General features: G+C 36.2%; 3 protein-coding genes across 3 annotated transcripts; 1 reads left to right on the top strand and 2 right to left on the bottom strand.

Annotated features, from left to right (window-relative positions):
* Positions 1–16,132: 16,132 nt before the first annotated feature.
* On the bottom strand, positions 16,133–30,499 carry LOC140137965 (zinc finger CCHC domain-containing protein 17-like). Its single transcript, XM_072159784.1, has 7 exons — positions 30,349–30,499; positions 24,928–24,985; positions 23,715–23,815; positions 20,903–20,991; positions 20,393–20,493; positions 18,771–18,904; positions 16,133–17,843 (listed from the first exon to the last, which is right to left on the bottom strand). Exons 1-7 carry the CDS (start codon positions 30,451–30,453, stop codon positions 17,703–17,705), a joined length of 729 nt encoding a protein of 242 aa, XP_072015885.1. The 5' UTR covers positions 30,454–30,499; the 3' UTR covers positions 16,133–17,702.
* Positions 30,375–40,650, top strand: LOC140137966 (uncharacterized). Its single transcript, XM_072159785.1, has 5 exons — positions 30,375–30,631; positions 34,413–34,685; positions 37,248–37,322; positions 37,939–37,980; positions 39,350–40,650. Exons 1-5 carry the CDS (start codon positions 30,503–30,505, stop codon positions 39,524–39,526), a joined length of 696 nt encoding a protein of 231 aa, XP_072015886.1. The 5' UTR covers positions 30,375–30,502; the 3' UTR covers positions 39,527–40,650.
* Positions 40,651–41,167: 517 nt separating this feature from the next.
* On the bottom strand, positions 41,168–53,098 carry LOC140137296 (uncharacterized). The gene is made up of 2 exons (XM_072158939.1): positions 52,933–53,098; positions 41,168–42,405 (listed from the first exon to the last, which is right to left on the bottom strand). The coding sequence occupies exons 1-2, from the start codon at positions 53,096–53,098 to the stop codon at positions 41,168–41,170; spliced, it is 1,404 nt and encodes a 467-aa protein (XP_072015040.1).
* Positions 53,099–72,089: the final 18,991 nt, after the last annotated feature.

The raw sequence follows: 72,089 nt of genomic DNA, 5'->3' as shown, positions 1-72,089 counted from the left end.
ATTGTTAACTCCTTTATGCAAATGATTCAAATGTAATGATCAAATTATTTCTTAGAGACTGTTGTTTGGAGTAAAACATGTATTGGTATCTGTAAAAAAAATTTGAATATTGTTAAAATGAAGGTTTTTCATGACAAGGTGTTCAATACTAAAGCATGTATTGGTATATTTAAAACAATTTTGAATATTGTTAAGGTGGCGCTATTGGCTGAGCCAAAAATTTAGATTTCTTTTGTAATGAGATATGTTGTAGGCCTTGGTCTGCAGATTCCAAAACTGAAAACCAAAATTCAATCGGACATTCGGTTGTGGAGATATTTCATGTCAAAGTGGCTCACAACCAACCACTCTGGCAACAACTTTCTTTTTATTTTTATTGTTTTTTACTAAGTCCAGCTGCCAATATGGTGGTTAATTATGTATGCATAAAAAATAAAAGTAAAGTTTTTTGATAGAAGGAGATAAGTTATCTTGATGAAACTTGGCACATGGGTATTTGGGTACTCATTGAGAGCTTAAAATGCACGGATGCGTTTGGCTAATTTCCACTTGCATAATTAATTAGATGCACTAATTAGAAAAGTTGATAAGAGCCCTAATTAATTATGCAAATTGAAATTAGCCAAACGCATCAGTGCGTTTTAAGCCTTTAATGAGTACTACCCATGTATCAAATCTCATCAACATAGCTTATCCCCTTCTATCCAAAAACTTTACTTTGATATTTTATGCATACATAATTAGCCGCCATGTTGGCAACACCTCTTAGAAAAAAACAATAAGAATAAAAAGAAAGTTGTTGCCAGAGTTGTTGGTCGTGAGCCACTTTGAGAATGTCCGATTGAAATAAAATTTGCAGTTCTGGAATCTGCAGACCAAGGCCTACAACGTTGTGAGAAAACAGAAATTCCAAATAAGATGTTCAATTTATTGTTTTAAATTGCAGTTAAAATGACATAATAGCTTTGCACCATATTGCGCGGATGGGGGGTACTCAAGTATTAAGGTATACTATATGGGGATGTACTGCTCTAATGGGTGGTTTAAATCCCTAAACATGGGTCTCATTTTCAACAAAAACTGTCCCTAAACAAATTGCAAAAAGTGGGCTTATGTTTTAAGAAGAATCCCTGAAAATGGGTTCCTTTTCTGCCAAAATGACCCTTAAAAATAGGTTATGTGGCTCCAGCGGCAGACCTCCATCCAAACCAAATCTGAGTACCCCCTTCCCCGGGATATATTGGCATCTTTAAAAAGATTATTTGAATATTGTTAAAATGGTGTTTAATGACAAGATGTTCAATTGACTGTTTAAATTGCAGTTAAGGGGGTAGTGAACCCCAAACCGAAATTGAGCATGGTTTTTTTTATGCTATCTCAAAATATCAACACTTTTTGGAAAAAATAATATCTGGCTTAAAACAAATTGTCTGAGAAACTCAAAAATGGCATTAACATTTTTGTAGGCCCAGCGGTTCTTGAGATTTTGATCAAGAACCACTGGGTTCAATACCATGTTTGAGTTTCTCAGACAATTTGATTCAAGAAAGTCATTATTTTGTCAAAAAGTGTTTATTTTGAGATAGCGTACAAAACATGCCCAATTTCGGTTTGGGATGCACTGTCCCCTTAACATGACAGTAATAGCTTTGCACCATCATTTCTCAGTCATTAGGCCGTATACATAAGACCTAGCAATTGCTTGATTGGCCTTTTACTAGGCTTTTCTTGAATCTTTATACAAAAACAAGCCATTACTTGCAGGTAAAAGGTCAAGGATTTTAGCCCAAGCAATTGCCAACTTCTTCCTAGTAAATGTTAGATGAATTAGCAATTGCTATTGTTACAATTGGTTAAGCAAAAGGTTATTATGTTTTTGAGCAATGGCTATGGCTAGACCTTTTACTTATCGAGCAATTGCTTAACCTTTTGCTAGTTAGCAATTGCTAGCTTTTATGTATACGGCCTATTGTATGAATTCCTTGATGTTGATTCCCTTGTCGCCTTTATACAGACGGGGTGACCGGTGACGTCAATGCCCGGCGGTGTGCGCACGTATCATGGCAATTTCTATTGTTCTTTGCCCGGCGGTGTTCATGCACATCATGGCTTGTTCAGGGCCTGTGCTTTTGAAACCCCTGAAACATTTCATAATAGAAGCAAAAAGCCATTGAACAGTGCAGTGGTTCATTCAAGCAAATCAAAATACCAGTCCCTCGCCTTTGTTGATAAACATTGATGTCACCCCGTCTATAACTATTCAACTATTGTTCAATTTGATGTATTACATACATGTTGAAATAAATTTCTTTTTAAACACTAAAATTATTTGTGTCAACTTGCCTGCGCTGTGTGATGATTTGTGTACAAAATTCTGTATTTGATGGGCTATATCCATATGGGTTAGAAAAAGGGCCCATTTAGGCCCAAATAGGAACCAACATGGGTCCCTATTGGGTTTTGTAAGGGCTTGGGTTACCAATGAGTTTCCCATATAGGAACCGATACGGCCCCAGGTGGGCCCTATCCTGAACCAACATGGGCCCCGCTTGGGTTTTTGGAGGGCTGGGTTTCCAATGGGTTGCCCAATATGGGACCCAATAAGGCCCCATGCGGGTCCCATTCAAGACCCATGTTGGTATCCCACTTGGGTCCCTTAAAGGGCCCCATGACAAAATTGAATGGGTCCCTCTTGGGCAGCCCGTATTGGGCCCGTTCAGTTGCCCAATAGGGTACAGGCTGGGGCCCAGGTGGGCATGCTATGTGGGTCTGCTCAATGTGTGACGTGTTTACATGCCGGCTGCGGTATCCACTTCGAATAACGTGTTAAAACGTATTCACCCGCCGGCGATATCACAAATGAACACGCTGTAGAAATTTAGAAATAAAGGAGTCTTGATAGCCGATAGGCACCACCAAGCATCACTTATCACTGCATCCGAATTTTGATGATCCCCGTCATCTTTTACGAGCACGATGACCTCATTATATCGCTGCTCATTAAATATTCATGAACCCGACCATTTATGAATGGAATTTCGCTTGTCAAGGAGTGCTATCTCTCGCGATGTGATTGGACTATTTTGAGATTTAGTCTCAGAAAATCATAAATCAACCAATAAAATTGTGCGTTTCATCAGTTGTGTTATAAAAGCTGATGAAAGAAAAAGTTTCATGCGGGTAAACTTCCGTGCATGGAGATGGGAGAGTACTATTAAAAATCAAATTTTTTTCTGTATTTGTAATTTTTTGCAAAACGTTAAAGCGATATATGAACTCTTACATGTCTGGAGTAAACCTACATTGCAATCATGATATCATTTGATGGTAATTTTTGAAGGATTGATGAGATACGAAATAAATGCCTCGGGCTGTAATTGATACAATTAAACTTGACATGTGCTGTCATGTATTGGAAGGGGACATGTCATCATGGTACCATGTGCTGTTGGTTGAGTGCGGGCATGGTGCAGACCAAATGAAGTGACATTTTGAAGCAAACACAGATATGATGGTGCAGTCTGGTGCGGGTGTAGGCATGGTGTATAGGGCCAGTGTTAGCTGGTGTTTGTTGTGGGGCGGGATGGGGCGTGGCGTGGGGAAGAGGGTATGGTATGGGGTGGGATGGTTGCTGTGATGCGGGATTATTTTTGATGTTTTCCCCCTGATAGGCCTACCTGTTTTAGCTGTATGTATTCCCTCTTGAAAAAAAAAGTGTTGAATTTCAAAGTTCAGCCTGTAGGCATATTAAGGCCTGCTACAAACTTCCTGTTTTAAATATTTGTATGATTTTCCCAAATTCCTGTTGCTTAAATTTCCCTGAGCGTTTACCAATCCTCAAATAAATGATGGCAGCACCAAGGCACATCGCCGTTCGCGTTGTTGATGATAACGAAAAGGGGAAAGTGTTACATTCATGGGTTTTCCTCAATGTGAACAACGCATGGTATAAATATAACGACTTATGGAATGACATTGTTAATGGCCCCCATGCAAAACTCATTACACTTAAATGCAAAGGCTTCACACTGAAAGAGGTACTATAGCTTCCTCCACTGTAAACCTAAATCCCACAAATACCGTAACTGGAGACCCCGAAACGGATCTCATAAGAGTGGTGGATGGATTTGGTTATGTCACATTGATCGTTCATCATGGCACATGTGACACATGCTTCCCCCAACAACCAGTGAAAGTAATAAACCTGACTCCTTCGCCGTTCTTATGGGTGCAGCATGTGATGCGGTCGGCAAAGATCTCCCGACATTGTTAAAAGATCCAAAGAACAATTCAGAAAAACTCAAAAATGAAATCATGCATACCTCACAGAGAAGCAGTGTGAGTTTCCGACGAGTGCAGGGAAGAGGGCTGCTGTCTTTCTTAACCGACTGACTGATTTGATATACTATATTGACGGACAGTATGCCAAAATTGAATATTCAGTCCCATTGTCTTCAACCATCCCCCCAGTCTTCAAGGAGCGATTTTCAAAGTTCAATTGTCCTGAAAAGCACAAACACAGGAAGAGAACTTTGTCAAATTTGTCAGAGGATAAGCTGGAAAGATACACGTTGCTTCTCCGAGAATCAATGCAGGGACAAAGATACCTGGAAACAATGCTGTGGGCCGAGTTTAAAGTACAGATTCTGAATCTGATCGAAGTTATAGAGGCTTACTGTGCCACGTTGAGACAGCAAAGAGTGAGAACTAAGTTAGTTGCTTCCACGCCACGGTCGCAGTTGGAATTGAAGACTAATGTTACAGTAGTAAAGCAAAAGAAAGGTCCACTGAGAGTCCACCCCAGCTTGTCTGAACTGGACAAAAAGCTCACAGAGTCTGAAGCCTATGTTCCCATCTCAGTCAGAGAGCACCTGCCTACATGTGACCGCCGAAGAGTTTATGATCTTATAGACATGGTCTGTGAAGAGGGTTTGTCACACAAGTGTGTTCACTACGTGCATCAAATTGGAGGAAATAAGCAGAGTCTCCACTTCATCTGGAAAGTAGATGAAAACAAAACCGAAGGAGAGCTTATAAACTTATGTTCTCAAGTTATACTAAAAGTAGAAAGTGAAGCACCGATATATGAAAGGCGTATTACAAAGAAGCGGTTTTTGCAATGCTTTGGGTTTGTGGCAAGTCCTGTGGCCCTTAGGGCCATATCTAAAGAATTGACAGGTGATAAGTCAGCACCAACAAAACTGCTGGAAAATGAAATAGACAAAAGATTTGCCCATGCAATGTTGTCCGAGGATGCAAGTATCCTAGTTGACCTGCGTAATTTGCCCCCCGAGAAAAAAAAACAAGACACGTTCAAGAAATTTTTTCGCTGAGACAGAAAGGTATCTATCAGAAGAAGTTGAATTTAACCAAAACAGAGCACTGAAAAACCACTGATTTTGCTCATTTCAGTTCTAAATGACCCATAAATTGCTATTTCCTCACATTCCAGACGATTTTCAACCAGAAAGCCAAGAAAGACCCACGATTTTTACCGTTCGCAAGTCCGAAAGACCCACTATACCCAAATTAGGGGAGCATACCCATTAAACATTGCTAAATAAAAATAAAATAGAAGTGATGTGCCCTCCCAATTAAACTGAGGTCTCGTTCTTGGGTCATGGTCTCGGAACTTATAAGTCTCGGTCTCGGAAGGGGTGGTCTTGGTCTAGGAAGTTAAGGTCTCTGTCTCGATCTCGGATGGGAAGGTCTTTGTCTCGGTCTCGGACCTAGAGGTGTTGACTACAACACTGATCCATCATCCATTTAACATGTTTAAAATTACAATATAACACACTGTGTTTGATCCGCATATCTACCATTTTTATGTCAAAAAGCTAGACAGTTAAATGTGGTATTATACATGTATGTGGTACACATATTCGGTATTCCTATTTTAGGAATTATATTGACTGAGTGGAATTTTAATATAAAACCGCATATTTGGCCTTCATGTGCAAGTTTTGCAAAAAGCAAAGATGATAATTATGAGTGCACCAAAATATTGACACACTTTTTTTTCAATCAAGGTACAATAAAAAGCTATCCTTGTCATGTTTCTCTAAAAAGTTCTAATTGATAACAGCAGATTGTGTAACTCTATCACTCTTTAAACATTTGCCTGCATTTTTGATGATTTTGCCTGTCCTTGTCGGTCCTTGTTGTCAAGGACCAAGGACTTTGAGGTCTAAGGCCAAGGCCAAGGCCAAGGACTACACATCCGAGGCCAAGGACTACATGTCCGAGGACCAAGGACTTCAAAACCTGTCCTCGAGGAGTCCTCGAGGCCAAGGACAGTACTCGAGGACTACAACACTGTTGTGTTGATGGATGTGTGCTGCAGACGCTCAAGTTGCAAAATATCACTTAATTGACATTTCAAAGGGCAATTTTTACTTACATCATGCAGTTTATCCGTAAATCAGAAATGTTGAGAACTTTCCTGGGTAAACAATCTTTTTTGTGGCCATGCTCGTAAATGGGCGCTGATCTGGCATCAGATCACGCTTGTGTGCTACCTCGTAGAAAAAATGCATTTTGGTCTATTTAAGGTCCGCTACTACCAAACAAAAAATTTTGTGCTCCATTTTACAGATTTTTCTTTTTAATAACATAAATAAAAGTAAACAAATTCTGTCTAAGGGTGATCTATTTTGATCAAATTGTTGATTTTGCCATTGATGGCTACAGATATTTTTGGAAATGCACCCCTCTTTTAAAACTGCTGTAGCTCAAAAGTGAGGTCCGGCATCCCCCGTTTTCCCCCGATCTACACATAATAATGTAGTTATTAATGGGTCACATTTTGTAATTTTGACGATAGGTTTGTTACGACGGAAAAATATTAAACCAAGTTAGTGACATGACCAACCAGTGTTTCAATAGATAGTAGACATGATTAACTATAGTGATAGACCTATGACAACATAACATGAAATCCCTGGCTGAAATTTGATACACTTTTGATACACCACTTTTGATACGTATGAAAAATGTATGAAATAAAAGGCTTTGAATTGGAACCCTCATTTCATACACTTTTATGTATCAAAACTGTATCAAATTAACATTGCATACACATTTTATACATATCAAAAGTGTATCAAATGCCAAGATAATGTATCAAAAAAGTATCAAATGAAATGTATCCTTTCATTTCATACATATTTGATACATAATTATATCAAAAGTGTATCAAATAAGTAACTGTATCAAATCAGGGTTCCAATTTAAACTGTATCAAATTAGCGTTCAAATTTTTATCCTTTCATTTCATACACATTTCATACATAATTTATATCAAAAGTGTATCGAATATGTTACTGTATCAAATGAGGGTTCCAATTTAAACTGTATCAAATTAGCATTGAAATTTTTATCCTTTCATTTCATACACATTTCATTCATAATTTATATCAAAAGTGTATTGAATATGTTACTGTATCAAATGAGGGTTCCAATTTAAACTGTATCAAATTAGCGTTCAAATTTTTATCCTTTCATTTCATACACATTTCATACATTTATATCAAAAGTGTATCGAATATGTTACTGTATCAAATGAGGGTTCCAATTTAAACTGTATCAAATTTGCGTTCAAATTTTTATCCTTTCATTTCATACATATTTCATACATAATTATATCAAAAGTGTATGAAATATGTAACTGTATCAAATCAGCGTTCCAATTTAAACTATCAAATTAACATTCAAATTTTTATCCTTTCATTTCATACACATTTCATACATAATTTATATCAAAAGTGTATCGAATATGTTACTGTATCAAATGAGGGTTCCAATTTAAACTGTATCAAATTTGCGTTCAAATTTTTATCCTTTCATTTCATACACATTTCATACATCATTTATATCAAAAGTGTATCGAATATGTTACTGTATCAAATGAGGGTTCCAATTTAACCTATCAAATTTTCGTTGAAATTTTTATCCTTTCATTTCATACACATTTCATACATAATTATATCAAAAGTGTATCGAATATGTTACTGTATCAAATGAGGGTTCCAATTTAAACTGTATCAAATTTATGTTCAAATTTTTATCCTTTCATTTCATACACATTTCATACATAATTTATATCAAAAGTGTATCGAATATGTTACTGTATCAAATGAGGGTTCCAATTTAAACTGTATCAAATTTATTCAAATTTTTATCCTTTCATTTCATACACATTTCATACATAATTTATATCAAAAGTGTATCGAATATGTTACTGTATCAAATGAGGGTTCCAATTTAAACTGTATCAAATTTATGTTCAAATTTTTATCCTTTCATTTCATACACATTTCATACATAATTTATATCAAAAGTGTATCGAATATGTTACTGTATCAAATGAGGGTTCCAATTTAAACTGTATCAAATTTGCGTTCAAATTTTTATCCTTTCATTTCATACATATTTCATACATAATTATATCAAAAGTGTATGAAATATGTAACTGTATCAAATCAGCGTTCCAATTTAAACTATCAAATTAACATTCAAATTTGTATCCTTTCATTTCATACACATTTCATACATAATTTATATCAAAAGTGTATCGAATATGTTACTGTATCAAATGAGGGTTCCAATTTAAACTGTATCAAATTTATGTTCAATTTTTATCCTTTCATTTCATACACATTTCATACATAATTTATATCAAAAGTGTATCGAATATGTTACTGTATCAAATGAGGGTTCCATTTAAACTGTATCAAATTTGCGTTCAAATTTTTATCCTTTCATTTCATACATATTTCATACATAATTATATCAAAAGTGTATGAAATATGTAACTGTATCAAATCAGCGTTCCAATTTAAACTGTATCAAATTAGCGTTCAAATTTTATCCTTTCATTTCATACACATTTCATACATAATTATCAAAAGTGTATGAAATATGTAACTGTATCAAATCAGGGTTCCAATTTAAACTGTATCAAATTAGCGTTGAAATTTTTATCCTTTCATTTCATACACATTTCATACATAATTTATATCAAAAGTGTATTGAATATGTTACTGTATCAAATCAGGGTTCCAATTTAAACTGTATCAAATTAGCGTTCAAATTTTTATCCTTTCATTTCATACACATTTCATACATAATTTATATCAAAAGTGTATCGAATATGTTACTGTATCAAGTGAGGGTTCCAATTTAAACTGTATCAAATTAGCGTTGAAATTTTTATCCTTTCATTTCATACACATTTCATACATAATTATATCAAAAGTGTATGAAATATGTAACTATATCAAATCAGCGTTCCAATTTAAACTGTATCAAATTAGCGTTCAAATTTTATCCTTTCATTTCATACACATTTCATACATAATTATATCAAAAGTGTATGAAATATGTAACTGTATCAAATCAGGGTTCCAATTTAAACTGTATCAAATTAGCGTTGAAATTTTTATCCTTTCATTTCATACACATTTCATACATAATTTATATCAGAAGTGTATCGAATATATTACTGTATCAAATCAGCGTTCCAATTTAAACTGTATCAAATTAGCGTTGAAATTTTGATCCTTTCATTTCATACACATTTCATACATAATTATATCAAAAGTGTATCAAATATGTCACTGTATGAAATCAGCGTTCCAATTTAAACTGTATCAAATTAGCATTGAAATTCTTATCCTTTCATTTTATACACATTTTATACATAATTATATCAAAAGTGTATCAAATATGTCACTGTATCAAATCAGCGTTCCAATTCTAATGCTGGCCAGCGGGACCGCCCTATTTTTGATACATGCCATTTGATACACTTTTGATATAGTTTTTGATACACTTTTGATACAGTTTTTATACACTTTTGATAGTTTTTTGATACACTTTTGATAGTTTTTGATACACTTTTGATACAGTTTTTTATACACTTTTGATACAGTTTTGATACACTTTTGATACAGTTTTTTATACACTTTTGATACAGTTTTTCAAATTTCAAAATTGGTCCAATCAAGCTCAAATTCAACAAGAATTATCCTTACATGATCTAAACATATTTGCAAACATTAATGACCCCAAAGTGAAGGGGTCAAAGGTCAAATTTTGAAATTAGTCTAATCAAGCTCAAATTCAGCACTGCCCTCTACTGCTAATGCTGACCTCTAGCACTTTCCCCCATCACGGAGCAGCTCAATGCACTTTCCCCTATCAACGTTCAAAATTACAACGCAATAGGATAAACGTGTGAGAAAGTCTTGCAAAAAAGAAGCAAAACCCAACCAAAATGGAACATCATACATCAGAGGGCCTGCTTGGAATGCAGTGCTTGTCACTGAAGTTGTTACCCTCAATAAAGAGACAAAAAGGCTACCAATAACATCTACTATACAGGCATGTGCTATATTCATGCTTAATACATATACATTGAGGCCCTATATATAATATATAGTAAGCTTACCTTATCAGAACAAAGTCAGATATTTCCTCTTTAATCACAGTCCCTGATTACAACTACATTGTAACCTAATGTGCAGTCTACAAGCATGTTTGTATCTTCATCATGATAAATAAAACACCATAATTTGCTCTAAAATACAGTACATTTCCAAATGCAAATCCTGGTGTTAACTGCATACATGCCACATGGGCAAATTTGAAAATGATGAGTCATTATCTAGACATGTGATCAGTTATTGATACAGTTTTGATACACTACAAAAGGTCAGTTTATGAAAGCCCAATTTGATACACTTTTGATATACCTCTAGCCACCCAAAATAAACTAAGTCCAATTTAATACGCTTTTGATACACTAAAAAACAGGCAAAGTCCAATTTAATACACTTTTGATACACTGTATGCAGCCAGAATTTGACTAAGTCCAATTTGATACACTTTTGATATACCTCTAGACACCAAAAATTAACTAAGTTCAATTTGATACACTTTACATACACTAAAAAACAGGCAAAGTCCAATTTAATACACTTTTGATACACTGTATGCAGCCAGAATTTGACTAAGTCCAATTTGATACACTTTTGATATACATCTAGCACCAAAAAGTTCACTTTGATACACTTTACATACACTAAAAAACTGCAAAGTTCAATTTGATACACTTTTGATACATTTTTGATACAGTTAGGTGGTATTTGATACAGTTTTGATACCTTATATTTTCAGTTGATACATTTTCAATACACCCTTTGTATATCAAAACTGTATTAAATTGCTGTTTGATACAGTTTTAATACACTTTGATACACTTTTGATACACTTCTTGCTGTATAGAATTTCTGCTAGGGATAATTCATCGCAAAGTAACAAGCAATCTGTACCTATTAAATTTAGGTTTCTGGATAATATACTTGCATAAATTTCAAATATCTCCATTTTAAAATCGGCCCATTCTAACTTACCATGCTTTTGAGTAATGATCTGCACCTTCAATGTGGTGTAAATGATACACTAGCTTCCAGAGAAGTATATGGCACTTTCTTGCTCTGATCAACGCACGTGCCCTGTTAATGAGCGCCATGTGATGAATATGTGTTCTTTTCATGAGCGCCGCTGTATGCCGAACCACGCTTTGCCTCTTAATCGGCCAATCAGATTACCAGTCTGTTGTTATGACTGAATCTGCCAATCAGAATCCCACTTCTGTGTTTACAATGTGTAATAGCTCACTATGGGGAAAGAGTACCATTCTTCTCTGGAATCTAGTGTAGTGAAATTCACTTGAGGAAAACATATTTTTGCCTATATCTCGAGGTTATTTTTGCAGACCGACTTTCATCCGATTGGATCAGATCACATAACATTTTCTCTGGAAGTGCAACAAATTCTGCAGCACTTGGTTGACTATTTTAAAGTATACATTTCACACAATACACACAGTATATAATCATTGTTAAAAAATCAAGGAAGCTAAGTTGGAAGCATTGATTTCAAGATACTGCTGGCTGAAACGAGTCTCTTCACTTGTGGCTGTACAATATAAACATTTGTATCAACGGTAAATGGTCCCACCCACAGCAGCTGAAAGGAGTATCCCATCAAGCATTGCAGTATATCTGCATGCCCCATAGCAAATATATACAAAATATCAACAAGAGCCGCTTAGATATTGAGAGCTATGGATAGTTTCACAATACTTTAGGGGCCATATTTTTGCAAACAAAAGTCTAAGCTTCCCTGATTTAAGTGAGTTATTGAAAGTTGAAGTGAGGGATTTTGTGTACATTTTCAATGGCACATTGAGTTCTATTAAGGTACTGCAAAGCATAATGGGATACTCCCTTCAGCTGATGTGGGTCCCACCTGCAATAGCTTCCATGCAGGTGTTGTTATTTGTAGATGTGTACAATATAGAATGCAGAAATTGTCTATAGGGCAGCTATTGCAGATAGGGCCTTCCTGCATTAACTCTTGATATCTAGGACCACAATGACTCACTTTTGATAACATCTTCAGTGATGTGATTGTGTAATTGAACAATGCAGAAGAAGTCCATAGTAACAATGGTCAATCTCCAACTTGATTGCTTGACAAGTCATGGGTCAGTTGCATTTCGTTTCTGAGCTAGCTGAGCCATTTACATAATATTTTTCCCTAGTGCAGTCAGTTAAGGCCAGTGCGCTTTTAATTGGGCATAGCTTGAAATCACACGCTGTAATGTATTTAGCCTCCATACTAATACATAGTGTTGTGCGCCCACAAGTGCAGTTAGCCCTGAGTAATAAAACACTCTGTCAATCACAGCAGACATTGAGTCCACTGAGTATCTTATATGGTGTCTAGAATACGGGATTTTATCGACTCCCACTGAAGATTGAAGAAGATAAAGCACACCAATCAAGAAAAGAATGACTATAGACACTATAGAAGCAAGTTGCAGTGCGTAAGTGGTACTATAAGACTGTAAAGAAGGTGCCAAAAGTTCGCCCGCAGTAGCCAGAAAATTGAGCCTGCCGAATTTGGAAACCATGACATGTACAAGCACAAAAGCTACAACTGTCAACAATACAGCAATTGTGAAGCCATTTACCGAAATTTAAACTGTTAAACTAAACCTATAGACACTAGAAAGTCATGGAGGCAGTAGAAAAACCCCGCATGAACTGGAATGCCTTAGACCAGGTCAAAGAGTGGAAACGTTTTAAGCAACACTGCCAGTTTGTTTTCGATGGTCCCCTCGCTGGCAAAACCGAGAAAGTCAAAGTCAATTACATGATGACATGGATGGGAGACAAAGGTCGTGAAGTATATTCCAGCCTAACTTGGGCACCAGCCGAAGGCGGAAATCCTGCTGAAAACGAAACCTTGCAAGGCGTCCAAAATAAATTTGAAGCGCATGTTGAGCCACAGACAAATAACATTAGAGCTACCGTCAAATTCAACAATAAGAAACAGACGCAAACTGAAAAGTTCGACAATTTCGTCACTGATCTAAAGTTGCTCGTGAGAGATTGCGCTTACGCTGATCCCGATAGAATGGTACGAGACGCAATAGTCCTTAGGTCGCACCACGACAAGGTCAGAGAATACTGCTTGGACAAAGGTGATGAGTTAACACTTTCGACATGGCAATAACAATTGGGCGCAATCATGAGACGTCACAAGAAAGCATGCGAGTTATCAATCACGGAGAAGACGCAAGTGTAAACGCCATTTCAAGAGGACGTAAAGCGCCCAGCGACCAAGTTACCAGAATCGTGATAACCGACCAGCGACAAGCGATCGCCGATCAACGACAAGTAGAAGCGAAACCCAGAAGCCAGAAACCCGGAAGCCAGAAACCGAAATGCAACAAATGCGGCTACAACACACACCGAAAGCATGAATCTTGTCCTGCTAAAGGAAAGCAATGTGACTTTTGTAATAAACCAAATCACTTCGCCTCTAAGAGAAAAAAGAAAAATAAATCAAACATGCATCAAGTAGAAGATGAGCATGAAGATGAGTATGATGATGAAATAGATGAAGAAAATGAGTATGAGGACAATGACCAGTATGATGAAGAAGATGATATGTACTTGCATTCAGTCTATAGAGTTGCAAGTGGAGGTAGTAACACTGCAAGTGATGATGAATGGTACGAAGATATCAATGTCAATGGTGATCCAGTTAATATGCAGCTTGACACTGGAGCCAAAAAGTGCACTATCCCATACAACATCTACCAGACTCTAAACCCAAAGCCAAGTATGAAGAGAACAAATCATAAGCTTGAAGACATGAGCAGCAGTTCTACCATTGCAGTCCTAAAGTCCCAGTTCTGCCAACATGGTATTCCCGAAACGCTACGAACTGACAACGGTCCACAATACTCCTCAGAAGAGTTCAGGCAGTTCTGCAGCAACTATCAGATAATCCATTCAACCTCGTCACCTCATTTTCCACAGTCGAATGGTGAAGCGGAGAGAGCGGTACAAACAGTCAAACGCCTATGGAAAAAGTGCAGAGATAAACAGCTAGCGCTTTTAGATTATCGCACTACTCCGCTGAAGAGCTGTAATCTGTCCCCTGCACAGCTGATGTTTGGTCGTAGGCCCAGAAACAAACTCCCCGCAGCTAGAAGTCTTCTGAAGCCAAAGCTACATGACCAACAAGAAATTAAAAGACACTTCAAGAAAGAAAAAGACAATCAAACCAAGTACTACAATCAGAAAGCTGGAAAAGATCTTCCCGTTCTGAAGCCTGGAGATCCTGTTCGTATGTCGCCTCTGCCAGGAACAAACCAATGGCGTCCAGCCACTATATTTAAGCACCATACGTCACCAAGGTCGTATGTAGTGGAATGCCAAGGTCGCAAGTACCGCAGAAACCGACGCGATCTCAGACTTTCAACACACTTAGCAAATAAAGCCAGTTTTGCTTCCCCACCAGCTTCATTGCCACAGCCATCGGCAGTGAAAGTCCCCAAGAAATCTGCAAGTTCATCTAGTGCAGAGTCAGCAACATCAGAACAACGCCCACCTAGTCAACAGCAGAAACAACAAGCTTCAATGCAACCAGCAACACCAAGACAAAGTCCTGAGAAGAGCGCAAGACAGCAGCCAAGCCCAAAACGTCAACAAGAGAAGAAGTACAGCGTCAAACCTGCAAAGAACTATGAACAGAACAATGGACAATCCAACCCTGCCAAGACCAATGTTTATATCTCTAAAAGTGGTCGTCATGTCAAGCCACCAAAAGTGCTTGATTTGTAAGTGACAAACCTAGCATAGGCAAAAATAGGTTGTTTGTCATTTGGCCACAATGTTTTACAGTTTTCAAAGTTTTGAAACACTTTTGAAAGTTCAGTGTTTGTTGTTTGTTAGAGTTTGTTAGTTTTCAAAGTTTGTGCAAAAAAATCAGTGAATCAAAAATCTTATCAAAAAAAAAAAAAAAAAAAAAAAAATTAACCAACAATGATGAGCAAAAACTATCCAAAGCTTAGAGGATGGAGGAAAATGATTTCCATCTTAAACTTTAGAGTCAAGCATGACTGTACTCTGCTTGCAACTGAATCAATATTGGAAGTTGAAGTCTACCCAATTTCCTATTACATAGCAACATGTTTGAGAAAATAATCGCATGTAACAGCACACCCGGCTGATAATGTGATTGAAATGATTCTGAAAGCGAATTTGAAAATAGCGGTTTGTTTTCAAAATGTGCCAAATTGTTTCTAGTGCCACTTGAAAGTTTCATGTATGGACACTCCAAAAGACTTTGTAGATTTATCATTATCTTTACCAGTTCATATTATTATGGCACTATTACAGCCAGAACTAGTGCGGTTCCGGATATGAATGTCCGAGAGTTCTGAGCAATGTTTCTCGCAGTTAAAAGAAAACATGCAGAAGTCGTTAACAGCAAGGATCAGTTTGTTTGCCATTTTATTAAATTAGGAAAAGCATAATTTGTGCTTGTTCAGTTTAGTTTATCCAAAATGACTCCAGAAGTTCAAGAAATGCCTTGACCTGTTGATGATTAACTTTATGAAGTTTTAGTGACTTTTCACTTATTTGTTGACTGTTACAGTTGAAGTTTAAAAGACATTTGGACAGAGAACAATGACACTTTAAATAAAGCAAAACAGTCATCTCCAAAGAAAGGGAGATGTAATGTATTTAGCCTCCATACTGAATACATAGTGTTGTGCGCCCACAAGTGCAGTTAGCCCTGATTAATAAAACACTCTGTCAATCACAGCAGACATTGAGTCCACTGAGTATCTTATACACGCATTCTTCACTCAAACTACTAGCTATAAGGATACACATGTATGTGTTTAAAGATGCTGAATATAATTTGGTTCACCTCAAGTTTAGTAGTGACGTCAATGCCCTTTCAAGGTTGCACTGCAAGCGTGCTGACAAACCACCCCTGTGCGCGTGCGTGTACACTCAGGGCGTTTAACTTTACGCGTGCGATTCGATACTGCGGCGAGCGAAATACGCACCTACGTCACTACCGAACATGAAATGAACCAAATTATAGATGCATGTATGCAGCACCTGCCAGCCTCAATAGACAACGTGTTGACATCACCGACTGCACTGGAGTAACAATATTATAGATTCCGATATATCGAGGGGTCAGTGACACAAAGAGGTAACTCCATTTTTTTTTCCAAAATGGGATTTTGTTATCAAAATTCTCAGAAAAATTAACATTTTCCAGCAAACATAAAGATGTAACTCCATTAAAAACCCCATTGAAGTCAATGGCCAGTGAACCGTAGAATTAACTCCTTAAGGCCCAAGTGCTTCACTGACACAAACTTGTTTTTCTCAAAATTACCAAAATGGAGTAATATTTTTGTGTCACTGACCCCTCGATATTAACAATGTGAAATGAGCGAGACCAGCTATAAGTACTATGATTCTAGGATTGTATCATACTAACCAGTTGCTTGCAACAACAAAAAACTATACTTTTCGATGTCAACATCCTGGTGCTCTCTCATGCTGGTACAAGTGACAATATTCGCTGTCGTAGTGCACGTTAGTAACCATTGGTTACTGCTCCAAGCCTGGGCTCATACACTTGTTGCGAATTTTGATATGCCATAGGATTTGTGTTGTGATCATTTCGATCAGTGGTTCGTAACAAAGAAAGCGTGATCCAGTTGACCTGGCAACGGTCATATTGTAACATGCACTACGACAGCGAATTGCTGCAAGTTGAACAGAGGTCAACTAATTCCCTATCAGAGACTAGATTGCTGGTACAATAGAGGGCGTCAGCCTTTCGCCATCTTGTGGGTACAAATGATATGTGTGTTCATGCGTCGCGCATGGCGCAACTTGCCATGCAGCTGTTATCGCGCATCAACGCGGTGATTTTGCTGTTCACGCATGGAGATCGAACGACCATCACAGCGTGTACCCACAAGATGGCGGCATATGACGTCACGCTGACGGCCTCTATTTGCACAATCTGTAAATACAAACATTGGATGACCTGCAATTTGATACCTCAATCAATGCCACTTATTATAATATGATACAACCTTCAAAGCTATGTAGCATTCACATAACCAATACTGTATCACCCGCCTACCATCACCTGTCCCGATGATGCTTCTTCTGTTTCTGTCTGTGCTTTCTCTCTGATGAATCATCTCGCTTTTCTTTCCTCCTATGTCTCCTACTCTCATGATCACTAGCATCCGATGATGAATTACTTGCGTGTCTGTGTTTGTGATGTCTTTGTTTTTAAGAATGTTTCTTGCGTGGTGCAGAGTCACTGTCTGATGAACTACTGCTGTCGGAGGATGAGCTACTGTCCGAGTCAGAGGATGATTTCTTGTGTTTGCGTTTCTTTTTGTGTTTTTCTTTGTGGTCTTTCTTCTTTTCCTGAGATAAATGAAATACAAAAACATGCGAGTGGTCAGTACTTTAATACAACAGGTTGCACTAAAGTAGCCTATAGGCCAGTAAAACAATGTCACAACTGCAAATTTATGCAAAGCAACTTCATACTTTATTTCTCTGGAATTTAAAGGGAAGATATACAATAACATTGATACCGAGGGGTCAGTGACAAAGATGTAACTCAATTTTTTGCGAAAATGAGACTTTGATATCAAAATTTTCAGAAATATGAGCACTTTCCAGTGCCTATAGGCCAGTAAAACAATGTCACAACTGCAAATTTATGCAAAGCAACTTCATACTTTATTTCTCTGGAATTTAAAGGGAAGATATACAATAACATTGATACCGAGGGGTCAGTGACAAAGATGTAACTCAATTTTTTGCGAAAATGAGACTTTGATATCAAAATTTTCAGAAATATGAGCACTTTCCAATAAACACATATAGAAGTAACTCCATTTAGCACCGCATTAAAATCCATGGCCAGTGAAACATAAGTCAATGTGGACCATTATCATTTTTCTCAGAATGGCCAAAATTGGAGTTACGTCTTTGTGTCAATGACCCCCAATATTTATTTTAATTTTATTTAATGACATCGTTAACGAGGGTAAACCCAAGCACTGCTTTAACCTGCACCCGTCGCATTTGCACTACTGTGAGAATCAAAAATGGAAACGAGGATATTTTTCCATCATTCCTCACATATTAAAATACAATTTTTGAATAACATATTCCTTCATTTCTAAATAGGGGAGGGAAGTCCAAGTTGGTTGACTGAATGAAGTTGTCATGATGTTGGCATCAGGCTAGCAGATACAACAGAATATGTCCACAGCTTCTCTACACTCCAAAGATTCCATACACATCAGGCACGATTGATATATACTGTGGAAAGAAGTTTACCTTTTTCTTTTTTTTCTTGTGCCTTTCCTTGTGCCTCGTCTCTTCCAGTGGTGCTGGTTCAGGTATGTCCATTTCAGGTAAGATTTCATAGGTTTTACTGCCTGGTGCTTGGAAACAGTTCTGTGACATGTGACCTACAAAACAAAAGGATCAGGTTTCACAAAAAGGTGGAATAATTCTGAATCATTACAGCACATATGATTTGAGCAACAAACAAGGAGATCCTTTCAGTAGGATACTCAGCTGCTGCTTCCTCACAGACAACAGATCATGCTTGAAGATAGAAGCAGGGGACAGACGGCAGAGTGCCCCTAAGAACACTTTTACCAGGCAGGCCACTTACCAGGCAAAAAAGTTGATCAAAAACTACCATGCCCATTTAACACAAAATTCAGTCACTGTGACATTTTGACAGGTATAACAGCGAGCATATATAATAATAATAATAATACTTTATTTTCATATAGCGCATTACATCAAAAAGATCACAAAGCGCTGAACAATATTAAAACACAATATAAAAATACAATATAGACAACATATAAAAAAACGAATGATAATGAAATGATAATCACTAGATAATATATAAAGATGAAAGAAAAATACAACACCAAGATGGGTAATGCAATGAAGGAAGAAAAACGAGCGGAAGAATCATAAACACATTGCATTAACCAACTGGCTAACAGCAAAAAGCAAATGATTTAGGCCCGCCACAAATTCACAAGAACAAAAAAGAATTAAAACTGAGCGGGCGTAAACCAAGAGCACCAAACCAATGTGAATGAATCAAAATATATATAGCTGCAAAAAAGAAACTTAAACTAACACCCAAAAAATTCAGTCTCCACAGAAAAACAGGAAACACAAGAGCAAAGGCCACAAAGTAACTGTGCAAAATGCAAAAGGAAAAGTTTGAAGCAAAATTTACAAAATATATACAGTCAAAAACCGAGATGGGAATTGCAAAGGAAAAGGTGAACGAGCAAGAGAAAAGCAATAAACATCAATGCAATTACCACTGGGCTAACATAATAATAAGCAAATACCATCAGGCTAACATAATAATAAGCACAAGAAAAGCAAAAACTAAATCAGCTAATAATGTAGGCCTACTACAAAAAATTATGTGAGCAAAACCAGAAGAAATTCCGTATTTCGTCAAATAGTCGCCCACCCCCCCTCAAATAAACGCCCCCACCACTTTTTTCAACCAAGATGTTTCAAAAATGCCGATATTTCCATGCTGTCTTGTTACCAAGTTGTCCACATGGTAAGTAAATTGCGTCAATAATTGGCGAAAATCTGGATTGGAAACCCGGAAGTGAACCAGAAGTCAGTGTTTCTAGTTCATAGTTCGTCATTTTAGCGTGAGTTTTAAATTTTCCTAATGATAATTATCGTTCTAAAATTGACCTTGAATAAATGCCCCCCCTTGGGAAAATGTAACGCCCGAAGGCGTTTATTTGACGAAATCTGTAAGTGGGCATACATCAAAAGCAACAAACCATTGAGGAAAATGAAATGTACAAAATGGGCAACATATACACCAGGTATGTTTTTATCTTTGCCTCACTGCCCCCAGCTGTTAAGTAACCCCTGATTCATCAATCACTGCTTACCTTTGGTTCCACATTGTCTGCATACAGTGTTCAGTACAGCACCAAGCTCAATCCTCTGTTGAACATAAACACCACCTTTCTTCTTTCTCATCTCTTCCTGGCTATATAACAAATACAATCAGACAAAATTCATTGCAGATGACTCTCAGCTTACATTACACCTATGTTTTTGTTTCCAATTGTGCATAGTTGGTATGGAGCCTCCAAAAATTTTAAGACAAACCTTTACAGCCGAAACACACACATGCGATTTGCAAACAGGAGACAACTTACAAAGCAGCATAGTGTGTTTTTCTTTGTCCATAAACTGCAGCTATTAAAAAAATAGATCTCCACTCTCAAATTGCAATTATGTAAGTAATGAGAACTTCTTGGTAAGTCAAAGTGTGTATCCTTGATTGATTAATTAGATTATATGAACCACTCACACACAGAAATCCCCATAAACACTCCCACACTCAAAAACACTCAACCCCCCCTCCCCCAACCAAACAGACACAAATATCTTACTTTGAGATGACTAGATTTGGATCCAGATCTCTCCCATCTCCTTGATTCACTACTTTCATTGACAGAGAAATCTTACCATTGTCTTCTTCCTGGAATTCAATGAGTACATGCAGTATAATTACATTTATAGGTTTGAATATAGATGGAGACATGTTGACTATAGTACGTTTAAGGGACGGAGGGACCCTTGGACTATGTTTGCCGGAAGAGAGGTAGAAGGTTAGATTTGAGGTGCATGTGCTTGGTTAGAATGTTAAATGAAAGTTTATACTTGGCCTAACACCTACGGACATGAGCAGACGTGTGACGATGTTAACCTTGTGTGCATGCTTCATACCTAATTTGTTTATTTACACATGCCACACGAGAGGCATATTTGAAAGGCTAGCTTTGGGCGACGTCGCAGTAGATGCTGGTAGATGCAAGTATGAATACAACATCATCCAAGTGTATAATCTCTTATAATCTTTAGGTCCGAGAAGTACTAAAATTTGTTAATGATGTTCTATATGCGTCAGTGGAGAATTATGCTATGCCACCACATCCGCAGTAGGCATATATGGTATAATGTCATTAAACACTCAGACAAGTATTCAGAATCAAAGGTCTTTTGACAGCAACGGTTGAGTACACATTCTCTAAACGCTGGATAAATAGACAGATTTGCACTACAGACCTTTAGTTCAGGCCACGCCAACAGAATATTTTGTTTACTCCCTAACAAGCATTACAAATGCAGGCGTGTATTAAACATGTTTAACACCAATTGGAATAATCACAAAAGTACTAACCAATACTTTGCAAATCACAATATAGTAGGCCTACATTAAATTTAACTTGTTCCCACAAAGTATTCTTCACACAATTGATATATTTCCCATGTCATAATAGTTGATATCGGAGCCTTCACCAACCATCACACAAGTATTTCGTATCTTTAAACATGGCAACAAAAATATCTGTGACATTATTTCCAGCTTGAAAACTATCTTTGAAAAAGAAAAGGTGGAGGGAAATCTTATTTTGTTTTAGACTACATTTTCACTAATACAAGTTATAGGCATATGATGTAAAGGTATTAAAAGAAAAGAAATAGGTATAATATTAATCAGATCAAGAAGAATATCAAAGAAATCATCCTACTCGCACATTACACTTGAGGCAGGCTTGTATTATGATTATAGGCCTACGGTAAAAATACTTAAGATAATATGCTAGTGACGCTAAACAAGAAACTTTTCATGCTTGGCTGATCCTCACTTGATGAAGGTCATATTGATTTATCGTCTACAGAGATACCTCCTCTCCAGGCCAATGGCACGTTCAAATCGATCGGTTGGACGTCCAAAGGTCCCGTAAACGTATTATACTTCATACAACATGCAATGTACAGTGTACATGTATACAAGTTGTAAGCTTTATACACAAAACACATTTGGTGCTCTTTCAGATAATTTGTTAAATCCTGTCACTCTGGTCACATGATATATGATATAACATGACCAGCTCAGCAGGTCGGTTGCCTGATAAAGTCTGGTAGTTCCAGACACAATAGCAAAGTTGCACAAGTAAGTTCCAGCATTTAATCGATTTATTTCAAAAATTTTATTTACAACTACTGGATGACAAAGAACATTCACTCAATAATGTACATAGCACACCACCATGTTGTCCAAGATTCATTCGCTAATAAGCATCCTAAACTGATGAGCATAGGATATGATGACACTTGGATAGTGCAGCTTACATGTTAGAGCATCTCCATCCACACAATCCACAGCTCTGCATTTTATTAAGAATTATAAAAAAGACTTCCAGCACCTATACTGTTTGGTTCAATTTTTGTTACTACATGCAAGAATAGCATCACTTATGAAAAACCATGTGACAGTGCACGCAGGTGCTTCAACCAACTGCATGTATGCCATTCTAATGATTTTATATATACAATGTTATGAATCTTTGCCCATGATACAAACATCAAACAAAGTATATGACTCAAACACTACAGCAACTACCCAAAACATTGTTCCCAAATATGACCTGTTCCCACAGAATATGCGAAAAATTGCCAGTTTGTAATTTTGAGACCTCCTGGTTGCTAAGTTGTTCTTTACTTCATACAGATTTGTACAAGCAACTAGCATGTCTTTGTGAATGGGGCAAACCAGTAGTACCGGTACACATTATGTCCCTAGTGTATGGGGCACAGTGGACATTTATAAAGGACATACTTCTACTGGCTTGTACAGCAGCTCAACTCAGCAGCCAGGAAGTCTTGACACTACCAACTTTACCCTCATTTCATGGAAGCATGTCACTTATAAACTAGAATATTGTGGTTCTCAGCTTACTTTTGACCCCCTTGATGACCTTTGACCTCACAAGACCTTTGACCTCACAACACCTCCACCTAGTTTTCCAAATTTGACCCCAAATGACATTAATCTCAAATGACCTTTGCTTGATTTTGATTATGTCAACTAACTTTAAGCCCAATTCACTGCAATTACAAAATTTGACCTCTTGTGGGTTAACATTGACACTAGATGAACTTTAACCTCAAACATATTTGTTAACCCGATGCTCCTACAAATGTGCCTAGAGATTATCAAAAAGGTTGACATTAACCCTAACATGGCCCATGTTTTTTACTGTTGCTACTGGAAGGGAAAGGAATGAAAAAGGAGAAAAGATGAGCAAAGAAGTCGCTTAGTAGCCCTGGAAATTGAACCATAGAGCCCTTGCCTTTGTCCTTCCAGCTATGCTGGCAGCCGACAAAAAGGTAAAATAGGTTAATTTGTATCCTTACCCCAAGAGAAATGACTTTGCAATAGACTTTATCACCAAGTTCCAAAACTTCAGACACATCCTCCACCCGAGTCATAGAAATCTGGCTTTTGTGAACCAAACCTGCATTTAAAAAAAAAGGTGTGGGGGGGAGTTTAAAATCATTAATGCCAATTATTACATTTAAAAAAATCAATTATGAATAATTAGTTGTTGGCAATAAATGGTAATGTTTCAGATTTAAGCTACATCTTACATAACTTTGATGCAGTATGGTCTCCTGAGCATTTAAGACACCATTTTTTGCAAGGCAATACAATTGGTCAGAAATGAGTTGCAGCCAAAACACTGATTTTGGATGGAGGAAAATTCTAATCATGTTGAATATTTGTAAAACATTTTATTACATTCCTTTTGCATGTATTCATCAACACCACCACATTTGAAAGTGTGGAAAATATAGCTATATCAGATTCAACCCATCGTGGGACATTTTTTCAACAAAACCAGGCTGCTGGTCAATCATCTACCAGTCATGCATAGTGGGTACATGTACATGTATGCATGATCGCCCGGTAGCCTGAATTTGTTTGAAAAATGTCCCACGATGGGTTCAATCCACAGCAGCTAATACATGTAGGTGTATCCCATCATGCTCTGCAGTACCATATTAAAATTGTTTGTGCCATAGAAAGTGTACACAAAATCCCTCACTTCAACTTTCAATTACTCACTTACATGTATATCAGGGGAGCTTAGACTTTTGTTTTAAAAAATATGATCTCTAAAGTATTGTGAAACTATCCATAGCTCTCAATATCTAAGCGGCTCTTGTTTATATTTTGTATACATTTGCTATGGAGCTAGCAGATAGACTGCAATGCATGATGGGATACTCCCTTTAGCTGCTGTGGGTTGAATCTACTATAGCTGCAGTTTGATACCCCTCTTGTGAATTTTAATAATTGAATGAAAATTGATTCAAAATTTGAAACATTTTTTATTCTTCAGATACAAATTTTCCACTGAATCAATTTAACTATTGTAAATGACCAGCAAATTAATGTTAAAACGGCGATGTGACAACTCAAATAATGACTCAAAAACTCAAATAATAATAACAATAATAAAAAAAATACAAAATTCTCTGATTTGTGCACTTAAAATAAAAAAAGTGCTAGTACTGATCAATATTAATCTAAACTACCAAGTTCTACACAATGGATGATGCTTACCATTCTTACGGCATCCTGGTATCTTAATGAAAGCCCCATATGCCTGTATAGATACTACCTAGAACATAAATAATACAGACTGAATATTAATGCTCATGAAGTTATGCTCATTGGCAATATTTCAGTCATTTGTTGCCAATGTATGCTAATGGTACTATATTGTATTCAAAGGAACGCTCCGGTAATCACAACATCATGCCTTGTGTTGGAAAAACAATTATCAATCACAATCACATGGTTTTATTTAAAACAAACTCATTGACAATAAAAATGAATCGAGTCGTCTCTCAACACACAATATTCAAAATGTGGCAATGACATCATGGTTAGGCTAAAAAAGTTTGTCTCAAAGCTCACCAGTGGTTTGAAAACAAATGCGAAATGCGATTTTTTTTTCTTTTTCGATTTTCGTTGAATTTTTCCGGAAAAAAAAACTAAAATGTTTTTTATCTGCATCACAATAGAGTTGACATGACCAAGACCGCTAGAATGATTGGTTTGTTTTGTTTGTTTTATTTCTTCTTTTGCCTGGTTACTCATTCAGTGGATGATTCAGTGGATGTTTTAAGGTATCCTCTGTTCTTCCATGAGGCCTTTTCTGCAAAAAGCGATGGAATATAAATAAATTCGGCTTCAGAGCCATGCAGCCCACCTGTGATTACTGAACAGTATCTGACATAACTATGTGAAATTTGTAATTCTCAACAGCAGGATAAAATGAATCTGTCAATATTTTGCAAGTTATTCTGAAGGAATGTAAATGTAAATGTTTTATTTTGTTAGTCTAAACTTAAAAGCTCAAAAAGTTTTGACCACTCCCAAAAGAGTACAACTTATTAAGTTCCTTGTTCCTACAATGTAATTGTACCATTTCCATGTCTAGTCAATCTAGAGAAAGATGGAGGAACTTCAACACCAGCCTCAACAACTTTTATAAATCTGATGAGCTTGCTATCCTCAACAAGCTGATTCTATGAAAGACCTGAAGCTGACTGATAAGATGGGGAATTACACCACCACTTGCTAAATCATTCGCTCGCTTTCTGGGTAGAATTCGAGGAAAGGTGTGAAAATCAAAGAGGGATGGAATGAATTTTAGCTCACTCCTCAAGGGCATCTCCTGCAATCACAACAATATGCCTTATGATTTAAAAAAAAATTAATTATCAAGCACAAATCACATGGTTTTATTTGAAACAAACTCATATTGACCATAAACAAATTAATAGTCGTCTCTCATTCAACAAGCGATATTCAAAATTCCTGGGCGCCAAAATTGTCCAGTGCAATGATGTCCCAGTATTACAATGAAGGCTGGCAACAATTGAGCACAATTAAGTAACCATAACGTAATTGTAGACAATTTTGACGCAAGAATTTTGAATATCGCGTGTTGAGAGCCGGATGTTTTTATTGATTTTTATGGTCAATTTCATGAGTTTGTTTTTTAATAAAACCATGTGAATCATGCTTGATACCCGGGGGGGGGCACTTCAATTTGAAATGGATATAGGTGTAGGGCTGGCGCTTTCGTACTAAGGGGCATTCGGTGAGAGCAACATGTAAAAAATATGGGGTCATTGGGTGAGAGCATGATTTTTGGCATTCGGTGAGAGCAAAATGTAAAAATATGGGGTCATTGGGTGAGAACATGGCCTTTTTTTAAATGGAATCTTTGGGTGAGAACCAAAACAGCGCCTCAAAAACCTCGAAAATCGAATTTCTAGTTCTAAATGGCTTCAAATTTCTTTATTTTTTCAAAATAAGTAACAAAATCAGTGATAAATGAAAGTTGCTGTTCAAATTGAACTTGTAAGGGTCTTTGGGTGACAGATCAAATGGAAAAATAGGGGGTCTTGGGCGACAGAGCGCGCGAAGCATGTGTTCGTAAAAAAATATGGGGTCTTTGGGTGACAGCGATGCTGAAAAAGGGGTCTTAACAGCCCTACATACGCGTCACCTCCAAAGTTGGAGTGCCCCCCCGGGCTTGATACTCATTTTTCTACGGCATAAAGTCAGGGCTGTCAACTCTCACGCATTGGCCGTGAGTCTCACGCATGGGTCACTTTCTCACGGTCTCAAGCCAAGGTAGTATAATTGTCTCACGCCTAGGTAGTAAATCTCACGCAAAAAGATGAAAAATGAGTAAAATCTCACACATAGTCATGAATAATTTCTCTAGCGCCGTGGCTCAAATCATTATGGGTCAAAATGAACATTGGAGTCGGCAAATCCCGGTACGCCTCAGTCTCACGCCAAGCAATTCCAAAAAGTTGACAGCCCTGATAAAGTTGAGATTGCCGAAGACACCCTTTAACAACGACAGCAGCACAGCAGCTTCAGAGCTTCCTGCACCAGCTGTTTATGATCTTAAACACTGAGCCCCCAACTTGTGAAGAAGTAGAACTTTGTATATTAAATTGCTGAAGCACTTCATGTAGGAGGCGATAGCATGATTGATATGATTCTCAAATTCTGTATCATGGAAGCATTCTCAACACCAACACTGCACCGCCACGTCAATGGGTCACAAATATCATTCCTCTCAAAGTACACCCATCGATTCATGTACCAAAGAAAGGCGACCTGTCTCTCATGATCGAGTCATGACAATCGACAAACTTAACTACCATGGTATTTTGCTTAATTAACACTGCAAAAGAGTAAACCAATTATAAACAGGTCCATTGGAAAGATGCGGCCACTTTTCAGCCTAAAAAAAAGTAAAAACAAAAAAAATAAACAAATTGAAATTGACACAAAAAAATTTTATGTCGAAGTTTTGCAGTTTAAAAATAATAGTTAAATATAACTTGTAAACCATTAAAATTGTATTCATTTTCAAAAGTGCTTGGGCTTTACCCCCTTAAACCCCATGAGAGCCCTTGCCCCATCAAACCCTGCTGTAGGCTGGGGTTTCACCCTACAGACCCCACACGGCTGCACCACTTTAAAATTAAAATTTGTTTCAAAGGGCGGTTGCAGTGCTGTGCGGTGCAAAAGCTGATTGAGCAGCCAATGGCTCCTAACTTTATAAATTTAGGCGCCCAAATTTTGCTCCCAAGTAAAAAAACTGAGGCGTCAACGCACCTTATTCCAACTTTTCTCGAAGTCATTCTGCCACAATGTTTATATCTACGTTCAATCTTAACAGTACGACAGCAACTTTGTGACCTCTTTTGTTCGACAGAAAAAATTTATACTGGGTTGGTGAACACGGGTTACGTAACACAATGTTGAAATTTTAGCTCCAGAAATGGAAGACACGGGTCGTATATTGCTCCATTCATGTACCCTGACCACAGATAAGACATCAAACATTTGTGTAAAGCAACAAATAACGTGTAAAAGTTGAATTAAATGGAAAAAAAGAAGCTTGAACATGTCCAAAGTAGCTCAGAAAATGAGAAAAATTGCATGTCACGAACACAAAAATGTTCATATCATCAAGCAAGAAAAAGCGTCGGAATCAAAAATGGGTGTCATGTTATAGAATAACTTAAGTTAGCTTGTCTGCAGGGTTCGGTTTTTGCCGGCAAAAACAGGTTTTTGCCGACAAAGTGGCAATAACTGGCAAAAACCTGTTTTTGCCAGTTTTTGCCTGGTTTAAACCGGCAAAAATGGCAAAAACTTATATAGTCGCTCAAATGTTAACAAGTACACAGAAAGCTCATAAACCGTAAACATACAACTTTTAATGAATCATTCAACATATTTTTTGTCTCATCAAGTCCTTAAAATGAAAAACTTTTGAATTTAATATAAATGCCAGATTTCAGTTAAATGCACTAAGTGAGCAATGAAAATGCATGCCTTTAATTTCTTAATATGTTATTTTTAATTACAAAATCTGGCCTTGTTACACTCGGACAATAATTTTTTAATTTAATAATTCATTTTGAGATCAAAAATCTGAACTTTAAATCACTTTTTAGTTTTTGCCATTTTTGCGGCAAAACTGGCAAAACTGTTTTTTAGCCAAGCGGTTAAAACCGTGGTTAAAACCGCGGTTTTTTCCACCTGCGGCAAAAACCTGCGAACCCTGCTTGCCTGAAAATTTCGTGAATTTTGGTTGGGGTATATTCTAAGGCTGGCATTTTCGGGGGAAGCGGGTACCGCCGAGATTACATTACCGGGTAGGAAATACCCTCCCGGTACCGAAATTATAAAAAAAAAAAATTGAATTTGAATGCATTTTGAAATCATTAAATTAAAGTATGACATGAATACAAAGTATCGATTTTCATATTAAAAATACAAAATATCTTGAAATTTGTTTTTTTTAAATTTTTTTTTTAGGTCAACCATGAATGATCCTGGCATTTAGGTCTAGGTCCAGGGACACTACATGTACAAAACCGAAAAAATAAAAACTTAAAAAAAAACAAAACATTTTTTTTTTTTTGCAATTTGGTACCGGTTACCCGCCCGAAAAATCTGGCGGGTACCGGTACAAAATTACCGAAAATGCCAGGCCTAGTATATTCTTAGTCGTATATTGAACATGTTGAAATGTTTATCTTTGTGTGTGACTACTGTCACGCCATATATTGTACGGCCGATGTTTTTCCTGCAAAGAAACTTGGTTGGTTATTTAACTTGAAAATAATACTCCCAACGTTCAAACAATTTTAAAAGTCAGCATAAAGGTTTGTGTTACGATTTGGACGGTGTTAATTCATTCCAGAAATAGAAGACACGAGTGAGCCACTGAGTGGGAATAACATTGCTATTATTGTCACCGAATTAATCATATCTCTGGTATGGCTTAGTGGTAAATACATGTATTTGGAAGTTCGATCTTGGTTCGAACCCCAAAAGCACCTCTCTTTGATTTTTGATTTGATTTGAACTCATATTTTTAAATCCTAGTTTTCATATTTTTATTATTTAGCCATAATATACGATTTCGGGCAAATTTGAAGTTTTGTTATTCGAAAAATTATAACAATATTTATAATATTAGTAAATACCTGTCAGGAACGTTTTCACGTTACATTTGAAGCAGAAGTAGAAATGGAAACCTGGGATAGAAACACCCATTGTTTACTATAACAAGTATAACTTTCATCATTGAGGTAGCACATGTAGTGTTTACCATGATAAACATAACATAATGCAAAATGAAAACTGACATGTTGATCTCATCTGGGATTATGAAAAACACAACTCATTATGGCATGTATGGGGCGGCACACAACTCATATTGCGTCCAAACTCACAAACAAACATCTATTTAAAACTTTTGCACAACATGACTACAAAAATTTTAGAATTTTAGAACTCCTGAAATCAAAACTCAGTAACTTCATTTCTGCATTTCCTGGAATTTCTGTTGTTTCTGTCGTTTCTGTCATTTCTGCTTTCTGTCTTTTACACCTGCCGGTCATGGCAGAAGTTTAGCTTTAAATTTAAGCTTACCTCTCCTCGAAATATATTATGAATTTCAGGCAATTGTTCAGCTTGTTCTTGACGTGGGCGCTTTCTTTCTCTATAATCATCTCTTTCATAATCTCTTTTTGACATTTTGTTGAAGATTTGGATTAAAAAACGCGACAAACAAACAATATTTAACATGAGTGTTTTGCTGTTTTGTCAACAAAATAGCGCCATCAAGTTGATTAATTGCCTACGAGCTGTCAATAATCGGCTTGGAATTTTGCAAAGTAAACATCAGAACAACGCCTTGAAAGAAACAAGATCGGTGAGTATTCTGTTAGCTTTTCATGCATTGTGGAATGAAAATCAAAATCTGATGACTGACGTGGACAGTGACAACGCTGATGTTTAATAATATAGGCTGTCATTGTGTGCACTGCCAGTACATGTGCGTGTTATGTTGTTAATGATGTGTTACAAATGGTTAGTAGGGGGATAAGCTTACCAAATATATCATCACATGATTATAAAATAGACAGTCATCCCGGGACAGTCATACTCTTGGTATGAGAACACATTTACTAGTCAGCCAAAATGGCCTAAACCGGCAATACAAATTTAAAAGAACTGCTAGCTCAAAGAAACCTACATAAATATGTTGTCTATACTTTGACCCAAATATATGATTTTTTTTTGGTGATGAGACACTCGCACATGGAATTTTAGGGGCTGCTATCGTTATGAGACTAAGATCTAGAAACACCCAGAAATGCTGTTTTGGGGAATTTTGCTGGCGGAATCTTTTTGATGAAAGTCAATCTTTAACAAGATGTAACTTTGCTACAGAAAGTGCTATGACAAAAAGGTTTTCAGTTTTGGCTTTCTTTACTCAAGGGCTTTAATTTGATATATAATGATGCAGTTTGATTTAGGGATTCAATCATGTTTCACCGTTGTTCATCACCGATTAACAACGATGCATCCGCGTTGTCTGAGTGGTTTCCTTCGAAGTTAACCACGCAGAGGCACCGGACAGCGACGAAATAAGCTAAAGATGTCTAATTGGGTCCAATTTACATGATTCTTTCATTCGGAATGTCCATTTGTCATTGCCACTCAACCTTACAAGAGGATCTCGGTATTTATCTGTTGATATCGGCAATAAAACTAAAGAATAAAGGCTAACTCCAGCGTGACAGACGGGACAGTTAGATAGACGTTTTTTTTTCAAATGCCTTAACAAAAAAATCTACAAGACATATCCCAAACTGTTATACTCCAAGTCAAAGAGAACATGTCATAATTTAATTTAAAACACACAAGATAAAACCAAGTGATTCAATAGCTGTATGGTTGCAAATTGAAATACAGCGTGACAGACGGACGGAAAAAACATCAATTTTTTAGAAAAAGTACATTCTTGCAAAACTCTATCTGTTCTCAAGTGAGATTTATTAAAAAATGCTGTCAAAATTAAACATTGGTACATAAACTCTCAGTAAACATCATACTCAAAAAATACAAAGCTGAGATTTTTATACCTGGGCTTGCCGAAGTTGTGACAGACAGGACGTGACAGACGGGACCATTTTTGAACATTTTTTACAGTGTTCTTTAGAGCAATGGCGAGTTGCTCAAATATACTTTGTAGGATTTATTTTCACACAGAAATTACAAACAACATCTAATCATGATAAAATATTACCTTAAACATCATTTGAGGCCTCTCATGCGAGGGGAGTCAACTTCAAACATCCAGTAGGCCTACCCATAAAAATGATCAAATTTTAGAGTTTACAAAGGTTTGACTGCCAGATGGAATTTTAATTGTCAAAATGAACATTAAATCATTTTTTATTGGCCAAAATTTAGTGCAGAATATGAATCTGAAGTAAAAAACTAAAAATTTCTGACATGAAAATTTCCCCCCATTTGATTGTACATGGCAAGAATGCTAAAATGTGACAGACGGACACATTTTGAGATGGAATATCTTCAATGAGGCCTACTTGATAGGAGATAGGAATTAAGTTTTGAACAAAAAATATATTAAAATATAGAAAATAAACAACTGTTTGATGTTTTTCTGTGACAGACGGGACATTTCAATACCCATATTTGAAGGCCGTAGTTTACATTTATGATGGGTTTAAATTTTGTTCTGGAATTGCAGTAAAGATATCAAAGCTGACATTAAACCACTAATAAATATATTTTGTGCATGTACACTAGGATCAGCAATACTCATAAGATCAGCAATCTCCTGCAAAATTAGGGCTACACAAACCTGTTCCAATTCCCCAAACTTCAAATTGTCATAAAAATGTATAAAATTATGCGAGGCAAAAAACAAGAGTGGTTTCTGAAAGCTTTGTTAGTCTACTTGACAGGAAACAATAACTTGGAAGCATTGAATGAACTTTTAAAATTCATGCAAATGTACCATTTCTGTGGAGTTAGCCTAAAGCGGTATAATATTTAGCTGCTACCACTAACATAAGAGAGTTCAGGCCTCAATGCACCATGGACCTGAACGTCACTATTAATATTGTATATTATTATTAAGACTATTATTTATAATTCTTTTATAATTGTAAATATTTGTACTTGCAACTGTAAGTTTAAGATTACAACTTCAATTGTAAATGTTTGTAATTTGTAACTTCAATATTAACTATACCAGTTTACCAGTTTGTTTGGTGAATGTTAATAAAATATTGATTGATTGTTTACGCATACGTTCCAGGCATAACAAATTTTACGCGCTCATGCGTAACACGTACGCGTAACCTTGCGTTCGCGTACACGCTACTGGACTGTGGATTCATCACAGATTAACAACGATTGTCTCCCTGTACAAAGTATAGGAAGAGTTGTTGAAGGCAAATTTGAATTCACCTGGCATACCTACATATTATCATGACTATGAATATAGGCAAAATATCTCATTCTCGATCATGAGACCAAACTTGTGTAAAGATATCTCCGTCAAGCACACTACAGATTGAGAATTGACCAATCATGTTCACGGTAGGCGAATACTGTCGTCATTAGGGGCTGTGCAATAATTATGAGCCCAGGGGTTAAAATTGCGCCGCCTGGTCTATGAATTCATGGATACGCGCCTGATAATAATAATAATAATTTTGATAATATTAATGTTGACAGGCAATGATTGTAATGTGCATTTTACTATTTAAGTAACATCTCTTTGGAATTGTATCACAAAGGTGACCTCGTTTTTGCAAAAGCGATGGAGATCAAATGATACCGGTAGCTCAAAATGCTCAAAATTTCAGCTTTATTCTCAGTCAACAGTCAACCTATTTTAAAGAAAAGTAAATTTCCCAATTGTTCAGAATATATTAATGCCCAGTATGCCATGTAGCAAGCATGAACACATACGATAAACAATCATGCTGATTGATCAACAGTAGGACACAACAATTCCTGCAGAGGAATGTATATGTACTTGGTCATTGAGTTTGTATGATAGGCAGAGACTTTGTCTCAATGTGCTGAACTGACAAATTAACATGAGTTAAAGACCCTTCAGTGATCCCAGCATAAGTGTAAAAAAATAAAATTGCTTATAAATTGCTTAAAAGTGAAGGACAAGTCATTCAAATTGTCATTTGGTATTTTTGAAATGAAGCTAAATGACAAATTTGGTAAAAAACAAAGAAAACAGTGCTCAGTACTGAGGAAGTTAAAGCCCTATTCAAATGTACATGTAGCTAATTTAGATACTGTCAGTATCTAAATTACATATTTGTGTAAAATGTCTTATTTTGTCTTTTTAAAAGACACAGCTTTCAGCTGAACCACTCACATGCTATGTTAGCACACCTATGACAATGACAAAGGTATCAAATTCTGAATTATGATGATTTTTACGATCGTCCGGATGAGCAAATCACTGAATGGGCTTTTAAGAGAAGAATGTTTTAAAGCTTTCAGTCGACCAATTTTGCAAAATCTGTGAATGTGCTAGCTTTCAGTCTCCTGAGACAAACATTTGTGGGGGCATATAGGGCATGTGCTAAAATATTACCAGCTAAATATATATACAATCATAGATCTGACACCCTTCAATTTCTTTACAGATAATCCGAATCAGCCTTGAGGTATCAGCGTACATTATGAGTTACCCACCTCCAGGTGATCCAAGTCATCCACCTCCAGGAGGGGGTTATCCTCCCCCACCTAACCCAGTATACCCACCAGGAGCATACCCAGGGGGAGCACCGCCACCACCAGCAGGATATGGACAACCACAAGGATACCCATATCCAGGGGCACCATCACCCCAGGGATACCCAGGTGCCCAGCAACCACCACCTGCAGGGTATCCTGGTGCTCCACAACCTTACCCAGGGGTAAGTGCACATTCTTGATGAACTAATTACATGCAGGGACATGTTGAGACTGTCACCATATACATGATCTCGAGTTGATGTTGACTTTCCTGTTGCTTGTTGAGTGATGAGGCGATTCTTTCATTTTTCTTTTTTTTTTTAACATTAATTTTTTAACACATATATCAGGCTTCTTAATGGCAGCATTTGCAGTAACCAACAAAGAACAAGAAAAAAAAAACCCGATAGGTCAATATACTGCAGCTTATTTGCAGGCTGTATTTTTTTACACTATAGACTATCGAAAGTAGAAAAAAAGAATCAAATGTACAAAGTTTTCAACTTAAACTTAATTTACCTACTGCAAAGTAGGTAAATGACATTTCTATCTATCTATCTATCTATGTCCCATAGCTAGGAGGCCATTGGGGCGACGTAGTGATGGCTTTAGAGATGCATAATTTCCAAAGTTCTCTGTCCTCAGCTGATCGTATTAGCTGGTCAAAGTTCAGTCCAGTCCAGTCTTTGATGTTATCAATCCACGATTCCACATCTTCTTTGGTCTTCCTCTCTTCCTTACCCCATCTATACCTCCATGCAGAATGGTGTTTGCTAGACTGTTCTTCCATCTGATCACATGGCCAAACCACTGGAGTTGTCTTCTTTTCACAATGGAGATCAGGTGTTCATGCTCTCCGATGAAACTTTCCATCGTTGCCCTTACTTGTTTGTTGGTAGTATATGCGTAGAGTAGTGGACCTGGAGGAGCCTTCTCATGCAATTCATCTCAAATGCGTTAATCCTCTTTTCCATCTCGGCATTAAGCGTCCAGGTTTCACACCCATACAGGAAGACGGAAATTACCAATGCTCTCAGGAGGCTCATTCTTGCTGCCATTGAGATGTTCTTGTCTCTCCAAATGGGTTTCAAATTGGCTAGTGATGATGTCGCTACAGCAATTCTGATTTTGATTTCTTGCACTGATTTGGCATCATCTGTGATGGTTGCACCGAAGTATTTGAATTGTGTAACTGTTTCAAGTTCTTCCCCTCCAACATGAACTTCTACTATTTCATCAGACCCCATCTTCAAGACCTTGCTCTTTGCAGCGCTGATTTTCATGCCAAGTCGCCTTGCACTGTCATCTAGCCTTCTTGTGAGATCACTTAGTTCTTCAGGTTGTCCTGCCAAGAGGTCGATATCATCAGCGAATTGCAAGTTGGTAACCCTTCACCCTCTGATGCTGACTGTTCCCTCGAATCCATCAAGAGCTTCCATCATGATATACTCAAGGAAAATGTTAAAGATGGTTGGTGACAGTAGACAACCTTACACAGCATGACATTTATACATGTACACAGCATAAAAAGTTGACACATGCAATGGTAAACTCGCAATTTAAACTTTCATTGGCCTTACATCTTTCCAAGTTTGTTGCTGTTGGTGTTGTTTATTTTGTCAGGTTTAAACATAGCATCATAGCACTAGGCCATAATTATGTTATATCAATCCCATTTTCTAGGACAATGAAAATAGCCAAATTGTGCCAACATGTAACTGCAGCCAAAATGTTCAAATTAGGCAAATATTTTGGGGAAAATTGTAAAAGCTTCGGCAACTTGCATTAAATTCAACTTTTGGTATAGCAATGGGTCCAAATTTCTTAGAAAATTGGTATATGGTCATTGGTCCTGTGTCACCTGGGGTACCTTTGTGTTACATAGTAAAAAAATGAAATGTTTCAAACATTTTACCTACACATCTCATTTGAAGTGGTTCATCCTCCTGAGCATTTTGACACCGTTTTTATGGAAATCGGTTAAAAAATGAGAGAGTGCTGGCAAAAACAATCACAAAGTAGGTGGGATTTAACCCCACTTGTTTTTTCTACATTAAAAATCATTTTGAGCAAGTATTAGTCTTTTAAATGACCTTCTGTATTTATTTACTTGGTATAGATGTCTGGGAGTTCATTTGGACATTTTTTTACTAAATTCAAATTTTTAAAGGGGGTTTTAGATCAAATTTACGATACGAATCCCTCCTCCTAATCCTCCTCCTCCTAATTCTCAACCACCCTTGGCACATTTCATGCCAAATGTCAAAAGAAAATAATTAAAAATTATTTTAAAACAGGTTAAAAACATGAGTAATATATAATAAATTAGCCTCAATTTAAGACCTAATTGAATCTTCTAAGTGAAGGAATACTCAAGAGACAGTGTTTTGAAATCAAAGCTGCACATCAAAATGTAACAAAAAACACCTTTTTGGGTACCCCAGTATATGACACAGGATCACATGGATGGGTGCAATTTCAAATTCTCAGCAGCATAACCCTACACCCCTTACCCCAGGTTTCAAACCGGGGCATAGAAAAAATGACACAAATACTGGTTCATTTTTGTAAGGGTTATGTTATGTATGAGGGATGCTCTTTTGGTCTACAAGAATATAATTCCATATCACAGCAAAATATACGAGTCTACTTCTGCAACCCTCCTGGTGCAAATCTTCCAATCTTGACTAATTCAATTGTTATTTTAATATTTGCTTATCTTGCTATTGTTTTTTGTATTTCAGGCAGCCCCTCCTTATGGAGCGCCACCTCCTGTAGGTGTGACAAGCGGCTATCCTGGTCAACCTGGGGCACCACATGTAAGTATTATATATGCCATTCATTTGCATGATTAGGGCAGGCCTAGAAATCTGTGACAGTGTGCACTGATCTATTTGGATTCTCGCTTGAGAATTTGCAAGAATCTTTGCACTTGCACAAGTTTAGGATTTCTGTGGTTTACATATCTATCCCCAAAATAAGGATTTCTGTGGTTTACATATCTACCCCTAAAATATATAATACTTGCAATCAGTCACCAAATCATATCTTTTATCACACACGTGACTGGCCATTGATGATTTTAATTAAATTAGACTGTTTTTAGGGTTCAGTTGCTTCAAAATGAAGTGTATATGTGATAGTAGTCAAACTGGGAGTCAACGCTGTGCTTCACAACACAACACATCTTTATTTCTGTAAACTGTTGATGTTTACGCATATCTGCATGGCTATTAGCCCTGTTCATGTTTTATGAAAATGTTCATGCAAGTGGATTTGTTGATTTATGTCTAATTACTAGGTCTGCATGATTAACACAAATCATTACATTTTTATTGATATTTCTTTTCCTATGCTGCTGATTTGTTTAGTAGTAATCTGCAAACCATCACTATCCAGTCCATGCATATCACCAATGTCTTATTTTGTTTTCAGTATGCTCCCCCATGTGGTGTGGCAGTTGATGTTCATCATAAGGTAATTCACTTTTCATACATTCATTTCACATTTAGTCATAATACATGTTGGCAGCTAGTGGTGTAGTCATGATATTTCAGATTTGTAGGCATTTTTTGACCGTTTTTGTCAAATCTTGCCAAGTTTAAGTTGTCTTTCCTCCCCTAAAAAATCCTGATTATGCGACTGCATCTAGAACACATTTCTTGCAGAGTCTTGAGTACTGACTGCAAAGATTTACATATCTATTCCTTGATATCAAGAACAAGTTTATCATTATCATTGATTAACTGCTTGTTTTTGTTCCAGTCTGCAATTAGAAATGCATGCTTACAACTCTGGATAAAAGGTGCAACACTGGGGAAAAATTCTACATCATATTTTCAAATTGAAAAGTGATTGAAGTACGTAAAATTAAGCTAGGTCATTTTTATTTTATTATGCTGGTGCATGTCCTGAGAAGTAGGGGCTCAGCGGTACAGGCTCTGACTCAAAGATTGGAAGGTTGCGGGTAATTCAAACCTGAGCGGTTCCATCATGTTGTACACTTAAACAAGGCCGTTAACCTCTTGTCTCTAGATCTCTCAACCCAAGTGTATGTGAATGGGTACCAGCAACATATAGTGCTGGGTAGGTAAAACAGACTCATTGTGAATGGGGATTGGCAAACCTCCCACAACAAGTTACATATGGGGTCTGGGAAAATGCAAAGGAAACTGAGATGGGCACATTTGCCTGTGATCATTGCTCCAACACAACATTTACTTTTACCTCACATCCTGCTAGCTGTTCTGATCATGTTTTCTCATCTAGATGTGCATTATGAGTCAAGTCCATTTTGTGTGACTGTTTTTAATGCCTTAGATAGATATGATGTACACAATGTTCTTGTGACAATGTTCTTGTAGTGCGAGTTTGTCACTATCTGGCGAGAGTTGCAAAACTTGAATCGAGCATAACTAGTGCTGGTTATAACTGCTATGGCTTATGTAATATCAAAATAGCCACGCGCCAATTGGTGCATGGGTTGAGCCATGTTGCCCAAGGGGATGCAGGGCGTATTCACGCACACACGCCCACCTGTTAATTACTAATCAAAACTGACTTTGACTTGTCCATAGGAGTATATTCTACATGACCCTGATGGGAATACTAGCTGTCAGAATAGCTGTTAATTTCAAAGTGTGAAGAAGTGGCCACCTTATGATGATAGTACCTTTGCCAACCAGGGCTAGTTGACTGAAATTGTGAATTGGATAATCAAAATGGAAGGATGGTCATTTCACCTGCATATATACAAACTGGCAAACTGTAATACAAAAACGGAATTGTTTTGTTCGAGTGGAAGTTATTGCTTACCTTTTGTTTATGAACCCTCTCCATTATACAGAAACACAAGAAAGTAAAGAAGATGAAGAAGATGAAGAAGAAGAAACACAAAGGATCATCTAGCTCGTCAAGTTCAAGTTCTTCCAGTTCGAGCAGCAGCAGTTCCAGCAGCGATTCTGATGAGGGATACAAGGTCAAGAAACACAAACATAAGAAAAAGAAGAAGGATAAATGGTAATCTTATCATGAGAGTGAAAATGAGCTAGTCCATTTGAAATCTTGATATAATACAACTCTTCCACAGAGGGTGTATGTTTTTAACATGAAATTAGCTAGGGTTAATTACTTTGAAATCCATACTCCCCCTGTATATGACTTTACTTTGATCTTTCACAACTGGATTGAATATTTCAAATGGAAGTTACCCGATTATCTATTCTATTTGAAAACCATACTCCCTCTGTGGAAGACTAAAGCTAAATCTTCCACAGGGGAGTGAGGATTTCAAATGACAGCTAAGTTATGTTTGGTTTAAAGATGTACACAAAGCATATTTATCTGCAAAATATTTTGCATGTCTGCTACACAAATAGACCTTTTCAAACCACAAATTTTCCAAAGACAGTTGTTTATATGATGACCATGCATATTAGGTGCAGCACTTACGCTAGTTGCACTTTGAATCATGTGTGTCACTGGCAAGCGCATGTGAATTTATGCAAGCATAAAGATGCTCACGTACACACTTGGTCATGTGCACGGTTCTCCGAAGGTTTCAGATGTTGATTTGAAAAGGTATATTAGTATAAATAATTTTGTTAGTAAAAGTAGGGCTTCAATGGTTAATAGTAGCACATGCATGCTTGATCAAAAAATTCTACATGCATGCTTGTTCAAATAATACCACAATGTGATTTTAAGGTGTGTGAAACAAATCGCTGTACGTGTCTGTAAATTTATATCATAAAGAATCAGAAGTTAAAGGACTGTGTTCATAGATCATACTGCTTCATAATTGTGTGAGACTGAAAAGCTAAGTTTTCAGTTTGCTTAATGATTTCACTGTCTTGTTAAAAATTGCAATTGCTCATTACATTTTAGGCAAGCAAAAATATTCAATCTAATCTGAGAAATTAAGGAAATTGAAAAATATCTCCAATTGCTTTGGAATAATTTTTACTTCCACACACAGCAGTGTAATTTGCATGTGTTCATACATTTCAGCTTGTTGAAAGTGTCATTTTGGTATGCTTTTATGCATGGCATTGATTTGCAGTTGCAAAAATCAAAATGCTTCATTTGTTTCATTAAAAGGATTTTATTTTATATATCATCAGTATTTTGCTAAAGTAAACAAAGTACAAATAATAAATGAAGAATTGAACTTTTGTTCACAACACATAAAGTTGCTCACCTGAAATTTTCGGTTGTTATTACTACAACCTTCTTCAGCAGAATGATCCAGTTCGTTGATCGATTTGACGACTCTTGACTTGTGACGCCAGAACTGGATCGTAGACTCTGCTAAGTTGTAGCGCCCCCTTATTCAGAGAGGGTTGGTTGGCCCGGATGTGGATGGCCTCTTTGACTCCTCTTTCGAAGTACCGAGGTTCTCTGTCGAGGATCTGCACCTGGGGACTCTATGTGTATATGCTGAGATACCTCGGACGAGGTGGAGCTAGGCCGCCTGTGCTCAAGGAACCGTGTTTTTAGAGACCTGCCAGTCTCTCCTATGTATGATTCCGAGCAGGGACCCCGGTGGTCTGACCCTGGCAAGGAATCAGATATACGGGACCCGTGGACGCCCTTTTTGTCCGTTTTGTCCTTAGGGCGCAACTAACAGTTGACGCAGTGTGCGCTGCTGGCTTAAAACACACTCTTATGCCATATGAGCTGTAATGCGTTTTAAGGCATCGGAGATGCCTTTGACATAAGGAATAACGACTTGTCCTTTGTTGGTGTTCGTACTGTCCTTCGGCGGTTTACTAGTGTCCTTTGGTTTGTTTAGCCTGTCAAATGCCCACTTGGGGTACCCACATTTAGAGAGGGCTTCAGTGATATGCAACTTCTCTTCGTCACAATCTACCGGGTCTGAAATAACTGTCTCAGCGCGATGAAAAAGCGTATGTATCACTCCCAGCTTGTGTTGTAAAGGGTGATTCGAGGAAAAGTTCAGATACTGGTCTGTATGTGTGGGTTTGCGATAAATCTTGATGTTGAGTGAGCCGTCCGGTTTTATGACTGTTAGAGTGTCCAAGAAGGCCAGAGTCCTGTTATCTTCACCCTCTGTGGTGAATTTGATATCCGGATCGAGCGAATTTAAGTGATCAGTGAATTCCTGGGCGTAGCGTTTCTTTAATTTGGTGTGGGTGTCATCAACATATCTGAACCACCACAATGGAGGATGAGGAGCAGTAGAGATGGCTAATTGTTCCAAATGTTCCAAATACAGATTGCAGACAATTGGACTGACTGGGCTCCCCATTGCCGCTCCGTGTATTTGTAAATAAAACACTCCATTGTAAACAAAATATGTGCAACGTAAACAAACTTCAAGAAGTTTTACCACTTGGCCCGCTGACAGCTTTGTTCTTTCATCTAGCGTAGTATCACTGATCAAGTCATCACGAATTATATCGAGGGCTTTCTCTATAGGCACTGAAGTGAACAGAGCAGTGACGCCATAGGATCTGAGTTCTTCGTCGTCCTCTACCCTTTCGTTCTTTATGCGCTCGGAAAAATCTTGCGAGTTGGCAATATGATGGGTAGTGTTGCCAACCAATGGTGAAAGAATATCAGCGATAAATTTGGCACTGCTGTAGGTAATTGAGCCAACGCTACTAACTATAGGCCTTAGAGGTATGTCCTTTTTGTGCACTTTTGGCAAGCCATAGAATTTCGGTGGTGATTCTGTAGTAGGATAAAGCTTCCTATATTCATCGCGATTTATCGCACCTTCATTTTCCAATTCTTGTAACACAGACACAAGTTGTTTCTTATATTTGGTAGTAGGGTCTTTAGTGCCAAGATTTGTGTAAGTAGTTGTATCACCAAGAAGTTGTTCACACTTTTGTTGGTACTCTGCGCTACAACTTAGCAAGAGTCTACGATCCAGTTCTGACGTCACAAGTCAAGAGTCGTCAAATCGATCAACGAACTGGATCATTCTGCTGAAGAAGGTTGTAGTAATAACAACCGAAAATTTCAGGTGAGCAACTTTATGTGTTGTGAACAAAAGTTCAATTCTTCATTTATTTAATTACCAACACAGATGAACTTTCATGATAAAGTACAAATAAGATAATAGCACTGATTTCATCATCGATTTATTTATTGGTAGAAAGTTGAAGATGGGAAGTGTTGTGAAGCAACAGAAAGAAACCTTTGTTGTTGCTGTTTCTGTCTATACATGCTGTATCAAAATGACAGGTACCCACTAGTTTCCAGTGATCATTTTAGCAGTCGACAAGATTGCCACATCAAAATTCGAAACGACATCCACCTAAATTTGTGGATTAATGTTATAAAAAGTAAAAGGCATGTTCTTCAATAAAACCACTAAAATTGATGGGAGACTCAAGACTAATGTTGCTTATATTGATTTTTTTTTAAACAAACAAATTTGAGCACTCATTTTGGGCAATATCTTATCACCCACCCAAAGTGGGTACTCAAATTCTTTTGTTTCTTAATGTTTACAGCAACTGATATTTTGTCTATAACTCGGTAACCAGAAGTTCAATTTTCAGGGGGTTTGTACCAAGACTCATTTTTTTGTGATTATGTCACAGTACCATTTATTTTGATGCGGTCTGTATTGGAATGTTATGCATGATATTACTAATGATTGCAGCAGGCTGTCTCTGCAAAATAACCATAAAGTCTGACATGTAGTATAGTACTAGTAACTGGCAGAGATAAACACAGAATTTTGCATCTCATATCACCTGTTACTCAAAGTTGAAGCATAATATGATTAGCCGTTTTGTTGATTGACATCAGACACAAGTTCACAGAACATTCCAAGTTTATCTATGCTGGCGACTATATATAGTACATTAACTGGATTTGTCACTTGAAAATATTGGATTCAAAATAGATTGCTTTCAAACATGGGTATACAGTAACTATAAGATAAGTGGTATGTAGCACACATTGTCAAAACAAAATGGAATGAAACTTTTTTTAATGATTGAAGCAATATATTGAACAAAATATGTGCCTTTGAGTATTGTGTACATACTAAAACAGATAGATCTGAAAGACTCATGGCTGGATGGAGAGGCCAAACTACAAATTTGATGTTGAAGTGCAATGTCAAAATCAATCATTGCCAGGTTAATTGGTTCATGCTAGCTCTTTTCGGAACCACAATCAAAATGATCACAACACAACGTCAATAGGTTGCTAACAGGTGTACAAACCCAGTGTTAAACAGGGAACAATTGCTTCCATGATATATTTTAGATTGCTTCTTAATCTTTTAGTGTGGTGTTAAATTTGCACATCTTTTGCAACAGTACTAAATAATAAATTTTGTGTATTGTATAATACACTAGGTGATGTCTGTAAATGCATACTAGGCTTACTGACTTGGTACGAGATCTAAAGGTAGTTAGTGCCTTGATCTTTGTAACTATGTCTCTAAACAAGTTTCTGTTAGATAAAAGAGATGAAAGGCAGACGCCTGCCACAAAAACTATATTACTGATACAGGCGGCTGTGTGAGCAGGTAATATTATAAGACCAACCTATTGCAACGTTTTGTGGAGGGTGTTTGCCAGGAGGGTGAAAGTGCATAGGAACAATGCCGGAAACTACGTCACGCTATTGTTCGACCTAGGATACATTATTCGCCATTTTGTAAATATTAACGCATGATCGTTGCTTTGAAATTTCCACCGGATAGTCTGTGGATAGCGTAAGAGCATGCTTTGACCATGCGCAAAAAATAATATCATGAAGATGTTTAAGATTGATTCATAGATGTTTAAAAAAATTACCGTCATATTGCATAGATTCACCAAAGAATGGTTTGTTAAGTACTATACTTATATTTAGTAATTGAAAATCGGGAGAATTTTAAGAAATCAATGTTTTTACCTGTCGGTATTACAACTCGTGAAACACATTAGTGATGTGCCTGGGTGACCTAAATCTACTAACCTTTAAAGTTTCCTCTATGAACTCTAACCCTCCTGCAATATGGCGCCTATTGTCTAGACCTAGGTTACATCTTCCGGTTTGGTTATGTAACCTAGGATACTTATCCCTTCGTCTATTATTCCTGTGTTTGCTTTGTGTCTCTTGTCAAAAAAAAAACTTGTTTAGAGGCATATACATTGTACATGCTTTTGGATGGAATTATACGGTTTATACATGTAGCAGTTCCAATAATTGAAACTCCCGGCTCCAGATGCTTGAAGTTTGGATTTCTTAAACGTACAGTACATCCCTATGTACCGCTGCAAGACTTCAGGTCCATAGATGTCATTATGTTTATGATAAAGACTGAAGTCTTGCTGGCAGGACTAGGTGCTGTGTATGTGTTTGTGTTTAATGTGCATTCACATGCACACTTAGCCGTCGGTACAAAGAAATTGTTGCTCCAAAAATGACTGCAAATTACTCATTTGTAATCATTTTCATCAAAAAATATGATATCATAACACAGGTGAGCAATGAATATATGGAGAGGTCAAACAGGTTGTTAATTCTTGTCAATATTAATATTTTGCGACATTTATAATGAAACAATTAACAATGAAGACACCCTATGGCCCCTGCTACAACTCGAATGAGAACAAGTAGCCCTAATATCCAGGCCCATATAAATTACCAGCAGTTCTTTATTCTTAAAAGTATGGCTAGCCTTCACTGCCAAAATACACTTTTAAAACTATAGATAGCCAATGCTATCAAAATCTTATTATTAACAATACATGAACAATTTGGTAAATTCCAATCTGCTGTGACAGTGGAATAGCCCATTTTACACTTGGATCATGTCCACAAGTTAAAAAATATATAAACATGATAGCATCAGTGATCATGATTTTGTTGGAATGTTGTATATTGGAAAACAAAGCAACCATTCATACTTTATGCAAATTCAACAATTATGCCTCACAATTGGTTGTTAGGCTTTGGTTTACATTAATGTGATGCACCCATGGGGACGATTTGCTGTATGTCTATTTGCACATCTAAGAAACTGTAGGATTTTTACTATTTGGTATAGTCAATATTTTGGGTGTATAAACCTTTGAACTTTAGGGTCCCTTTTATGCAACCTTCCATGTTTAGAATGAAGTCCATTTTTCCTAGATGGTAAAATGTACTGTTATATGTCAATTTGCTGCAACATAATATGCAAGTTTAGTTGTGATTTTGAGATGTTTGGAAGGGCATGAGTAGAATTCTGTATAGGAGTGACCCTACCCCTGGGTGATGTGTTGATCAATCAAGTAAGACAGCTCAAATCACCTGTACATCATTTTCATTTATTGATTTAGTATGTAATCATATAACTAATAAAGTTGAGTGTCCTCCCCTCAAATTTGATACCTGAAGTTTACTATTTTTCACCTTGTTGAGGCAGTGACATGAGTGCGCATATCATTGGGCACAGCTTTAACTTGTAAAAGTTCCCTCAAAGCACTGGTGTGTACACACACATGATTAAAGATGCCTAGCCCTAGTAATAGATCCATGCGGGTGGAAAAAAGCTGTTTCAATGTGTTAAAACACACTGACTTGCCAAGATGAAAATTAGTATAGAAAATTGAAATGTCACCTACCCCTATTGTACCCAGGTTGTGGCTGTTACTTTTTAATAGTTTTGTGAATCTATTGTATAGAAACAGGTAAACAAATGAGTGGTCTGTTATAATACATTAGATGAGATTTTATATAATATGAATTAAGATAAATATTTATAATATATAAACGCATCCCAAAAAGAAAGTATCCAGTTTGATTTTGGTCCATAAGTCAAAGATGGGGTCTTAAATCAAGACCTACCAAAAGTATGTTACCGATAAATTTATTCCGCACATTTTGATACCTCATTTGTCTAAATCGATGCAGAATTGATGACACAATGATCTTTTTAATGCAATCGCCTCAATTTTAAAAGTGGCAGTAAATTTCTATTGATTTGGTCCTGCTACTCAACATGCTCAATATGGGCAGCGATAGATCAAGGCCAGGGCGCATCAGACATCTCGCTAAAAGCATGCGCCGCAGATGTCTGTTTGGCAGTCATTGATGCAACAGGAGGACATACCAGATATTGACTGTGAAGAGTAAAACATTGAGGAAGGAGTAGAAGAAGAGCATCTGTATTGAATAAAACACATGAAGTCACTGTCATTGTGTACCTTTATGAAGAAGCAGGAAAACCACATCAATAGGGATTACTGCAACTTTTAAAATTGAGGTGATTGCATTTAAAAGGTCATTGTGTCATCAATTCTGCATTGATTTGGACAAATGAGGTATCAAACTGTGCGGAATAAATTCATCTGTACCATACTTTTGGTAGGTCTTGATTTAAGACCCCATCTTTGATTTATGGACCAAAATCAAACTGGATACTTTCTTTTTGGGATGCGTTTACAATACATGTATACATTTTATGGGGCAATTAAAGAATAGACAAAAAGAGTTTATCTCATTAGACCTTGTGCGTAGCTTTTAAAATTTCCAATCATGTTTCTTTTTTGAAGATTTGGCATTTTTGTTTGTTTATTTGTTTTGCTTTTTCCTGTGGCCCAAAAACGCAATAAAAAAGAAATTGGTGCATTTTGCATGCCCTTTTTATACTTAAAAAGCACAAAGCTAATGCATACCACAATCTGAGATGAACTCTGATGTTTTTTAGCCTGAAGCAGATATATAAAATATAATATTTTAAAATATACTATTAGTATTATTTCTAGAAAAATATACTTAATGATCATATTCATGAAGGACACATCACTTTTAAGTGCCTGTAATTCCATTAAATTTAGGGGTTCCTGCCAATGGAAGTTGCAAAATTCTTGTTCTGACATATAGGCTATGTATTTTCTAAATGCATTTATTTAAGTTAAAATCACTTGTATATCACTGACATATACACATTTGGTGTTAACAACTTAACATCATCTGTGATTCCAGAGGACTTTTTAAAAACATTTCTGGTGTTATTTGTGTGCTGTCAAATAGAACACTTCTGTGGTACTCCAGTAACATCTTATTACTTTTAAAAGCCAATGTCAGGAAATTTGAACTTCAATTTGATTTTCCTGATTTCAGATGTTCTCAATTTCATAAAACTAGGGGCAGTCAGATTTCTATGGGAGGCACTTATTCAGGTAGGATTGAGCACAATAATTTAAAGGTCCATTCAGTGATTTGCTCATCCGGAAGATCCTAAAATTGTTAAAATTCAGATTTTGGCACTATAGCGTCATAGATGTATTAACGTAGCCTACTAGTGGTTAAGCTGAATGCTGTGTATTAGAGACAAAATAAGACATTTTTACATGAATCTGCAATTTCTGTACTTAAGTAGAGAAATTAGATACCATGCATATATTGACTTCAACATTGTTAACACTGCTGTTTTCCTTGTTATTTACAAAATGTTTCATATCAAAAATACCTAATGACACTTTTGATGACTTATCCTTCACTTTTAGGCAAATTATACACAATTTCAATTTTTTTTACTTTTCTGCTGGGATCACTGAATGGGCCTTTAATAGGTCAAGTTCTAGTACATGTATATTGATAAATCATGTATCAATTGATAGCCAAAGATATCTAAAGAGTACTACTTGCGAAATTTAAGTACATATATTTTTCACATGTAAGAAAGACAACAGAAAAACAGCAATATTAAAAGGAAGATCAACATTTTTGTAAAACATTTGACACTGAGTTCTGGGAAGGAATTACTTTGTACTTGCAGGGGGATAGCTAAACAGCAATAGTTGTATAAAAGATTGTTGAAAATGTGATGAAAATAATGTAAAAATACAATGGTGATGTATTAGCATAACTTTTTTTAATTCCTGGAGCCAGATTTATCAATTCATCCCCAGTTGTATACTAAGGTATATCTTAAACAGGCTGTATCAACCTCCCTGGAATGAGTGGCTATTTAACCATTGCGTATAATGATGATGCTGTGCCTGCGGCCATCATGTGGGGTGAGGTTGGCTATACCCTGGCAACACTAGTCATGGTGGTGGATTCTTTTAAATCAGTGTAAAAAATATCTGTGACTCATGTTTTTTGAAAATTTATCATTTTTTGACCTAAAAGTGTGAATATTTTCCCTCTTCCAAAGTCAACAATTATTGTGTGTTACCTCCTTTTCCTGGTGTCACCATTGGTAAACATTTACAAAAAATATGGCAATAAAGTCATTGGGGGAAAGTGTGATTTGGCAGTACCATATCTCTGTATGTGCCTTTTTTATTTTGGCATTTGTATCAATTGGTGATAATATGTTTCTATGTTATGATGTCATTATGTAAAAAGTTTTTATTAAAATGTTTAATATATATATGAATATGTCACAAATGTCACTAAAATTTGGAATATGGAATAAATTAATGATATGATAATATAAGAAACAAATCCTGAAACTGTTGTGATTTACCTTTGTCCAGACCCTGCCTTATATCACAAAGCATGTTTATAGTCATATAGTATAACTGTATTTTTGAGCATATCATTTATGACAGTTCCTATATACGAGGGGCAGTCAGTATGTTTTAAGAGTTGACTCATGACGTCATCTGTGGATTGTTTTCATGGCATTTCCCAATGATTACATAAACACTGTACCTTTGTCTTTCAAACAACACATGTAAAAATTATATCATACACATGATTACGTAACAGCATTAGCATCAAATCAATAGTCTAGGGACACTGCCAAATCATGCAAAAAGGCGGGCCTTTTAAATTACAGAAAAAACACATGTTTACAATGTCCGAGAACAGCAAAAGTACAAGGTGCATATGGCTAGTTTTGGGTAGGAATAAACACTAGGTCCTCAGTTTGCATTTGGTAAAATATGAGACTTGCCATTAAACTTTGATAGAAATAGGACGTCTGGAAACTTCAACAACTTTAGGGCTTGAATGTAAGCGAAATTATTCTGCAAAAATGGCGAATATGAAAAAGCAGTTAATTACAAATTACATCAATTATCTCCAAAATGAAACAGACTAAATTATAATGACTGGTCACGTGTGAGAGCTGGTACTCAGTGCCATGATAACTGGTGCAAATCAAACAACAATCTGCGCATGCGTAGGTGGGATGACCGATACAACATGGTGGAAATGCACGAAAATTGTGAAATTCCATGTAAATAGGGCCTAAAATATTACAAAATGCTATGAAAATTGTAATTTAAATATTCATATGAAATTTTATGGATGATCTCAACCTGAAATGAACAGAAAAGTTCTAAAAATAAATTTCTCATTCAAACGATGGCCTCTCTCTTTGTACCACTACTTTTTGTATAAATGTAACAATGGTAGAATAACAGTTATATTTTAATCACGGATTCAAATATTTTCTAAGGAGACTCCCGCTTAAATGTTTGGAGATTAGTCAACAGAACTGGCAAAAAAAAATTAGATTTCCACGCTTGCTATTTTTGGCAATATCAAGGTTTTTAAAGAAAGAAAAGCCTTGTTTTTGTCAAAAATAAGACATATTTGACCACGCATTTTAAATAAACTAAAACATTTACAGCCCAACAAACATGGTGTAATGAACTGGTAGTTTGTGTTCTATTACTGTTCCAAAAGGCAGCATTCTCCATTCTATAATTCCCGAGAAAATATAGAAAATACACAACAATACCTCATTTCAGCCTCTTATTTCCCTTAACAAAAACGACTCAATTTCACCAGGTGACTCTAGACCATTGATTTTATGCTAATGCTGTTACGTAATCATATGTGTGATGTAATTTTTACATGTGTTGTTTGAAAGACAAAGGTACAGTGTTTATGTAATCATTGAGAAATGCCATGAAAACGATCCACAAATGACGTCACGAGTCAACTCTTAAAACATACTGACTGCCCCTCGTATACTGCAACAAGTGTTGTTTATAATGAATCAAATTTACCACACCTAAAATATTGAATGACATTACAAAGATGCGTACAGATTACCCCTAAATACTTGGACGCTCACCTCTGCAGAAATTGCCAGCCCTTATACAGCAGAATGGTAGAATGCAGATCCGCCATATAACGCTTTTTCAATGGGAAATGAACTTTGCTGCTTGGATGATGTCACGATGAGGTTAGCATTTATTCCGTATTGAAAAGCGTGTTCCGACGGTCGGATCTGCACTCGATCGGCCTCACAGTATAGTGTGGACTATTCTTTTTTTTTTTCAAGCTGGTCCATTTTAATGTAGACTATGCCATAGTCGAATTTTATTAAAAATATGTTATTATTAGTCATGATGAACCCATTGTTGAACTCAAAATTATACTGATGTTTATTAAAATTAAAGTATTCAATAGTAAAATGGTCATAAAGAGTTAAAAATATCAGACGATTAGTGACAATAAAAGTAATTGAATGCAACATTATCTTGCATAATTATAACGGCTCATTTTAATACTGAACAATTCTGATTTTGGAATCTATGATAGCGAACCCCGAAATTTCGACTATGAACTTTGAATTGTAAGCAGAACTTTACCCCCTGGACTTTGCTCTCTAAAAACACACTGTCAAGCATACTTGTTTATCAGTCCATTAACCACAAGCACGCTTAGATGTTTGATGAGAGATTAACTTTCAGCGTCAACACAAAAGCGCCCGCAAATACCACAGACAGTTGTTTACGGTGTAGTTAATGGTAATGGCCCGGGCCCAGACGATATAAAACATATCGAGGTATGGGCGACCAATCGCAAGGCAGATCCATTTAAAGATGCATTACATCATCGCCAATTTTAGTTAGGCCAGAAATTGGCCTAACTCTCCATAGAGTCCCGTGTTAAAAATCTTAACCGCAAGGCAATGTCAGTAGTCCACTTGGGAAGCTAACAAACAGAGGGAGTAGGGTGACTGATCAGATGTGAAAATCTATCAATTGTGCACACATTAATTAAATCAGAGTTTTAAGCTTAAATACAATATCCAGAGTATGCACAATGGGCAAGTGGACTACGGGGTAGTGTAATTTTAATGAAGCGTCTTGTTTAGCATGTTTAGTAGGTCCATTTTCATATTGATAAGTATATACAGGCATCAGCTCTTTTATATTAAATAGGATATACCATTAAGCCAAAATCTCATCAATTTTCATGAACACAATCTCAACAATTTTGTAAAATGTTAATGTTACATTGGTCCACATTTTTGTGACACTTCAGCTTGACTCACAAATCAACAAGTAACACCATGGATTGATTGATGTTGAAGTCATGGGCCTGCAGCTAGGGTAGCGTATTGGTGGGCCCGCACCGCAGGAATATTCATGGGTTTCTGTCCCAAGGATCCATTTTATTTCAAACAGTTTACACTGTTTATAGCACATTTTTGTCTAAAATCTAAAAAAGGGACTTGGAGGGACACTTATAATGGAAGTAGTATGTACATGTATAAGCTTCCAACCTTAAACCAACGGGCCTCTGATGACAACTCCCTGGCCTTGGTGACCATGATACCATGCATGCAAAACATGGGTGACTTCATTGGTGCAACTTTATTAGTTGTTTGCACAATTTGGGTCTTAAGGTGAAATGTTTAAATGTTTTTAAATAGCAGGGCGAAAATGCTGGACTTTTTTAAACTCACAAGTTTTAAACCCAAAGTATTGGGTGAGTCAATTAAAGTTGTTATCTTAAGAACCAATTGTTAAAACCATGACCTATCCTCTCTGAGCTGTACGATAGCGGTTGTTAAATATTTTGCAGAGGGAAGGGGTATCAGGACCTGCATGTTTTTGCATGGTTTGAACTCTAGTCACTAGGTACTTAATGTCATATCAAGAGGGCTTTGATTAAGAGCTATTCCGTATGTCTTCTTTCCCTGATATGATATAAGAGATTTTACTTCTTCTTTTACAACTACTGTGTACAATTAATTATGTGTTGTTTTCTTATGAATAATGAATCCTCTTCATGTTTTTGTTGTTTATTATGTCAATGCAACTATTGGGTTGATCTGTGTCTGTCATTTCCCAGCACTTTTGCTGCCTGTGCTTATTGCCTTGTGCATTCTCTTTCTACTGGACACAGATCATCTCCATGTTTTTTAATGATGTGTGATTTGATTGTATGAACAGTAGTTGATTAAGAGCAGGGGGCTGGTGTACCAGAGATGTAAGTTTTCGGGAAATCTCCTGGGTTTGTTTTGGCTTGGTTCTTTCTCGGGCATTTTCATGCTTTTCACAGGAGGTTTTTTCGTGGCTTATACCTTTGTAGTGTCTTCCCCCCCCCCCACCAGTCCCAAGTACATGTACTGGGAATAAAAAAAAAAATCCAAAAAAAAAAAAGAAAAAAAAAGAGATATTCCATATGTGACATGATCTGATCCAAATACAGACCACTGTTGCCAATAATTAAATTAAAGCAATAATGTGTAGAATAGATTCCTACCGGTATTTAAATGTTTGGGGATAAATGCCTGTTCTTCCCCAAGTTCCATTGTGAACTGACTCCCATCGAAAGATGCTGGTGCAAATCCAAGCAGTACACAAGGGCTCACTGTAATTATTCTATCACAGGACTTCATGAATCCTGCTCTAGTCACTGTTGTTAGCATGTGGGTATAATCAGTTTCCCAGTCTGTAACACATACTACAAATTACTAGGCAACTGCAATTTAAAAAGTGATTTAAAAAAAAAAAAATCTTCCATGCCTCTACTGCAGTATCTATAAATATGAGAAACATATGATTTTTTTTCCAAAGCCAATATTTATTTACACAAGTCTGCAAAATGAGCATGTATCAGGCAGGCACATCACCATGTATGCAAACTCTTACAATATTTGCTATAAGAACAAATAACATTTCTATTAGAAGAACAAATAACATGTTACTGTTGATATTAGATCATGAACATAATAGAAGACTAAACATTAGCGGCCATGTATGGATCAGGACTGGTCTTTAATAATAGTTATGTTCACATAAGCACATTATCTTAAGAATTAACCAACATTGGTATGAAGTTTTGGTATGACCTCCCCCAACCCCAACTATCAATTTCTTGTGTGAACTGTGGAATGTCTATTTATTGAAATGTTATAAATATTTATATTGGTTCTTTCTTTGCATGTTCTTCTCCTCTTTCTTTTTTCTTTTATTTGTTAAGTTTGTGTACTTGTATGTTGTAACTTAGGGTAGTGTAAGGGGTGCTCGCTTCAGGCCTTTGGGCCTTTTGAGCATCTCCTCATTCAAATTTTTGTGTCTTTTATATATATTTTGTATGTTGATTTGAATGAAATAAAATGATGATGTATGTATGTATGTTAAAAAGTTACCTTTCCAGAGTCTGAGTTGATCAGTGATGTAGCTTCCAATACCATTTCATCATCTTCATTCAGTTGCTATTGTTATGATCATGATGGTTATTACATTGGGCCGATTTAGGGGAAACCGGGACAAAGTGAACCACAGGGCAAAACGAAACACCCATTACTTTATGTATATACTGCCCTCAATCTCTAAGCTCATTTAGAACATGGCATAGATCCAGCATTTTTTGTGATAGGGGACATTCAAGTGAGTCAGATATGTGTGCTTTTTACAGAAAATGTCTGTTTTTCAAATGTTTAAACTGATAACATATAGATAAATCACCTGGTGAAGCACTGTGCTTTTCCTGAACTTTGATAGCTATAATAATGACAGATGGGTTTAAGCCTACTCCCCATTCCAGAAAAATACAGAACTAATTTTTTTGAATAAAAAAAAAATTCTGTTTTGCCACATGAAACATAGCTAAATCCTAGTCCTTAAGTTAGTCCTAACTAGCGTTTAAGTCAAATTTTAATATACGGTAGAGGAAAAGTCGACCAGGGCAAAGTGGACAATAGTTTTAAGTGGATGGGGCAAAGTGGAATGCCTGAAACAGAACCTACTCAGAACTATGCTATACAAAATGTATCTGGCCATAGTATACCGATGTACCAGGAGGGGGAAGTGGTGTTGACAATGAAGCTCGAAGACACACCTAAAGGGGATGCATTTCTGTAATGCCCTCTCCACATTTCACTTTCCCCTGGTCCAAAAACCCGGGGGCAAAGTGGAATGATGGTGAAAGTTTTGCTTTGCCTTGCTTTGTAATACTGTTTGTGCTGGGCAAATATTTGGTGCACTTTGCCCCAGTCTCCCATACACCACATTTATCATCTTGTCAGTTTGGTTAGGTGATTAAAAATAGTATTATTTTTAATCGCACATAATATAGGTGCAAAGATATTGGGTAAACAAGAGCTTATATAGGCCTAAAAAATGTTTGATTACGTAACCCGACCGATCCTAAAAGTAGGCCCAGCCCGACTAAAAAAAAATTTAATTAAATTAAAAAAAATAAAAAGTTCCAAGGCCTTTATCAATAGCAATGTACAGCTTTAAAAGTGACGTATGTGGTCATGGTGTCGCAAAGTGGTCACATTTAAAAAATAATACTTTTCATTTTAATCACCTAAATGAATTGCTTGTATCATGCACATCCAGAACTTTCATGATTTCCAAGTTGATCATTTCTCATGTCTTCGACTCCTGTGGAGATCAAATTGACCATTGATGCTTGTAGTAGGTTTTATGTTTTTTAATCTGTTGAATACTTTGGTTTGTAACATAATATGAGCAAACAAGAGGGAACTAAAATTGATTAACGCTTTTCGCACTTCGGGACACTTTTTACTTTTTGGAACAGAATGTGTTTTGGGATCATCTTAGGGATTATCTCAGTTTTCAATTCAATTCAATTCCATTTTATTAAAAATAACATTGTGGCCAACCAGCCAAATTGCTATCTTTTTTTACAATATTAAAATTGTAAAACATCAATTTGGTCTTGTCCTCACTCTGATTTATGCCCATGATCTTTAGGAGAATAGGGGTTCAAACTATATATACCTGGAATACCTGGAATTGCCTCTTTAGGTAAAAATCAACACCCCACAAAAGCAACATAATTAGTGAAACTTTCCCTATTTTGACATTAAGGTAGAAACATCGGCTACGGTGTCATGCACAGATTTGGTTTAAAATGATACAGGATGTGTAGTTGGGTGAGAAAAACTTGCCTGCCAAGTTTTAATTTTTGCCAACAAAGCGTTTTTGAGTTATGCCATTTTTTATCATTAGAAAACCCCATTGACTTTGTACATAAAGTGGGTTTGACACTAAGCCTCGTTCACTAAAATTGGTAAAAGTTTGAAAATGGATACTATGTTTAAATATTATTTTTTCTCCTTTCTATCCCATTTATAGAACTGCTTTTTGGATCTTTTTATTACAAAAATGTTACCAAATAATATTAGTGACTTTTTTCCAATATATTGGTCAGTAATATAGGGGATATTTGAAGGTAATGTTAGTACTTGCTCAAATTTTCTTGATTGGATCTAGAAACACTGAATGACCCAATTTCATAATTATTGTCTGAGCTAACCATAGGGCCAATTTTAACAAACAAGGTGTCATATGAAAGGTTATTAAATTTAGAAACTTTTCTCGCCAGCTTTTTTTAATAAAGTGTTTCTATTTTAAGTTATGGGTGTTTCTAGATTTCCCTAATTTAAAAATGGAAAAAATGATTTTTCTCAAAAAATAAACACTTAATCCAAAAAATCTGGCGAGAGAATTTAGATATTAGGCTTATTAACCACCACACAAACTATGGAAACCATATCACATTCCCTCTAGGCTAGCAATAATTATTAGTAGAAAAAATTAGGGAATTTTCAAAAAATAAAGAAAAACATAAGAATTGTTTAAATTTTCATGAAACATTAAAAATCAGTAGAGTAAAGACTTATCTTCAATTGGTTATATATTTGAAATGGATACATAATTCTGATTTGAAATAGTGGCTATTTTCCTGCATGGGCCTATTATCCGATGCTCCTACCTTAAGTTGGGATGATTTTCAACAGATTTTGCTTAAAACATTTTGTCTTCATGGGAGTACTACTAACAGGTAGATGCCCACTATTACTATGCAAATGTTTACCCCCAACACCCATATGTACAAAAATATCAGCAAGTGACAGGAAAATTGCCATACTGTGTCAAATCTCATCTGAAGTTGAGAGTAATGCCACATCGATTTCACAGCGGCAGTGCGTTGACTTGGTTGCGTCGCCAGCATACAGACAAATTGCCTTGGCCATGTGTATACACACCACAGAATTAGGTTAGCATGTGATTCAAATTGGCCACTGCAAAATCCAACATGCCATTACTCTCAACTTGAGACGAGACGAGACACACTAAAGGGATCAAAATGCAAGTAACACAGCAAATGTATGCAATATCATGTTCCAGTTGTGGCTTAAAGGGGCATTTTATGACCCATAGCCTCATCCCCACTTCTCTTGTGTTTTTGCATTTCTCTTGTGTTTTTTGCATTTGCATTTTTGCATAATAGGCTCGCCCGTGTTTTGCTCTCTGCAAACATTAGAACTTCAGTAGACAATATGATGAGGGACATGGACTGGGTTAAACTTAGCTGTCTAGATGGGAGCATCAATTACTTATTTTAACTTTTAAATGTCTCACACAAATTGCTTCTGATTATATCTTTCTTCTCATTTTACTTTCACTCATTCTACACATTGCAAATGTACAAGGGGTCAGTCTCAAAACAGTTCGGTTGTTCCAATATGGAAAACCTCTTCTGGAAAGAAAACTTTCCTTTACAGATCTACATGTTGCTTGGAACAAGCTTCCTCCCAATTTTCGTATCAATTTTAATTCAATGAGTTCGGGGGAATTCAAAAATGCAATTGGTCTGTAAGTTTTGTATAATAATTTGAGCTCAACATTGCTGCATTTTGTTTTGTATCATGTTGGGTTCTTTCATTTTGTATAATATATATTTCTTATTTTGTTATTATCATGTTCATGTATTATTAGGGATGCCCACTCTCAATACAGTTTCCACTAGAACGATTTTTCATTTTCTTTTCCCGTGCACTCACACACGTATTGTCTATGGAGAAACTTATCGATACAAGCAATCCCAGGCCTGTTAAATGGCGCATACATACTTGTTTTGATCCAAATGTAGGCCTATATCAGGGTGTTTCAAGAAATTCCTGATTCCACCAGAAAACATTAACCAAACTTTTTCCTGTTTGGTCAGTAAATAGAGAGGACCTTCCTGCATGAAGAGATCAACTTTTTTAATGAAAAATTTAATGAGATGAGAACTACAACAGGTTGAAGTGACACCATTCCGTGCATCAGGTGTTCAAACGCAATTATCTCCGAATTTGGAGTGAATCAGACAAGCAAACTTTAATACATACTCATAAAATTTAACTATTTATGAAGACAAAATGTGTAGGATGTTAAGAAATTTAAGAATGTTGCAGCCTACCGCGGCCCATCTCAAATCATGCACTTCCCCGTGCACTTCTCACTACCATGTCCATTTCATAGGGAGTATAAAAACCGGGGACCATCATGGCTTCCATGCACACACAGTGTATTGCTCAATGTAGTAAAGATAACCTTTGAGTTGGAGCAAATTTCTCAAAATTGGTAGTGATTAATGTTACCAAACTTATGCCATGATGAAATATAATAATTTTTGAAGATAAAATGTGCTGACCTTAAAAGATTGAACAATGTTTAAGACTACCGCTTTTCATTTGAAATAATGCACTTATTGTTCATCTCCTCTATGGAGATATTTTCCATGGCGGCCATCTATGATCATGCTTGAGGTTTCACCAAACAAACCATGGGTTTTGAGGTCTTATATTTTTTGTTGTATGTCAACAAAATCGATTAAATTTTCAGGATGATCTTATTTTCCTGTTGTTATAAGCAAATATAATGTTCCAGATAAGATAGTTAATAAATACATTAAGAAAAAGTACCTTAAAGTTGCACTTTCTGTTAGTATTCCTTTTGGACTTTAACTTTTAACATGTTCTAGCAGCCCTATATAAAACCGTGACACTCGAAAGGCCATATCTCTGGAATGAAACGTCCGATTAAGATTATTTAAACGCCAAAATGTTTCTTTCATCAATTCCCATCCAATAAGTTAGGTCTGAATCAATTTAAAAGTACTTCAATTTTTAGTGGACATGCCTAGTATTATGTTTATATATAATTTTAATCAGGTCTTCCAGGGAGACCAGTACATTTGTATTGATGGAATTTCCTGAATAAATAACGAATAAATAAAATAATCTTGTTCAGATTTCTATACTCCCAGAAAGCCTCTAGCTATATAATGTCTGTGTGCATTTCTTGCAAATTCATTCGTTTGGCAAAAATATCGTCAAATTCATATTTATGTTCTGTTTTAACAGCGCGAACAAAACAAATAAAAAACAAAACAAAATGAAAGCACAGTGTTCTCATGGAACAATGGAATATACCTAATCACGCATAACATGCAAATGCAAAAACTTAAATTTTGGGAATAACGTTTTTCCACAGATATCTACTCAAACATGAAGAGGATGCTAGAATCACAAAATACTCCCTTTTAGTTATGTCATTAGAAAGCACCTTGTAAACTAGTTCTACAATTTGATGATAGGGCATTCTAGCAAATTCTGATATTTTTATTGCTTTACAAATCACAAGATCACCTTGAGATTTCTTAGATCTTAAGATAGAAAAGTTGTGTGCACATGACTTGGAAGTTACATGACATAACATCTCAACAGCAAGCAACCAATGTTAGTAAACTATGATTGATTGCTGTACTAAACAGGTTTCTTATAATTAAAATATATTGATACATCATTTTGAGTGTTGTTGTATGTTTTATGAATAGATTTTACTGTATGAACATGTGTACTACATGTGTGTACACATGCATTGCACCGGGGCATTTGTATTTGTAAAACGTGGACATTTTCCTGTTCCCATAACCAATAAACTGAGGACAAATGAGTGAATGTTCTCAGTCATCCAGTAGTTTCAAACAAGAGTTTGTGAAATTAAATCTAATACTGGAACTTACTTTTTGCAACTATTGCGACGTTGTGTCTGGAACCACCAGACTTCATCAGGCAACTGGCCCGTTGGACTGGTCACGTGATAGACAGCTAGGTATCGACCCGATGGCCCGGTCCCATGCATGAGATAAGTTGGGAACACATTGAGCAACCATCACTGAACAAGAAAGGGGGACTCCGCTTCAACTTATCTCATGCACGGGTCAGTTGCCTGATGAAGTCTGGTGGTTCCAGACGCAACGTGGCAATAGTTGCAAAAAGTAAGTTCCAGTATTAGATTTAATTCCAAAACTCAATAAACTGAGGACACACCTGCAAATGGGGATATATCCTGTTTTCTTACTATGCTGACAGGGATATACAACCTCCCAAGCGGTTGCTAAAAGCATTTATAATAGTTAAAAGGGCATTTCGTGATCCACAACATTTTCCCTACTTTTCTTTTTTAAAAAGTTAAGATTTTTATACCACTGGAAACCTCTGGCTATATAATGTTTATGTACAAAAAACATTCCTTGCAGATTAATTTGTTTAGCAAAAATATCATGAAATTTGAATATGTTCTGGTACACCAGAACAAAATTACAACACACTGTCTATGGAGCAGTGTAATATACACATAATCATAACTCACAAATGCAAATTCAGAATTAACTGAAATTTTGGGAATAAGCTTTTTTCATACATTATGCTTTAACATGTTTAAGGGGCAATTAAAAAAAAATAGCATTACACGCTTGAAGGTTCTCCTAATCTGTCGCCTTCCCATCATTCAATGTTACTTATGCTTTCAATACATGTACATTATACAACATTGCTCATGGGAAATGGGGGGGGGGGGTTCCATTGATGGATGAAACATTATTCTGACAACAATATTTAGTGATTGCAGAATTGAAAGCTTTATGTATCAGTAACTACACAATACTGTACAAAGTCAAAAACATGACAAAATACATATATTCAATTGCTATACACAGCAAAGGGTGAAATACTTTATTACCAGTAAGCTGCAGAACTGGCTACTGCAACGATTCATGTACCGGTGCATTTACACAATATCAATAATAATATATCACACATGTAATAATAATTATAATGCCCATACCAGCTGTGTCTGCTGAGTGTTTACATATCTATGTACTATTCCATACCTTTATTTGAAGGGTCTCTTTAATAATTGGCTTTATTGGAGCTATGCATTAATTATCTGCTAAGGGTGGTTAGTTATTTTAAATTGACATGCCAAAAATTGCTTATAATTGCTCCCACCTTTACTGTGTAAAAAAATCCATGCCAGTCTTCGAATATTTTCATATCACTTTTCTATGCCATTTTTGCATGTCATGTTGAAACGTGCTCACAACACAACATTGTATGCAAACAAATGCTGCACCCAAACACACTCTTTCAGTCTGTCAAAAGACTTTGCCTGCTTTACCTGGTACCTCCCAAGATGGTACATAATTAGTGCACAGCCCTTCCATATTTTAAGTTAAAGTTGGCATGTTGCTTCTTTCAGTATGTTTAGCCTACTCAACCAGATCCAGATCTACAGTTTTGTTTGGTACAAAAACGCCCTATCTGCAATGGCTGCCAGTGTGTACAATAAAGAATGGAAACAATGTCAAACGACAGTTCTTTCAGATAGGGCCTTCTTGCACTAAGCCTCGATAGAGTAAATATTTGATGTGAATCAAAGTAATGATCAAAGAGCTTTATACACACAAATAGAACAAATTGCTATATTTTATGTTAGTTTTTAATACTGGCAACATCGATACCAAAATATTCTCATTGTCAGCTATTGTGCCACCCTACACACACTTTCAGGCGTAGCTGGGATGTGTTGGCTTTAAATTTGTTAACTGCAAATACATAGAGTGCTACAACAGATTTACATGTCTGTAGGTTTTATGACATATCACCCCTTAGGCAGGTGCTACACCTTGAGGTGACATAGACCCTGTCCACTGTAGAAATTTTCTTGCTTCAACAAAGATGCGTACACATTATGCTGAACAACGACGCATGCGATAGAGACTAAGCTGTGACACATGAACTCTGATCTAGTCCAGCGAATGTCACTTGTCACATGGTCACTTTCCTTCATCATGTTCATTGAACAAAGCCAGCATAAACATTACAAAAATAGCTTCGTCAAACGAAGTATTCCTTCGTCGAAATAACCTTTCTAGCTTCGTTGAACAAAGCAATTTTAATCTTGGTCGAAGGAAGACCCCTGCGTACACATTAGGAAAATTGCTTTTTAATCTTCGCTTGAACTTTGTCGACGGAAGAAAATTCCACAGTTAGTACAGGGTCCTAGCTAAAGAGAATACTGTCAAACACTTTTGTGTTCATTTGATAGCAGCAGTAAGACAAGTATAACTTTTCAAGCAATATTGTTTTAGTGCTACACATATTCAATGGTATGTATTAATAATAATAACGCGCTATTATTTTACGTTTTAACATGTGCTAACTATGGATAGAGGAGTGATCAATATATTCTTATGGAAAAGGGTTTATGCATAGAGTTGTATTAATTGTAATACATAATAATAAAAGTTTCTTTAAATTTCTATGTTTGTGAGATATATATAAGCACAAATGAAATACACGCAATATGTTCTGGTAATAATGTAGGTAGTGAAATCCTTACTTGATACACAGTCATCTACCAGTTCCACTTGAGTGAGAGGGGTGTTAAGGAATCAACACACACAATGTCTGTGGGGGTGAAACCTAACATTCTCCCTCTCAGTCAAATGGAACTGGTGGGTGAAATAAAAAGATAATTAGAATCAAGTGAAAACCTGGGGGAGGGACTCAAAGTTTGGTTTGGGTTAGGGATGTGCCACTAAGAATTATAAAGTGGCCCCATCCATATTCCAATAAGTTTGGACCCATCACTATACCAAAAGTCAAAATTTTCAGCCAAATTTAATGCAAATTGCCAAGGTTTTTAATTACAACTTTTCCTAAAATGTTTGGCAAATATCTAAAATTTTGATTCAAAAGTGAAAAAATACCCTTGCGTATGTACTAAAATTGGCTGAAAACCTATGTTTGCCCGACGTCCTTGTATGGTCATTTATATTGAGTACCCCCTACCACCCTCCTCCCAAGTATAAAAAGATTCAAAATGATGTACATTGAACACACTATAAGGAGAGCGGTTTAACAATGTGGTACACAGCTAACAAAATGTACTATTTTAAACTTCTTATTTCATCACTCGGCCCTTTAAGTAATTACACCTCTAATCTTTATATATTTCCAAAAACAAATTAGTACTCCCAGTCTATTTTTTAGGGGGGGAAGGGCAATAATAAATAAATAGCAAAAATAATTTGTATACAGTCTGGAAACTAGAATTAATAATTATACCTTAAATTTATCTACATAATAGCTGCAGAGATACTCTCAGCTTTCTTAAGCTGTATAAGCAGGGATATACATAGTTTTCCCATACCATACCTTAATGCAGGAGATGTTTATTTTCCCATGACTTGATATGTTTTTCAATGGGTAAAAAGGCTTTATTCTTTCATAACCTCCAAAAGTGAATTTTTTTGGGGACCTTAAAGTAGGGAATTATCAAGTTTTCATACTCCTGATAATAGGTAGAGATTCAATCTATTATACATTTGTAGCAGTAAAAGTGTACTCTATTATACATACAGCAACAATAATTTCATAAAATTTCTTTTTTTTTAAATGATCCAGGGGTAGAGATGGGTAGTGACACTTTTCAGGCATCTTTGGCAGTTCAGAAACTTTATTTACTAAATCAATCCCATTACCATTTACTCAATTTTGGGTCAATTTCAGCTATTTTGGGGTCATATAACATTAAGTTACTCAATGATGCCATTGTCATCAGCTCAATTTGTTATATCAGGGCATATGCCAAGAAGTCAAGGAAAGCAACAACAATTGCAATCCAGTTTTACCTGTAAATTAACTAGCAAATTAGTATTAGTATTACATTTGGAAGTGTTGGCGTGAAGGTTAGCATTAAAGTGAGCAATTCGAAATTTCAAGGTCTAATAAAGATTTGCATTAAAAAATTTAGAAATGTTGCTTTTTTGAAAATTTGGCTTATCTTCACAGAAAAGAAACGTAGAGCAGCTGGCTCTTCATAGAAAGGTATTTATGTGAGACCACACTAGATGTAGCTTCCGTGAACTTGTCTGAATTTGTAACATTCAAGCCATCACTACCTTCCCATTTGAAGGGCAGCAAAATATAAAGTAGTGGCACTTCTGTATTGGGGTGGGGTATTTTCCCCTAACTTGGGCTTCATTTTCCCCTGGTTTACCCTACCCCATCAGAACAAAAATATCACTAAAATCCCACTATTTGGGGCAAAATAATTCACAATTTTTTGCACATTTTCTGATATTCCCCTCCCATCACTGTAAATAGATGAAGGAATTGGGGGGGGGGAGCTTGTATTCAGAGGTGGATATCATGCATGAACTTTCAAAACAGAACCTAAACAATACTGAACATTTTCATCAGGATTGTTGTTGAAACATGATTGAAGAATTTCCTACTTCTAATCCAATAAAGTAGTCCTATGTGGACATTTCAAAGTTTAGCAGACTCCTTTCTCAACACTATTGTTCTCAACAAAAACTTCCGTTTGCTGCAGATGATACTGGTTGCTCAGCAACACGGTGCCAGTTTGTTTTTCAAGAAGATCATCAAATGCCTTCCATACCCTACACAAGTATATAGTTTGGCCATGTTTACTACCCTAAAACAGCAGAAATCTGTCATTCTTTTGCAATTGTTATGTTTAATGGTCATGGTCCTTTTAAACAAGCCATTTTTTAACATTTTTGACACCCTAAATTATGAACTTGTTGATGTTTCATGTTCGAGATCCTGTCAAACATACCGGTACCCTTTTTCAGATTTATGACCTTTTGCCACCCTAAACGATGTATGTGCATATATCGCTTGCTAGTGAAAAAGTGATTTTTGCACTGCACTGTGAGCATGATATCCACCTCAAAATACAAGTGCCCACCATTCTATAGGCAAAATAACTAATTCTCAATCATGAGAGGATACACCTTCTGCGTCAGTGCCCTTTACAGTGTAGAATAATGTGATTGTGTGACCTACAAGACCGAACTTTGACCCTGCCTAGCAACTTCCGCGTAATTGGTCAATTCTCAAAAGCTGTGTTTATACGCCGTAAGCGCCGGTCTTTGTTTAGTATGCTGGACGCAAATACCTGTATGTTCTCAAGTTGGCTCTCATGATCGAGAATGACATATTTTGCCTATACACTATGTAGTGTGCAAGTCTCTGTAATACCCATAATAATTCAACATACAACGGAACTTACACAACTACAGAAAAGAAACACCATCATGGTATGTACGTATATTTATATCACAAAAATAATCATTTTTTAGATACACACACAGACGTGAACCACGGGATGAACCCTTAATCAGTTACATTCAGCCAATCAAACATAAAAATCAAAACCAAAAAACATAGTATTTATTACAATAAAAATGTTTGTCAAATGCAGAAAATTTAACCATACATACATACTGTACAAATAGCAAATTATTTTCATATCAACATACATGGTATATTTAGTAGCGGGTGAGCAGGCAGTGATTGATAGCATTGCAACCATTTTTCTTTCACACATTTCCCTTTTCAAGAAAATATGATCATCAATTCATTATTATTATTTAACCATTCAGTGGGCATGAATTTCACTTTTTACAAATTGTATAAATTAGCACAATTTTGAATTTTTTTGTGATTTGTGTTTGATGGCCCATGATCTCTAATTTCTGGAATATGTCTATTGATTAGCATTTGTATGTGGTCCTTTATAGTATACTCTACCTACACGCACCCATTTATTATTTTCATATAAGGCATGCTCAATTGCTCATTGCTGTACCTTTGTAAAACATGACATCTGCTGGAAGTTGCTGGGATTGACAGTTCTTTAACAGTCAAGGATAATAAATGGTTGAAGAATACAAGAATAAAGTTTAAAATGTGGGGATTTGACACAGCAGAGAAAAGTAACATTTTATATGAAGGACGTTGAAAAAATAGGAACCTTTCTTGATATTCATCTGTCAATCATTCATCATGTCCACTTAATGATAGGGGAGATTGGGGTTAGTTGAAACATTTTTCACAAAATCGTCTTTTTAACGCAAACCGATTACTTTAAGAAACACTAACCATATCAGTATAAACATATACATACATGCTACAAATACAACCTTAAACTTTATTGGACCTGCTTATGATTATTCATATAATCCAATTTGAAAATTTGAAAAAAGTGTTTCAACTAACCCCACCCCTGGGGTAAGTTGAAACATAGGGTGAATTAGTTGAAACATGGCTTGTAAAAATGTCAAAATAATTATTATTGTGTTGTTAGGGTTATACTTCCCTTGAAGGCACCCTTTAACATACAATAAGTGTGAAAAAATGAATAAATAAATATGTGGGAGTTCGGGTCAATACTTTGGACACAAGGTGACGAGTGTCACCATGGACCAAAATATGGGAAGCCTAAAATATTATAAAATGTACTTTCTGTGTGCACTTTTTGCTTGTATTATTGCTTTTTAACCATATTAAGGCAATATTGAAGAAATGGTAAACATGTTACAAATTTTTAAAAAGTCAAATTTTTAACCATATTTTTCTATGCGATTTTTATGTTTCAACTAACCCCACCTCAAAAGTTTCAACTAACCCCGATGCCTATTTTTACATTTCAAAGTTCATTACACAAAATAAGAAATACAATAAAACTTTTATTTAACATTATTCTGGGACTTACTACTAGTGCTTATGATACTCAAAAATAATCCCTGAATCTTCAAACAACATGGAGATAACGCATCTTTTCTGAGGGGTATAAAAATAAGTAAGTCAAAAAACAGATATTCCTTTCCCAAGCCAACACTGATGGGGCATCAGTGCTGTTGCTAATTTGGTGGATGACCCTTACTAATACCTATTACTAGGTGCCAGTATTTTACCAAATTAATTTTTTGTGTCAGAAAAAAATACAATGTTTCAACTTACCCCGCGTTCCAACTAACCCCAATCTCCCCTACATCTATTATGATCCTTGCACAATATGAGAAACATCAGTGCTTTGCAGTTGTATTACATTCAGCATATTAATACGGTGGCATGTAACAGTTTTTGTTACATTATATACTCTTTATAGTAAGGCCCCTAAAAAGGTTGCATTGCCCTTAAACTTCCCAAGTCAAGTCAGTGTCGGTCGTTCAGTTTACCTTTTCTGTTCTTTCATTTCTTTTTTTAATATTTTGCCACTTAAAAACTACCATGTAATTGTTAAACAATATTTATTTCAAAATGTATGGTTTGTCAGCCTGTTTTTTTTCTTTCATCACAGTTGTGTGGTACGAATTACAAAGTTTGTACCGGGTACCAAATATACATGTTGAGGGTTGAGAACCAGAAAGCCAAACTCACAATAACCTGCTCTCACAAAATGACCATATTAAAAGTTGACAAAATAACTTTCTGAGATATTCCAGATTATTTATGTGTACCCTTTAATAAAATCATACCAAACATGTTAGGATGGCTACTTTAGGCACCGGAGTTTCGCGCGATTTAAAACGGCAAAATGCGCTGGCCACTTTTTCAAAATGCGCGAAAATGCGCCAAAAAATAGGTCAAAATGCGCTAAAATGCGTGATCCCATGTTATCAATGCAAAACACGAGAAAAACATCGGTAAAACCATGGCCTGTCAATCAATTACGAACGACTTCCGGTTCATTTCCAGTTTCTGGAAAAAATAAAAAATAAAGATGGCGACCATCACAAATCGTCGATCGAAATGTCGAAAGCAAGGGCAAATTTCCCCACATTATGCTTGGTTTAATGATCGTTATTTGTATTTTGATGTACATAAGTGAAGTTAGAACCAATATTGCGTGAATTTTCTTGTAAATGCTGCCGATTTGGTGCATAAAATCGTAAGTTTTAACTTTAAGCTTATCGATGGGTCAAAATCGTGAACATTCTCGATGGAACCCAAAATGCGCTTTGGACACCCAAATGCGCGAAAATGTGCGCTTTTGCGCAAACCGCGCAAAACTCCGGTGCCTAGGCTACTTGCTTTGGTCTTCAAAAATAAATATTTTCTCAAGAATTTCTTTTGTTTTCTATGGACTGTATCTTCTATAGTGCCCTGGCGACTTTTTGTTCATTTTGTGGGAGCAGGTCATTGTGAAATACTGCTTTTTGGTTCTCAACCCTCAAATTGCATGAAAATTCAAAAATGTGACCCTTTTTATTCAAATATTTGGGTCAATCGGAAAAAGGCAATACAAACTTTTATAGGCCTCAAATTCAACCAAACTATACGTCCACCCTCAAATACGTGAAGATGAGGAATGCACAACATGCACTAGACCTATAATTGATCAACAAATGTTAAATTAAAATTAAATTACATGAAAATGATACACAACTTTCAATACTGTTCAAATATTATCACTTCATAAAGAGCACTACAATCCTTTAATCCTGGCAAGGATGCATTAAATTAAAGTCACAGGTCCTGAAGACCTCAGTGCTGCAGATTTTACTCAATGACAAAAAAAAGTATCTACTAAAATTCTGAGGTAGGAAGCAAATAAAACAGGCTGCAAAACCTATGTGCTGATCTGTATATACTGCATCTAAATACTGAAAACTCTCGAGGGGATAAATATAATTGTATCAGAAGATGCTGTGTTTTTAATAGAACAATAGCATGAAGACTATAGCCAAAATAATAAATTCTCGATCATGAGAGCCAACTTGGGAATGCACAGTTATTTGCGCCGAGCGTACTACGCAAAAGACCGGCGCTTACGGCGCAAACATAGCTTTTGAGAATTGACCAATCACACGGTCGTTGCTAGGCAAGGTCAAGGTTTGGTCATGCAGGTCGCGCGATCGTGTTATTCTATGAAAAATACGCTGACGCAGATCGAGAATTTATTATTTTGGCTATAGGTACATTCATACTTCACTGCACTGCCCACTGCAGCAAAATGCAGTGACTGTCCATGTGGAATTGGTTGAAACTCACATGTAATAATGTCAGTTGTAGTTAATTTAGCAAATTATTTGAACCAAGTTTCCAGCATTTAGGCTTGAGTTTGACCTCATTTTACAGTCACTGCAATTCTCTGCAGTGTGCAGTGCAAAGTACACACTGTGAGTTTGCGTCTAGCAGGATTGATACACTTTTCTTGAAGGTAGGTGCATCAATATCTCAGCGTGTAAGCATTATTGAGTTCAATTTCTCTCTCCACAAGTAATATGCATTTATTAAAACCTCCAGCAAAGCAACTTTCCTATTCAGCAATTGTGATGTGATCCAGCAAAATCAGTCGGAATTCGGAAATATTAAATTTTCATTTTTTTATAGGATAGTAAAAAGCATTTACAAAGCTGCATTTTGCAAAAAAAACCATTGAAATTGAACAAGTTCCAAAGATATTAGCAATTAAAGATTTTCCAAAACAACAGGAAACAAAAGGAAATATTTCCTTTGTTTGGCTATATCTCAAAATCAATATTTCCGAGTTCCCACTGATTTTGCTTGATCGCATCACAATTGAGTTGCTCAGTTAGGCAAAAAATTTTTTGTTTGCTTGTCCTCGGCCGACCGACCGTAAACGTTTTTTTACATTATGCTTTTTAAAAACCTCTCCCAACTGACCGACCAAACTTCTGAAAGTGATTTATGGGCAAGCAAACAATTTATTTTTTGGCCTTACTGACATACTTTATTATAGCCCTTATTTCAGTTAATTACCAAACAAAATCATTCTTTCCAACTTCTGTCTTGTATGACTTATAGAATGAATGTAAGGGAACAAACCAAAAGTTTAATGACGTCCTATAAACGAAAGTGCTTTCATTGACGAAAGCACGTTAACGAAAGTGCTTTCGTTAGGAAGCTGACACCCTCCTTCCCTGAAATGTTATTTGTGAAATATTGAAAATTTCACCACAAAATTTCAACTTTTACTGATATTTGAACTAGATTTGTTTACTCCTCCCCACTAACTAAAAGAATTTTGTTTATAGGACGTTAGATCAAACTTTTGTTTGTTCCCAATAGATGCTGATCGATGGGACCTGATATATATATGTTACATTATTACTGGCCAATATTTGGTGAACACAAGTACGGTATAAATGACACGCTACATTGTAAAAAAAAACACTTGAAAGTTTAAAGGTCAATCAGTAAGGTGTATTCCCCTTATTCAAATAGCCTCATCAGTTGATGTCCATGATGTGCATGATAACATAATTGATGTCCATATACCAGGGCTAGGATTAATTTTTATTTTGCAGGAAAAGAAGCAAACTTCTCTACGACAGCAAAATGTAGTATTGTACCATAATTTTTATGGCCCTCTACAACCGTGATGTAATTAATTTGTGGATCTTGGGATTTCTCTACAAGAAGTCACTTTATACAGAAATTCCTTCCCACAATACATACAAGTGATTATGTAACAAAGATTAACTACCATAGCAATAGATGAATACAATATTTGAATACATCGCATGACCACTCTTTTCAAAGATACTAATTACAGGTGCAAGTGATCAGCATGATATGAATATTCTGTAGAATTACGATCAACGCCTTTATCCATGTTCTTTGACATCTATGGTTCAATGCATAGGTATCATGTGAACGTTGTGGGGCAGGGCGTTATATTCGAAAATTATATTCATCTATTGAGCATGGTAGTTAATCCTTTTACATCTTCACTTCTACAGCGAACATGTGTGTATAACAAAGGAAATGGATTAATCTCCAAAGTATATATCTATTGAGCCTGTGGGATGGAATTTCAGTACTTACAAACTGAATTCCCATAGAGATGCACAGGATCCATATACAATGTATCAAGAAAGGGCTGTTTAACACTACATGACGAGAGTGGAGGCTTCACATGGATTTGAAGCAAGAGGACAATATAGCTCTCCAAACATTCAACTCTACATGTTACTCCCCAGGAGTGCAAGTGCTACTCTGTCTAATTTATGTGACAACATGTATACAACTGAACAACATGTACTTGACACCAGTTTTGCAGCTCTCCTGATCATCATCAGGAGGGCAAAATACATCCCGCTTGCAATTTCCATAGTCAAGCCCTGTTCTATGTCATCTGGCGATACACAGAGTCATTACAACATCAACTGAGAATACTACTAGCCAAACTAGCAAAAAAACACACGAAGTGAATTAAAAGCGTTATCAGTGATCCACAATTTAATTCTCATTGTATGTAGGTACTTTTTTTGCATGAAATATGGACACACAAAAAAGGATTGCTGAAAACTATGAAGTTCAATTTAAGGTGGTACTACACCCCCTTATCAATTTTGTGACTAATTTTGCATTTTTCTCAAAAATTAACTACACACTGGTAACAAAAGTTATGTATATTATAGGGGCAAGGAATCCAATTACTTCACTAAAATTTCAGTGATTCAAGACAAGTGGTTCATTGTGAGGTACATTCTAGCCGTACCTCTTTTCTTAAATAACGTACCGCTTGTCTGAGTCACTGAAATTCCAGTGTGGTAACTGGATTCCTTGTCCCTATAATACATGTATACATAACTTTTGTTACCAGTGTAATATGTGATGCAATCAAGCAAAATGAGTCGAATGTCGGGAATATTGATTTTGAGATATAATCAATAATAGTATTCAACTTCCTTTGTATTTTCTTGTTCTGAGCAACACTAAAATGACCATATCTCTGGAACCCTAAGTCTATTTATGGTGGGATTTTCAGCAAAAGTAAAGCTCTGAGAATGGCTCATATAATAATATTGAAAACTGAATTTTGATTTTGATCGACATCAGACTCATTTTGCTTGATCGCATCACATATTATTTTTTGAGAAAAAGGCAAAAATAGTCACATATTTATCAAGGGGTGTACATGTAGTACCACCTTAAGTGTGTGTTGAAGAAAGTGTCCTTGAAGACAGTGAACTGACATTCAATCCTTTTTAGGTTGCTTTTGGAATATGATGTAATGCCAAAAAGTTGATCTTTGATGATTTTTTATCATAAACAAATCACTGACAGTACCTTTACGCCAAATGATACATTAATTGATGTAAAAAAATAAAAATAATAATTCCTACCACTCACAATAAATGTAATTATCATACATAATGTAAATCAAATTTGACACTTATACCTGCACAAAAAACTATAATTATATTCTTTTAATTCTATATTTCTATACAAAAATGTGATTTTAAAGCCAGAAATTTGTACATGGCTGTTGTATTTACATGTCAGCAAATTTGAATTAATGTATTCTACATTTACTCACATTATTTGCCATGTAATATTCAAATAAGGGGCTGTGCAATACTAAGTAATTATGTGTACCCCGGCAAGGCATTAGCCAGAGGGGTGTCCAGGTGTCATTTGGACGCCCTGTTTTCAATTTGGACACCCTAAAATTTTGATTTTTATAATGGAGTGAATA

The sequence above is a fragment of the Amphiura filiformis genome, chromosome 17, assembly GCF_039555335.1.
Source record: "Amphiura filiformis chromosome 17, Afil_fr2py, whole genome shotgun sequence".
Taxonomy (NCBI): domain Eukaryota; kingdom Metazoa; phylum Echinodermata; class Ophiuroidea; order Amphilepidida; family Amphiuridae; genus Amphiura; species Amphiura filiformis.
The sequence above is the reverse complement of the archived record's forward strand: the minus strand, read 5'-3'. Positions and strand labels throughout refer to the sequence as shown.

Excerpts from the sequence above, each read along its gene's own strand:
- LOC140137965 (XM_072159784.1), bottom strand. The coding sequence starts at position 30,453 with ATGTCAAAAAGAGATTATGAAAGAGATGATTATAGAGAAAGAAAGCGC. Across the intron at positions 18,905-20,392 it reads CAGACAATGTGGAACCAAAG|GTCACATGTCACAGAACTGT; the intron begins GTAAGCAGTGAT and ends TTTGTTTTGTAG. Across the intron at positions 17,844-18,770 it reads ACAAGAAAAAAAAGAAAAAG|GAAAAGAAGAAAGACCACAA; the intron begins GTAAACTTCTTT and ends CATTTATCTCAG.
- LOC140137296 (XM_072158939.1), bottom strand. The coding sequence starts at position 53,098 with ATGCTAACAACAGTGACTAGAGCAGGATTCATGAAGTCCTGTGATAGA. Across the intron at positions 42,406-52,932 it reads CCCCAAACATTTAAATACCG|AACTGGATCGTAGACTCTTG; the intron begins GTAGGAATCTAT and ends TTGTGACGTCAG.
- LOC140137966 (XM_072159785.1), top strand. The coding sequence starts at position 30,503 with ATGAGTGTTTTGCTGTTTTGTCAACAAAATAGCGCCATCAAGTTGATT. Across the intron at positions 34,686-37,247 it reads CTCCACAACCTTACCCAGGG|GCAGCCCCTCCTTATGGAGC; the intron begins GTAAGTGCACAT and ends TTTGTATTTCAG. Across the intron at positions 37,981-39,349 it reads CAGTTGATGTTCATCATAAG|AAACACAAGAAAGTAAAGAA; the intron begins GTAATTCACTTT and ends TCCATTATACAG.